At 45.2% G+C, this 72,089-nt stretch overlaps 1 protein-coding gene and 1 pseudogene across 1 annotated transcript; both read left to right on the forward strand.

Moving 5' to 3' along the window:
- The first annotated feature begins 15,891 nt into the window (after window positions 1–15,891).
- On the forward strand, window positions 15,892–21,488 carry LOC114498689 (annotated as a pseudogene).
- Window positions 21,489–28,752: 7,264 nt separating this feature from the next.
- SLC1A4 (solute carrier family 1 member 4) lies at window positions 28,753–58,236 on the forward strand. The gene is made up of 8 exons (XM_028516521.2): window positions 28,753–29,584; window positions 41,001–41,043; window positions 43,419–43,481; window positions 44,824–44,990; window positions 51,399–51,632; window positions 52,829–53,023; window positions 53,312–53,446; window positions 55,334–58,236. Exons 1-8 carry the CDS (start codon window positions 29,040–29,042, stop codon window positions 55,566–55,568), a joined length of 1,617 nt encoding a protein of 538 aa, XP_028372322.1. The 5' UTR covers window positions 28,753–29,039; the 3' UTR covers window positions 55,569–58,236.
- The last annotated feature ends 13,853 nt before the right edge of the window (window positions 58,237–72,089 follow it).

Here is a 72,089-nt window from a genome sequence, read left to right on the forward strand (position 1 = left end):
ACATTTCCTCCTCTTCCTTCCCTTTATCCTTCACAGAAATGTTTTCCCAAGAAGTCTCTTGCCTGTCTAACCCCTTGTTGGCTTCAGCTGCTCAGAGGACCCAAACCAACACCTGACCCATCAAATTACTTCCTGTAACATTCTACTCCCCTCCCCCAGCCTTTGCACATGCTTTTCCCTCCATCTGGAAGATCGTCTCTACTCTTCCTCACCCTGTCCTCGGCTAATCCCTAGTCCTCCTCTGGATCCAGCTTAGACGTTGCTTCATTCATCAGAGACATTAATCGATGGCTCACTGCGGCCCAGGCATTGTTCTGTGCAGCGGGGAAATAGTGTGGAATAGAGAACAGGCAGATCAAGTTCCTGCTCTCATCAAGCTCACTTTATAGTAGGTTAATGGTCAACGAACATATTTCCAAAACAGATGCACAGTATTATGGCAGAGAGTGTAAATACTATAAAGAAAATACAGCAGGATAAGGTGTAGAATAATGAAGGGGGTGGGCTGGGAGGGGTAATTTTAATTAGAAAGGTCAGGGAAGGCTCCTTGAGAGAGAGTGACATTTCAGCAGAGTCCTGAGTAACAGGAGGGAGGGAGTCATGCAGGTAACGGGGGAAGTTACAGGAGCGAGGCTGCCGGGCTCACAACCCCAACGCTGGGTCCCTGCGCACCAGCCTAGTAGGGGAGCACTCTACGCCCGAGGCGAGGCCAGCACAGCGGCTGGTACTCAGTAAGCACTCACAGCAGATGCATAATTGGGGTAAGCGCTGTCAGTGAAAGGAGCAGTTGCCTGGTTCTATGCTAAAGGCTTTACGGGTATTTCTCACTTAATATTCCTAAGAGCAAAGTAAGTAGCATTACCACCCCCAAGGTACAGAGCCTCAGTGGGCCCCATCATGCTTCCTCTGCAGGCACAGAGAGTTTGCCACTCGCTGTTTGTACAGCTGAAAATGTATTAGAAAGTGTATAAAAAGGAGTCAGGCTTTGCACCCAGCCAGGCTGAGCAGCTAGCCATGGTACCCGATGGCCCCTCCCATTTCTAACTTGACGCTGGGCCAGAGCGCACCAGACCCTCAGCTCAGAGGCAGGGAGCATCCGGCTCAGTGATTTCCAAGACTCGGTTCTGACCAGCAGCTCCCAGACCGCAGGCTAGGAGGGACCTTCAGGAGATCCACCCCATCCCTGGAACACAAGGAGACTGAGCTGGAGGGCTGGGATGATGTTGAGGCCAACTTACTGTTTGCTCTTTCCCACTCCCTAGCCCAAGCTTAAACTTGACAGTGAGGATTGCAAAAGCCATTTGAGCAGAGGCCTGGCACCACCTGACTTATAGTACATGTTGCCATGAAGACAGTTACATAAAGTGAGGATGCGGTTCACGGCCCAGCACTGCCCACGCCTGGCTGTAGCCCTGCCTCGGTGATGTCAGCGTCCTGGCCACACTGGCAAGCCTGGCAGCGCCTGTTTGCACTTTGCCTTAAGCCCGGCTGTTCTGCTTCTTCCACGCCAACTGGCTCCCATGTGCCCACCACTCCCAGCCACCTTGGCAGCTTCTCTAGTGCTTCCAGCTGTACCAGTGCTAAGCCCTTATACCAAAGACCCAGAATGGATAGAGCAGGAGAAGCTGCGTCCAGCCCCACTGTTTCACAGAAGTGGAAACTGAGTTTCAGAGACATGCTGTGCTTGCCCCAGGTCTCAAGGCTAGATGGTGGCAAAGCCTCAGTAAGGCGCCCATCCGTGGTATCTTCCTCCTTGCCTGACTACTGCCTCCTATCCAGCTCTCTTCTCCACGAACCCCTCATGCTGCTTCTCTCTCCAGACCTAGAGACCTCCCTCACGGGCCTGTGCCCTAGTCTCAAGCACCAGTGCTCCCGCTCAAGGCAGCGGCGACCGCCCCGGTGCCTCTCAGCCTTCACGCTCACACCCTCCACTCCACTCTCCACCCAGAAGCCAGAGTGACTTTCCAAAAACCAAGTCAGGTTAGCCACTGCCCTGTTAAAAAAAACAATCTCCTGATACCTCCCCCTCACCCTATGGGTGGGCCCTCAGCGTGGCGTGTGGTCTTCTCCAGCCCTGTCCCTACCTATGGAAGCAGGTCTATTCCCAGCACATCCCTGGGCATGCCTGACACCCCAGTCATGTAGCTCACCTAACTCGAAGCTGCTGTGAAAATGAAACACTACCTTGTTGTGCACAGCACCTGAAGCATAGTAAGACCTCGGCAAACACGAGCCACTCTGGGAGGCCGGGTGGCTGGGCACTTCCCCACCAGTCTACCCTCCAGGGCCCACCTGTGCTGGCTGATGGGTGAGCTCTGCTCTTCTCTGCAAGCCAGGAGACATGTCCTTAACTGTGACCCTGGCCAGGCCCTCAACTCCCCAGATCCAGATCACACCCTTCAAGGGCTAAAATGAAGAACGCCTACTCTGTCCAATATTTCTCAGGGATTTTTGGGGGGAGGGGATGGTAGGAAAAACGTGAGGTGGTACCTATGGATTGGTCATACAATTCATTAGTATTTTGCATCCCCCGGGAGCAGGGGAGACGCTATCTCCTTGGGTCTCTACAAGCACATTGCATGTCTCAACTCAGGACTGGGGAAGGATGCCAGGCATATTCATCCCATGGCACCAGGAGGATAATCGGCAGTGGGTGCTCTTTGTGTTCTCACCACTTATTACCACGTGTGAGTACTTGCAGCTTCACAGGCAAAAGCACAAGGGGCTTGGTTTCATGAATGCACTGCTCTGGATTACATCCGGAGGTGGGCAGTGAGCAGCCCCATAGCCATGGGGGTGGCCTCTGTGAGCCTTCGTGATGCGGACAGACTCCAGCCTGCACCAAGAACCTCGTGGCCATTGGTTCACTGAGTTGTTCATCGACCCATCTCTCCATCCATCCATCCATCCATCTGACACTGATTTTGGCTCTATCCCTTGTTTATTGCCAAATAAGAATATATAAAGCAAAGGTGTGTGTCCTCCCCAAATCCATATGTTGAAGTCCTAATCCCCAGTGTCTCAGTATTTGAAGGGGGGGCCTTTGAGAAGTGATTCGGTTAAGATGAGGCCATGGGGGTGGAGCCCCCACGTTGGGATCTACGCCGTTGTAAGAAGAGGATACGGTAGGATGCTGGCCATCCACAAACCAGGAGGAGGACCTGCACCAGACACAGACTCTCCTGGCACCTTGATATTGGACTTAAATGTGTGTTGTTTAAGCCACAGTGGTTTTTTTTATAGCAGCCCAAACGGACAAGACAAAGAATATGGAAAATCAGGAAAACAAACTAACTTTCCCAAACTCATTTTGATCCTTCCTTCCTCCCTCCTTCCCCCCCTCTGTCCTTCCCTCCTTGTTCATACCTGGAGGATGTACAGAGAGTTGCTATAAAATTATAAATTATAAATAAGGTAAACTCAGTCCTTATTTTTACTTTTATTGTACTTAGTGAGTTTGTGAACTATTTCAAACATATGGGAAATTATGGAGAATAATGTAACAGTCACCCAAATAACCATCACTACCTCCAAATGTCCATGGACATTAACCTCTGGCCATATTTGTTTTAAGAGGGGTGCTGGGGGTGCTTGATTTCTTTTTTAAACAAGATGTTCCAGAGCCAGTTGAAGTTGCCTTCCTCGATCCTGTTGTGCCTCCCTTCTCCAGCAGCTCTCCCCGGCGAGGATGGACTGTTTGGGCAGGTTTGGGGCTTTTACTACCTAGCTTTAGCCCAATAAACAATACATAGCAGTCTTTTTTTATAGTTTTGGATTTTATACACATGATATCATAGCACCTACATCATTTTGCAACTTGCTTTTAATTTTATTGGATTTTTTAAAAATCGCATGTGTGATAGATACTGGTTTTAACAAGTCAAGCAACACAGATGTGAATAAAGGAAAAACAATCATCTCTGTTTGCCTCCTCCAATCTCAGCACCCAAGGTAACCACTGTCAGCAGGAGACACACATCTTTCAGCACCTTTCCTTCTGCCCACACAAACACACACAGGGACTCCGCTGTCCAAGGCCCGAGGCTGCAGGAAAGGCCCGGGAAGGCTCCGATCCGGCCGGGCAGGCGAGGTGGCCACAGAGCAGACGTTGCCTCACTGGTGCTGTGGGGCGACAGGAAGGGCGGTCAGGGGTCGGGGAGGGAGGCGAGCAACTCCGCTGGCTGTGAAAACACAGTGTGCATGTTCCACCACCCACACCCTCTCAAGACAGACCCTGTAGTCTGAAAGGCATCCAGGGTCAGCTGCTGAGCAGCATCCTTTCTATTGAGTCCTTGGGCTGGGACATGGGATGGGTCTGCTACTGTTAGAGGGCAAGCCATGTAACCAATGCAACGAAGGGACCACCAGTCCTCTGCAGCCCTTTCTGATCAACGATTGTCACCCAGATTGTCCCAGCCGAACGCTGACCTGCTGGGCTGGGGTCTGGGGTGGGGCGGTCTGACATATTAAAGAAGCCTTCGAAAGGCCAAGCTGGCGTTAGCTGTGGCGGAGAAGGTGCTCACAGATGAATTGTTTACTGACCGCTCCGTGAACCTGGGATGGGGACACAGAATGCCAGGAAGTTTTCAAGTTGGGTTTGGTTTTTTTTTTTTTTAACTGTTTAAAAGTGAATAGGACCAGACACGTTATGCTCAGAGTTGGAATGGAAATTTTTTTCTTGCCAAAAGAGAGAGTCAATAATTAGAGCTCAAGTTTCTTTTCTTTTTTTTTTTTTTTCAAAATGAGTTGCATGTCACTGCAGAGCAGTGAGAGAATGTGCAACCTGATGGGCTCCAGTGTGGAGCTCACATTTTCCACCCCCGGGGCTGCAGCAGCTTGGAGAGAAACGTAAACGTTGCTGGGGCTCGGAAATCAAGATTTGCAAAGGAACCTCGGGACCCCTCCAGTGCTAAATTCTACTGTTCTATGCTTTCTCTTTTTCCTGTTTATTCATTCAACTTTTTTTTTAGTGCCTACCATGTGTAAAACACTGTTCTAAGAGATGAGGATATCAGTGCAAAATCAGGAAACTCCCGCCATCATACAGCTCAGAACTCCTTAGGATCTCAAAACACAAAGCCTTCCACTGTTTGTCAGTATTCCAACAATTCATCCATTCATTTTTTTCAAAGTGAATTTATCTCCAGAACACCTTCATGCACATGGACAGGACAGGTATGCCTAGCCCCATTTTCCAAATGGGCAGAGCAAGAACTCACAAATATGAGAGGAACACCAGCACAAACGTCGTGGCCTTTAAGGAAACACAAACCAAGGTGGAAAGGCCCAGACCTCACTTCCTGGAACTTCTATCTGTCCTCACGCAGGCTTGGAAAGCCTCAATGTGTGCACGCCATCTGATTTAATGCCAAGAAGAAACCCCAGTTTCCAGACCAGACTCAAGAATCAGGTGACAAATTCTGAAAAACGATACTGGGGTAAGAGAGGTAAGGATGCCTGATTCCTCAGGGAAATATATCCTCCCTACCCTGCTCCATGTTTCCAAAATGTTTAAATCCCCATCTGACATCCCTGCAGCTGGAAATGGTGTCCTCTGTCCATTCTTTTCTGCCTCACTTTTTCTCTGGCCTGGCGTTGGCCCCAGTGAGGCCAACCTACAGCCCCTATCCAGGCCGAGAACTGAGGCCTCCTCAGGCCCCACAGAGGGCTTGGTGGCCACTCACTTCCTTCCATGGATGCCGTCCAATCAATAGCAAGCCAGGGACTCCCTAAATTGCCCAGTAGGGTTTTACAGGACACTTAATGACTTACCCATGGTTCTGGTTCCCCCAGCTCCAGGCTCCTGGCCAAGTCCTCCAAATTGTTTTCATCGGCCATGAAAGGGCTTTTAGTCCTGCAGCAGAATGCAGGGGCTTTTCTCTCTCTTCCTTGCAGGGCTGTGAAGCCCTTTCAGGCTGCTGTTTTCTCCCAGCACAGCCCACCGTCAGAAGACGTCCCGTCCTGAATACGGGCCTGCTGGGGGAGAAGGCGGTTCCCGACAAACTTCCCAGGCAGCCCGAAGCTGGCAGCACAGCCAAGATAGGTTACCCAAATCTAATCTGTTCCCAAAGATATCCTGGAGATTTTGGATAGCAGGTCTAGTTCGTTAGTGAAAATGGGGAAAGTGATAATGCATTTCTAACCTAACCAAAGACCCCAACCTCTATCCTCCCAATCACTAAAACACCCAAACACTTACAAACAATCCACCAGGGAGCTCTAAATCATATAAACCAGTGGTCCCCAGTGTGCGGTCCTGGACCAGCAAACATCAGCATCTTGTGGGAACCGAAAATGCCAATTTTCAGACACCATCCTAAACCTACTGAATCAGATACTCTGGTGTGGGGACCAGCGATCTGAGTTGTGGCCAGACTTCCAGGGGATTCTGATGCATGCTAATAGCCAGGAACTGCTGACATAAAGCAATTACCTAATTATTTAACATTTAATGAACTTATGGGTGAGTGTGTACCTTTATATGTAAGACATAATACTGGATTGAATTATGTATATAAATTGCATTTCCCTTCTCTATTCCCTTCTCTAATATGAACAAATAATACATTTCTATGTAAAGATCCAGAGTGAATGCAGAGAATGTGCAGAAATAAGTTGCACACATGATAGACAGGAGGTATGTGGCCACTCTATGTCTCTACTGTTATCACCTCTCAAGATAGGCTTTATCTCTTCTCAACTTCCCTTCTCCTAGTTATGAAATTTCCAGGCCTCTTAGGATCACCTACTGAATTCACAAGCTCTTCAACTTTCTTACCAGACTTCTTCGCCACATGCACACCACAAGCATGCACGGTGCTTCTACCAGGGCAAGAACTGAGATGAGACTGTGGCTCACCCTCCACCTGGGGCTCCAGAAGCCTCAGCATTCTTGTCGGAGCAAGAGCAGTTCTGTAATGGCACGACTTTAGATTCACGTAGGGAATTTTGAGTACAACTGTTGTAGCAGACACCTAGAGAGTAGAGTTCATGTGGTGAGAAAACCAATGGGCCTCCCTCTTTGAGGAAACCTTCTCCATTGAATAGATGGATGCTGGCCTCAATCCCAGACCTGGCCGTGCCCAGCAGGCTCATTTCAGGAGCTAATGCCCACTCCCTGGAAGGATCAGAGGACTTATTTGTTCACAGAATTCTTTGGGCAGTTGTGCCTCTCTGGCCTTGTCTCGGACACCAGCATCACAAGGACCCCTCCACAGGTCCACCATGAGAGCTCGGGCAAAGGCTTTACCCTCACTTGAGCACTTAAATGAAGAACCAGGGGTAGAAAGACGTTAATTCACTGAATCATTACGGAGGCCTCCGGTGTTGGGGGCGGGGAAGAAGAGTGGAGACACGGATGATTAAGTGTGGGGGTGCTGACTTCTCCGCACTTATAATTTAGAAGAGTTGTAACAGAAATTCTGAAAACTCAAGTCTTTGTCTCCTGGGGAATGGTGTACTTACCACATCATGCCTCTCATTTATTATGTGTTAAAACAAGTATGGTTTAACAGGTAATCATTAAAAATAATTGCTGTAAAGAATGCCTTGTATCCTTTGTCAGAACTCCTGGGCTGACCACTTCCCACAAGACACTGCAGAGTGAAGGGTCCTTGTCCTGACACTGCTGCCCTCAGGTGACCTTTGGGGGTGAGGCACTCTGGAGGGGGCTTCCATTCCCAGTCTGTGGTCTGTGATCTGGGTGGACACCTCCCTATCCTCTCTGGGGTAGGAAAACTGAGGGGGTGGCTTTGGCAGCTTCTCCTGGTGACAAAATCCATGGCATTTCCAGGGAGACATTTTAGAAGGAAGAGTTGTTGGCCCAATGGGGAGAGATTGGGCGCTGGAGAAGGACGTGGGGCTATGACACCATCAGTGTGACCCTGCTTTGGTGACATCCAGATTCCTACCTCCTAGAAAACCTGGCCTTGCCACCTGGAACACTTCACTGGAAGCAAGGCTACTTGCCAAGTCATCAGCTCCCAGACTGAGGCTGTAATGCTTGTTACCTAGCAGTTACCGACAGTAGAGTCCCCAACATGTAGGTGGTGACCAGTGGCCCATGAGCAGCAGCACGGTGTGGCCACCGGCCAGGGAGGCAGACTGGGAACAGAATGGGGAACAGGGCAGAGGGGGTGCAGTGCTAGCTGGCTCCAGGGCTGGATTTGGTCCACGGGCTGTAGTTTGCTGGTGTCCCTAAGCTGCCAGGTAAATTGTGCACCATTAGCAGGGCTGATTAAGAGGTGAGACACAGAATCAGACGGTCTAAGATTTGCATACCGGCTTCCTTGTCTGTCAGCTGTGTGATTTGCACAAGTTAATCTCTCCAAGACTCAGTTTCCTTACCAATGATATGATGCTCCTAAAGGTGTCTTTCACATAGGATTGCTGGGAAAAACAAGTCATGTAAATCTTGGTGTCTTGTACATTGTAAGGCCCTTGTGAAACATAACCATTACTATTAATAGCTTTGATATGTGAGTCGTGTTGTAAAAATGGCTAAAGGTTTGCTGGTTTAGGGGATTCCACGTCCGTAGGAAATAATTTATGTGGTAAGATAACTAAACAAATAAAATGGGTTAAGATGGGCCTTTACCCAAGTTTTCTTAAATTATTATGGATAATAGTTAGGTAATAGTTGAAAAAATAATGGTTTGGTAGAGATTCCTCAGAGGGCTAAGGACCAAAATATCAGCATGAATATCACAAACTCATCAGCTAAAAATGCCATCAGTATTTTACAACTGCTAAGTAAAGACATACAACATCTGGTCAACATAACACTCCACCTAGGTCACATCCCATCATCAGAGCAGTCTGATATTCTTCATAACAACACTTTGCATGAAAGGAACCAAACACGAAGTTTCTCTCCGTCCCTACACACAGTCAGCCCTGGGGAGCCCTTCGTGAGCCTGGGCAGGGTATCCACACAAGTGTTGGGAAGGCCCCCAGGGCACAGGGCACGGGGCTTAAGCCAGGACTTGACTAAGCCTTGAACCCCAAACTAGCCTGAACCCGCCGATGTGCTGAACCTCAAACTCAACCCCAACACCACCATGCTTCCTTGGCCTCTCATTTGGGGAAGGGATGTGAGGTGGATGTAATCTGGACGCCGAGGCTTCTGTCTCCCTCTCTCACATGGAGGGGCCCTTGGGATCGATCACATTGGGCCCACCTGTCTACTCCGGGGAAATCTCCCAGTTTAAGGTGAGCTGTTAGCAACCTAATTCCATCTGCTACAGTTACCCTCTGTTATATGGTAAGCATCTGAAGATGGATTTTTTTACAAAAAAGATTTCTATGGTAAGTATCTGAAAGTGAATTTTTATTTAAAAAAAGAAGCGCAAAGTGGAGGGGAGCAATAGTGCAACCTGCGTCGGAACCCAGATGCTCTCTCTCTCTGTGAAAGTGTTTGATTTCCCTCAGGCACATTTGCCCACCACCTTTCAGAATGAACCTAAAATAATAAGGTGTCTGTAAACCATTATACACTTTCCTATTTACTATTTTTATCTGATGTGGTACAGTTTAGGAAACCAGATAGTTTATTCTGGAATTGCATCAAAAATGAGAGTAACAAATATTTGCACAATGCTCACTCACTGCCAGGAGCTGTTCTAAGCGCTTCATGAATCACGGCCTCCCAACGAGTTAGCAAAATGCCCACCCAAAGGAATTCTGAAAACCCCAAAATTAATAATACAAGTGTTTACATATCAGTATGGAAAGATATGTAAGGTATATTAAGTGGGAAAAAACGTTGTATAAGTATCAATAATGTAGGACGACCAAAGTTCAGGCTTTTCAGGGACTGAAGGGGTTCCTGGGATTCAGGGCTTTCCGTTTTAAGACCTGGTAAGCTGCAAATGAGGACAAGATGATGAATCCAGATAATGAGATCCCATGTCTGTAACAATAACAAGAAATATGTAGTCTATCAGTTATGATGCAGTTGGCAGCAAAGCACAGAAAACCCTGGCTTATTGGACCAACAGTGAAAACATCTGCCATCTCGCCCTTACAGGAGGTCCACAAGCAGCGTGTGGCATTGGTCCTCCGGCTTGCTCTCTCACGGACACCACGGTGGCGGCGGTTCTGCGCTGCCAGTTCAGGAAGGGCAACATCCGGAGCAGGAGGAGTCTTTCCCAGAAACCCCCAGCTGACTGCTCCTGTCTTATTGGCCAGAATGTCATCCTGTGCCCTTTCTTGATAGAAAGGCTTAAATAATAGTTTGAATTTCTTCAACAAAATGGGTTGTTCAGAAGACAACAAGAATGGGTGTTGTGTAGTCAACCACATCTTTTATGTATATATTTTTACATATTAAAAATATACATACATTAAAAAATTCTGGTAGAATAATGTTAATGGTTATTTGTGAAAGGGAACTTGTGCTAGTTAAGACATAAGTGTCATTTTCTTTAGTTTCTACAATGAGCCAGTAATATTCTCATAACAGGTATCAGTTTTTACATTTAAAAATAAAGTCATTCAGCCCTGGCTGCTGTGGCTCAGTGGATTGAGCTACAGCCTGTGAACCAAAAAGTCACCAGTTGGATTCCCAGTCAGACCACACGCCTGAGTTTCGGGCCAGGCCTCCAGCTGGGGGCTTGTGAGAGGCAATGATTGTTGTATCTCTTGCACGTAGATGTTTCTCTCCTTCTCTTTCTCCCTCCCTTCCCCTCTCTCTAAAATCTTTTAAAAGAAAATTGAAGTCACTCAGAATTGAATGCAGGAACAAAGGGTTGATTTCACTCAGGACGTGGGCCAGTGTCAGCGGAGAGAGTAAAAGAAGACTGTGACTGTGGCAGGGAAGTGCCTGAACAGTGAAGCAGACACTGAGAGGACTCGGGTGGACCGGTGTGTGCACTGTCATCAGAGGGGCGACCCAGGAAGTGCACGATGCATCACTATTTATTTGAAATTTAGAAATGAAAAGTTGTAACACTAAGTGTATATAAATAGGTTTCTAAATTTTAAATTAAATTAACAATTTAAATCTAAGAGAAGGTATGATTTAAAGAAACCTTGAGGTAAGTTTTGTTTTTTTTTTAACGTAAACTGTATCTGTCATTTGCAATGGGCCATTTCTGTGACTTAGGCTACAATTTCCTAAACTGTGCTCTGTAGAAACTTAATTTGTATTCCATGAGAACAATTGATGGCGATGCTATTTTTTCTACCAAAATTTGTTGTAGAAAAACATATATGTAAAAAGTCAAATAAACAAATTTGACACTTTAAATATATAATTTTATAATAACCCACCTAATTTAAATATATAATTAATATTACTATATTACACTAATTCTATTAATTAGCCTAACTATATAATACATACTTATAATGTAATTATATTATATAATTAAAATGTAATAGATCACTTATAATATAATATTATCATTATATTTCAACCATATAATAGAATTACACAATTAATAATTATATAATTATATTATAGTACATAATTATTAATTATGTGATAATCCAGAACAGCTGGAGCAATCTCTGGAGGACATGGGCTCTGTCCTGTGAGGTAGGGGCAGCACTTACCAGCTGATGTGTGTGCTCACAGTGGCTGTCCCTGAAACCACCTCACGGCATCCACTCTACCTGCCTTGCTTGCCAGCAGAGCCCTGCTTTTGTTCCGGGCACCCACGACCCAGCCCCAAGACTCAGTTTTTCTCAGCTCCTTTGCAGCTAGAGGGACCACATAACAGAGTTTTGGTGAGACATAAGGGAATGTGTAGCGAGGGGACTTCCAGAGAGATGTTTTCTTGGTGAAAGGGAAAGACTCAGCTACTTTACACCTTTTGCCTTTTGTTTTTGTCTTTCTTGTGCCTGAGACACATATGTGACATCTGGAGCCACTGTATCCAGTTCGTGACCGTGAGAACAAAGGTCACATGCTGAGGATGGTGACCCAAGGGGCCAGACAAAATTGGGGTGCTTGATGGCATCATAGTGTCACTGTATCAACCTTGGTCTGCTTATCACCAGATTCCTTGATATGAAGGAATAAAACCTCGCTAGTAAAGCCATATTGTCAGATTCCCACCACATGCAGCCAAATGCGATCCTGTGGCATACCCAGGTATGTCATCTATTGATTGGTCATCATAAATTCACATACTTGTCGCCTAAGTTCAGCATATATTCACGATATTAAGCAATGTTTATTTAATATTAAGCAATAGTACTACACTAACATGTTTAACTTTGTAGCCAAAATAAGAGAGCTTTAAATGAAAAGAAGGGTCTTGGGGTTCTAAATGGTGTCTGAACCAAACACAGATACAGAATACTTTAAAGTGGAGACAAGAGACCTGAGCTTTAACTTAGAAGAAAACAAAACCTAGATGCGTATTGCCCGAGATGAAACAACGAACACTATTTGGAGTAGCCTAATTTAAGAGGACGCAAATGTCACACAGCCTAGAGCTCCAGTCCTTCGCCCCTCTGCTCCCATGTGTCTGGGCGAGGGGTGACTCTTCGCAGACACTGTCCTGAACGCAGAGACTGGAGGCCAAGTCTGGCATGCCTTTCAGCCACGGCAAGGCTGTCTCTAATAGAGAGATAGATGATTTAAAAGACACAAAATATCGTATTAAGGGTGTATATTATCAATATGACTTACTGCTGCTGATGCTGACTCGGCTCCTGTGCAGACATAACCTTTCCTCACCTGCTGCCAAGTGCGATCCCTCTGCCTTTCATGTCAAGACAGAGATCTGGTTCCAGTTGGCAACGGTCACGTCCCCAGTTAATTGGATTTGAGCAGCCTAAACTCAGAGGAGATTCAAAAGGGAGACGCATGACCTTCACACTGGCCCTGGGTGTAGGAGGAGGGTGCAGGGGTAGAGAGGAGTCAGGATGATCTGACCGCTCCTGCGGCAGGCCAAACTGGAGGAGAAGGCTTGTCAAGGGCCAAGGTCAGGTGCCAAGCAGGGCCAGCTGCCCAGCGCTCTTCCTGTTCACTGGCGGTGATCTTTCATGGTGCAGCTCAGATTTTCCAGCCCCTCTCCTCTGAAGCTGCCTTCCTGTGGGTGGTGTCTCATCGCCCAACACTGTTCGAGGCAGCAGGAGACCAGGAAAGCCAGACCAGAATCCGAGGGGAAGGAAAAAGAAAATAAGGGATTAGATCTGAGGAGTTTACAAGAAAATGTCTAAGCTGCCTCTCTGTTAAACCACAAGGTTTTGCTGGGCTCTTCTTTACAACATTTCAACAATAATTTAAATTCTTGTTCCTTGGATGGAACTTGGGTTTGGAGTGGTGTTTCTCCTCCACCCACCTTTATTCTGACACATGAACTCATTTAAGTGGCTGAATTAGACCACATAAAGTAATAATAAAAGTATGTTATATAATTATTATTTTAGTTAGTATTTATTAAACAGTCTACCATGTATTAGAAGCCGTGCTAATTATTTCATGTACACAGCACATTCTGAGCAATATGATAAGGCTATTAGCTCTATTTTCTAGAAGACAAAATGAGGAACAGAAATGATAAGCAACTTACCCAAGATCATATAGCTAATAAGTGTCTAAGAAGGATATAAACAGTCTGACTCCTCACTCCATATGCTGTGCCATTCAGCAAACCACAACCCCCTATGGCTACACAGTCCACGAAACCACCACATCATACAGCTGTGCCATCCAGCAAGCTCCTATACAACCCAGTAGTGTCTTCAGTGCTCCCAGAAACTTGCATGATGCTAGGAATGGGTGGACGAATAAAGCAGGGTCCTGGCCAGAGGACCTCACTGTTGGTTCACTTACTCCCAGAAGTTCCCACGTGCCCAGGAGCAGAATCAGGGGTACTGGGAGAGTTGGCTGTCTAAAAGAGACCTCAAACCAGTATAAAGAACTTCAGCATGTGGTGACTTTGAGACGAAAAACAAATGGCATAGAACATGACCATGATCGGAATGATCAAATATTGAGTAATTATTTCAGTCCCAATCCATCAGAAAAGACATAATCAGGATGAATTATACACCAATCAGAATAGTGACAGCTATGAACAATAGGAGGGGCAAACAGACATCAGCCTGGAGGCAGCCCCCAGAGCCAGAGCAGCAGGTGCCTGAGGGGCCCCTCCATGTGGCCGTGAGGAGCACTGGGGGAGGAGGACAGTTGGTGGTGTTCCCAGCGCTCATGGGTGTTATTTCATGGGGAAAAAACACCAGGTGGTACTCGTGTTTTCATTAACATTGAGATTGATGATAAACCTATAAACCTACTTTTTCTAAAGTCTCTAAGCTTAACATACAGATTTTATTTACTTATAAGTGTGGCGGATACCGGCCAGCAGTATCCATCTCTGCTGTGGATGCTCGTTGAAACACGAGAAAAAACATACACAGAGACAACCAGATCCTGTGGGGAAATAGGGACAGAAGGGCCACTCTCTCTAGTGGGGAACACCCTGTATCCATTCCCAAGCAGATTTTTATTGAGAATACAGACTTAGTTTGTGGATTCACAGACTCCACAAAAGATCAAAAGACCAGAGAAAAGATCAAAAGAAGTAGGTGACTTACAAAGGTGCAGACAGAAACCCCACTGTGATTCTGGGCAAAGTTTGGGGTTTTAACATATGAAAGGACTACAAGTTCCAAAGGTTTCCTGTCTGTGCCTTTAAATTCCAAGTTAATAACATCCTCCAGCAAATAGATCTTACAGGATCTTGCGTATTCTATGTCCCAGGCCTGATTACCCTGGGGGGTCTGCCGTTTCTGGTCTGGGCTGTACCACCCCTGCTATTTCCACAGGCCTGAGAAGGGCAGGAGACAGAGGCAGCCAGGAGACTTGGATTTCTCACATCTAAGAACAAAGACTCAGGCTTTGACAAAGCCGAGGTGGCAGGGGTTGATGTCCATCACCCCTTCATATCCACAGCCCCGAATCTCTTCCCTTAAGGCATTCTCACGTGATCGTGTCTGTCTTAGATTCATTCTCTTTCTTAGAGAATTGTTACCTGTCATTGACTGCTGATCATGCAATGAGAGCCAGGCATTAGAACAGGCAGCGTTCATGCCAGGGAAATAAGTTTTTGTCTTCTTAGTGGCTCCTGATCCAGAGGTCTTTCACTCAGCCTAAGTCACGGGGGGTTACAGCTTCCTGAGACAAGGCAGGGCAGTCCCCAACATATAAATCCAGTAATTTCTGTGTGAAAATGAAAATACTCACTTCCACTTTCCCTTCAATGTATTCTCACTGAGCCTACACATTTGACAGATCACTATCTCCCTGAACACTGGCTGCATGGATTAGTCACATTCCTGTAGAGTTTTCAAACCACAGTCACAAATACATGATTCTCCCAAGATCTTCAAACACTAAACAGCAGACTTATAAATCTGAAAAGTAAAGTGACTCATAACTCAAAGGTGACTTACAAATTTAATAAATAAATCAGATTAACCTCATCACTTAAAGCACCATGAAGAACACACCATACTCAAACAGAACAAAAATTTAAAACTTGCTATTGTACTTACTCAAGCACAATTTACACTAAGATATTGATGCTGTCAATTTATTACTTCATCCTGGAATTACAAATTACTCATGTAACCAAGGGGAACAGGACTGCCATCTCCAACTTACTGTATCAACTAAGGTTGTGGCCTCCGGCTATTGGAGGTCCCCCAGGCCTCTGCCCTCGGTTTCTCATTTTTCTCATTCTGCACTCACTTCCTGGTCATGCCCTCCAGGCCTATGGCTTTAAATGCCCCTGTGTGCCTGTGGCTTTCTGTTGTGTACTCCCATCTGTAGCAGGCATTCATGTTGCTCACCCCTATCTCTGGTTCTTCTCTTTCTAGGAGCACAGGAGAATCATACTTCCTCACCTTCTAAGGTTGGGGATTTATCTCAGCATGGACTTGTCTCAGCCAAAGAAATATGAGTGGAAGTCATGGGCCACTTCACGGCAGAAGCATTTTGTTGAGGGAGTGAGACACTTCCCCTCACTTTTTTCCTCTTCACTGAAATAGTGCAGGTAGTGGAGCCTCTATTAGTCTGAATTCCAGAGAGAAAATAACATGGAACAGAGACTTACATGTAGGAAGTCAACTTTTGTTGTCTTAATCCAGAGGGATTTTTCAGTTGTTGATTACTGCAGCCTAGCCTTGTCCATCCTGACTACTGCCCATAGTCCTATGCCCCTCTGCCGAACTCCAGACGCAGATCCCAGATACTAACTCAACAGCTCCACGGGGATATCTAGACATCTCAAACCTAACAAACACACAACTGAACTTCTTATTATCTCCCTAAAAACCCTGCTGCACTCAACCTTCCTCGCCTGGCTTGGATGTCAGTTTCATCCTTCTAACTGCACAGGCCAAAACCTCAGCTTCATCCTCGAAGCTGACTTCGTCTCTTTTCTTTCTCTCACCTCCCATATCCATTCCATGAGCAAATACCTTTGGCTCTATTTTCAAAATATATTCAGCACTGGATTGCTCCTCCCCTTCTGTGCCACCACCTTGACCTAAGTCACCATCATCACTCACTTGGGCAGTTACAATAGCCTCCCAGCAGGTCTTGCTGCATCTATTCTAGTATCCCCTTTACAGCTTATTCTTAATGCACAGATCATTTTAAACCAGCCTAGCCACCCTCCAAACTGTGCGGCAGCTCTCTGTTTCACTCAGAACAAAAGCCAAAGTCTTTATAATGACCCACAAGACCCTGCACCACGTGGCTCTCTGGACCCTGCCCTCACCACACCTCCTGTTACCCTGCCCTTTGTCCGTTTCATGGTGACCACACTGGCCTCCTTCTAACCCTTGACCATACTAGGCACATTTCCAGGTGAGGGCTTCTGCTGAGGCTATGGTCTGTGCCTGGAATATTATTTCCCCAGACAGCCTCTTCATCTCCTCCAAGCTTTTGCTCAAACCTCACTTTCATGACAGGTCCTACCAATTTAAAACTGCAAACTGCCCTCCTCTGGACTTCCTCATTCTCTTTACCCTCTGTTGCTTTTTCTTTTTTTCCCCCCATAACATTTACTACCTTCTAACTTATTATATAACTTACTATCTTATTATGCATGTTGGGTACTGACTTCTCTTAGCTAAACTGTAAGCTTTATTAGAATGAATATTTTTGTGTTTTTTTATTCAGTTATATCCCAAGTGCCTTAAGTAGTGCGCATAACAGGCACTCAATAAATACTCATTGAAAAACTTGGTTGAATTACTGAATACATGAATTACCATGTGGGACGGGCACAGAACATCAGAGTTCTCTTTCTAGGCTGATCTTGTCCCAGGCAAATATTTGTTGGGCTAGGCTGAATTCTCACTATCTGGTTTTTACTGATGGTGCTTAGATTATAACTAAAATTGGACTGTGGTGGGTATATGCTTGCATTAGCATAAAGAGCATTTTCTGCAAACACTATTTGAAACTCATAACTGTCTTTCCTTGAATGTGCTATATTTTAGTTGTTTCTTTTGAATATTATCATGTACTCATGCTTTCCACAGAATATTTTTTTGTTTTCAATGCTCAGGTTGGCACAGCCTGGCCAATGGGAGTCCCAGAGGTCTTGACAAGAAATTTTGCTTTTTTACAACAATAAGGTGTTCTAAACCATTTCTATTTTCCATGATCCAAAGATAGAATTACAAAGTCAATGACCCTCCAAGGGTCCCTGGTTCCTTGTGGTAGAAAATAATGTTAGAGACCAAAATCTAGCAGCTGTAGGGATCCCCACTAGCTCATGCCCTAGGAACACGGGCAGGGGCAGCATCACCACCAGACCACTTTATGGATAGGTAGATGTGATGTATCTTTAAAACGTTTCATTAGCCAGGGTGCAGTAAGGGAAACAGCAATCACATAGGGAATTTCCACTGGAAGAGAGACAAGACAGGCAATTGGTTACAAAAGTGTTAGCTGGGGCTCTTTTCCTTTCTGACTGCTGGGAGATTGGCTGCCATCCTGAATGACACAGTCACTATCTGGACCAGGAAGTTCATGACCAACAGACTACACTAGCAGAAACAAATGGTTACCGATGTCATTCACCCTGGGAAGGCAACAGTCCTTAAGACAGAAATTCAGGGAAAATTAGCCAAAATGTATGAGACAGATGTCATCCTTGTAATTGGATTCAGAACCCATTTTGGTGGTGGCTGGACAGCTGGCTTTGACACGGATTGTGGTTCTTTAGATTATGCAAAGAAAAATGAACCCAAACACAGACTTGCAAGACATGGTCTGTATGAGCAGAAGACCTCAAGAAAATAGCAAAAGGAACACGAGGAGAGGGTGAAGAAATTCAAGGGGTCTGCAGAGGCTACTGTTGGCACTGGAAAAAGTGAGCTGGAGACGGGGCAGCAGAAGGAGTCAAAATTCTTCAGTGACTTTATCTGTGGTGAGTGTGCATGAATTAATAAACTAAGAACATTTTTTAAAAGTGTGAGTTGGGGTGGGGACAAAAGAGGAATGCTGAGGTAAACCAGAGAGTACTAATTGAGAGACTAATAACTCAGCATTACCTTTGGGTTGGGGAGCAGAAGGGAAGAGACGGAGTTAACAGAAACCAGGACTTCAGGGGAGGACTCAGAGGGGCAGGCTCCCAGACCTCTCTCCACAGTTCTAGCTCCGTCCCAGAGGAGCTCTGGCTGCTGTGGAAGGTGTGGCCTCCTGGACACTGACACCCCCAAGGGGCTGTGTAAGGCTGCAGCTGGGGCTGCAAAAAGAAGTTAGAAGCTGGAGCTACAGCTACTGCCGGACAGGAGGCGGAAACAGGCAAGAAGCCCTGTTTTCCTTTCTTTTACCCTCACATTTCCCACCAGGGCCTCCCAGAACCATGGAAGCTTCTGGCAAGGGGATGAGGGAAATGTGGCTCAACTCCAACGCCACAGAGCAGAGAAGGGGGTCCTGAAGTGGGGTCACAATAGATGGACAACCAGTGCAAAGGCCATGAGGGCACCCAGACTTTCCAATTAAAATCCAGTTTCTTCAAGTCTTTTTTAAAATTCTTTCTCTGTGATAAAATATTGCCTGAGGTGCCAGTTTCCTCATGCATCATATCATTTCTGATCAATTTTAATATGATATGAAATATGTCTACATAGTATATAAACCTGTGTATCTAAATATCAGTATAAATTAATGGATGCTATTATACACTAATATCCATTCATATTTAACCCAGAGTCTGGCCTGGATTACTCTCTCTCTTCCTTTTATTGTGGCAAAATATGTACAACATAAAATTTACCATCCTAACCATTTCCGAGCACACGGTTCAGTGGTGTGAAATGCATCCACATTGTTGTGCAACCTGCCTCCAGAACTCTTTTCATCTTGCAAAACTGAAAATCTATACCCGTTAAACAACAACTCACCATCCCTCTTCCCCAGCTCCCAGCAACCACCGTTCTATTCTCTGTCTCTACGAATTTGCCTACTCTAGGTAAATTTGTGGAATCATGCAGTACTTGTCTTTGTGACTGGCTTATTTCACTTAGGATAATGTCTTGAAGGTTCATCCATGTTGTAGCAGGTGTCAGAATGTCCTTCCATCATAAGGCTTTTTAAAACTCTGTTGTGTGTACATATACCACATTTTGTTTATCCTATCATCTGTCAGTGGACACTTAGGGTACCCCCACCATTTTGGCTGTTGTAAATGATGCTTCTATGATAATGGGTGTACATTTCCTCCCTATTTCTTACCTTCACTCCTAGCCATGTCAGACCCAGCACCTTCTTTCATCCTTAAATGAAGTTCATAAATAATATAGCCTACCTAACACATCATTTCAGGAAAATCAGTATAGCAAAATAACATATGTCTTGTTGGAGCAAGTACTCGGGAATGATCGCACAGAGAATATTATGACATAATCAAGTATTTGCACACTGCACACAGTTGCCACAGCCACAGCTCTAGGCTGCCTCAGAGCACTGACTTGGTGATTCAAATACCACAAGTAGTGTTTCTTGGTGGCGTGACTTCCTAGTATTGGCAGCCAATACTTAGTGGTTTGAAAAAAAGCAATCTTTCTTTAATGTCTACAGCAATTATGATCTCAGAAATGTAGTACATATTTATTTTGGGCAAAAATTGGATATTTCTATGTAAACAGAATTATGTCTTGACTCACATAGTTTTCTTTCAGATAATTTAAAACAGGTTATTCCCTTGTGGGCACCATATAAGACACCGAAAATTTCTGAAGAGCACAGGGTGATGGGTTGTGCCGGATGGTCCAGTGATTTGCAGTACATCTAGCATCTTTGGGCCATGCCCACTAATGCCAGTGGCACCCTTCAATCACGATGACAGCCAAGTGCCCCTAGATATTTCTAAAATGCCCCCTAGGAGGCTGTACCTTCCATATGAAGAACTGCCCTTCTGTAAGTAAGGAGAGTCCTGGTGCCTCTACCAGTTAAGCCTCACCACAGTAACAGTGTGTATGGATGGCTGCCACAAGAAAAAAAACAAAGACAAAAAACCTCGCAGACTGATCAATCCAATTGACCAATTAGTGTGCTCTGAAATCCACTGCCAAGTTTGTGCCACAGCCATGCTTTGCACAGGTTGCTCCCAGCCAATGCGTGAGCACAGTTGGGGATACTTCCTCAGACCTATCTGTGAAAGTCTCAAGACTCCTCTGAAAGCTGATTTTGGCTGGAGATTCCCAGGAACTTTAATAAACCTCCCTTAGACTGCATGACAGCCTAGGACATTTCTACCCAACCTTCCTGCCCTTTCCCCTACACTTGGGGTAAGATTTGCATTGCCTTCCGAGCTCGCAGCTCCCTCCCTATTTTCTCTCCCATAGGTGTCTCCTGAATAAAATCCCTGTGTGTTTTATCACAGCTTGCCATCTGCTTCTTAGAGGACTTGGACTAACACAGCAACAAAGAACCACGAAACCTCCAAGGCACTCAACAATAACTTTCTATTGCTCACATTCAGGGAGGAGGTAGTTTATCTAGACAGCTCTGTTTATCTTCGCTGGACTTGCTCCCATATCTGGGGCTGACTGGCTGAACGTTGATCTGGGGTGACCTCCGCTGTGATAACTGAGGACACAACTGGACTCCACGTGTCTCTCTCCTGCCAGCAGGTTAGCCCAGACCTGTTCTGAGGGCAACAGCATGGACACAGGAGAAAAGCCCAACCCACACACAGGCCCATTTCACACCTCCCCTTGCCTCAGGTCCGCTATACCCCTTGGCTAAAGAAAATCACATGGCTGAGCCCAGACTGAGCTGGAGGGCCCTAAACTAAAAAGTAATGTGACAAAGGGTCAGGGCACAGGGACAGATGAAGTAGGGGACTATTTTCATAATCAGTCACAATGTCCATGTGGTTTTCTTATTAGTAAAGCACCACTCTTCTTTAGTTCTTTTTAACTGTAACTTCTCTTAAATTTTTCTATGATCACATTATAGAGTCACTTATTAATAGTGAGGAAGTCTGAAATTCTGAGTATTTATCAAAAGACTCTGCGTTACCCACAGGAGGCTATTTAAGTTAAGAAAAGCCCTAACCATTGTGGCTCAGTTGGTTTGGGAGCTGTCCCATAGACTGAAAAGTCGTGGGTTCGATTCCCAGTCAGAGCACATTCTCAGGTTGCAGGTTCAATCACTGGTCAGGGCGCATGCATGCAAGAAGACAACCAATCTGTGTTTCTCTCTCACATCAATGTTTCTCTCCCTCACTCTCTTCCTCCTTCCTTGCTCTAAAAGCAATGAAAAAAAAAACGTCCCCAGGTGAGGATAAAAACACAAGTAAATTTTTTTATAAAATTGAAAAAAAAAGATACTACATTCACTGTCAAGTTAAAGCCATTTGCTCCACCCTGCATGACCCAGTGCTTTTATTGCCCGTGACAAAGTTTAGAGCAATTACAGATAACAATCGACATTCTCTTTGTACATCAGAGTCATTTACTGAATTTTCAACTTCCACATGGAAGTACAGAAATTAAGGCTTTATTATTTATAAAATAAATTTGAATAACTTCAAAGTTATCTCTGTGATAACACCACTTGAAGGCCAACATTTTTTCTTAAGTAGAAGGAAGAGCTGCCGTGTCACAGGTGGGTGGTCAGCAATCACCTCTACGCCTGCGGCTGTGGACGTTGTGCATGAGCGTCACTGGTCATGCTCGCCCCAGAGGAGAGTGACTGGAGGACCGCAGGTGCAGCCCGCCTGACCTCTCCCTGCTCCAAGCTTCCAGAACCCGTACTTTTCTGTTAAGTTTGCTCAACTCTGTTGTAAAAGTTAGCCCCTACCTCCCATCATTTCTTCTTTCATAAAAAATTGATGTTTTGTGATCCTGAAAATGTTTTAGCCCACTGAAAAGTTTCAAAAGGAAAACAGTGAAGAGCCATCTACTCCTCACCTAGTTTCACCAGTCATTAACATCGTGCCTCCCCCACGCAGCACTCTTTGTATTCGCACAAACTTCCCTTTGCCGAGCCCCCCAAGAGCAGTGCGCCAGTCCCACGGCATATCACCCCTTACTACTTCTCCATTCTCCCCCAAGAACAAGGCCATTGTCCTGTTATACGGAACACGGTTGCCACACCTAAGAAACTCAACATTAAGTTCAACACAGAGTGCACATGAAATTTCCCTACTGGTCTCAAAAGTATGCTTTAGTTGTCTTTTAATCCAGATTCCACTGCATTTGGTTATCACATCTCATTGATCTGTTAGCTGGAAGAATAAAGAGCATATGGATGCCTGGGTCCCACCCCAGAGTTACAAAAACAAATTTTTCCAGGTTGGAGCCCTGGAATCTGTCCTTTTAAAACCCTTTCTAGATGACCCTGATGAGAGTCAAGTTTGGGGACCACTGAGTTCTTCTTGCAAGGTTAATTAACTTTAACCTTGGGGTCCTTGGCTATCGCCCAAACAGACTTCAGTGAATCCTTGTGCTAGGCATAATAAATTTGGGGGCGACTATAACTCATTACAACTGATACCCATTTCTTCTCTACCCTTGCCAATCCCCTTTCCTTCTAATCCCACCTGCTTCTCACCTTTTAGCACTGTTCTTAGTAAGAAGGATTTGATCAATAGGCTTTGAAGGCCTAGCCCTAGACCTTATCTTAGATTTTTCTAACTCTATTAATCTAATGTCCTTGAAGATACTTTTTGATTTCATAATCTGGGGTGGGGAGGAGACAAGAGGGTAGAATTGGTTTGTTGAAATGCAGGTTCCTAGGCTCTCTCCAAGCTCAAAATAGGCATCTTCATCAGCTCCCCAGGTAATCCATATTCCCCTCTTCTGTATTTTACTGTAGGAGCCTTGCAAAGTGATTTACTTTTGCAAAGCAACTCGGTAAACATCTGGTTGAGTCATTGAATGAAGTCCCACTCTTAGAAGCCTTGCCCACAAAACACAGACACCAAACTAACTTACATTCCCATCTTTTAACGCATGCCTTTCGGCGCTCCTGTCCCACCAGTCCTCTCTTAGAAGAAAATATCAGTTAGCAGAGCTTTAGCTCCTCTCTGAAACCATAGAGACAGATACCTCATTTCTGTGTCATCCTGCCTTTCACTCCCACTCTGACTAAATTCCCTTTAGTATTGACTCCAGTTGTTTTTCTAAGTGAATGCCTGACCATTCGGCTCTAAGGGCATCTTCAGGGCCCCTTTTTTCTTTTTTGGTGGGTGGAGATGGTTCTGAGGAAGGCCTAGAGGGAAAGTGCAGACCACAAAGTCACCAGCACTTTGTCGTCCATGTGCCACTACATACTAAGTCGTCAACTGTAGCAGAAAAGGAGCTTGTTTATTACTTTGGATTTTCACTCTGCTTGCTCTGTTTGCTAAGTAATCTGATCTATTTGAAAAACAAATATCCTTTTTAAAAAGTTACATTGCATTTTCTACAAAGTTGTGTTTTGCTAACATGGAAAGAAACTGAAGTTTAATCTTTGTAAAATAATTGTTAGTTAAACTCTCTGCTGTCTCAGTGAAGATAAGAAGTACTCTAGAATCCAAATGTGCCTGTGGTGAAGGAGACAATTTTTTTTTCAGACCATTCATGGCAGAAAATAATTCCTGCTGATTCTAGTGATGCCACTAGGGATTCTTGCGAAATTATTTGGAAGATATCAAACTGTCACCAGATATGAAGTTAGAACTGAAATAACCTCTTTGCTGGCAGAAGTCAGCATGTGTGTATAATAAAGACCATCCACCAACACATAAGCACATTGGGAGTGACAGTCACTTTGACAAGATAAGAAAAATACTGTTCTTATCACCTCATGAGTAAAAACTCCAGAGCACTGCTTCAGTGAGGGAAACTGAGTCTTTGTGATGGACGGTGCAGCCATGGTTTTAAGAACATGACTAAGTGATGCCAGAGCAACTTCCTAACAGAGTCATCCAGAGAGACACCGGAGCAAGGGCACCAGCGGAAGCAGCGACTCGTGTGCTACTCTGGTCTAGAACGTGTGCACGTGTTAGCTTTAAGGATGTAACTGTGGATCAAAGATAGCTGCACCTTCTTTACTACTCCTTCCTTTTAGAGGTGGAGTCTAATTCTCCTACCCTGAATTCGGGCTGGCTTTAGTGACTTGTTTTACCAACAGAATGTGAAAGAAGTGATGTTCTGGAAATTCTGAGGCCAAGTCAGAAGTCTTGCAGCTTCTAGTTAGATTTCTTAAAACACTCACTCTGAGGGAAGTCAGCCACGAGGTAAGAAGTTTGACTACACTGAGATCATGATGCTGTGAGAAACCCAAGCTGGCCAGAGAGGGAGTGGGGAGAGGCCAGCCCCAGCTGCTCCAGCCACACTAGACCAGGTGCCAGTTCTGTGAATGAAAGATTCACGCTGGACTTTGCAGCCTCAGTAGATGCAATGTGTGAAAGAACCGAGGAATCCAGAGGATAGCCGGAACTGAGGCCACAGGCACACGGCCCTAGCTCAGCTACCCCAGTCACGCCCAGTCATTAAACCATTGAACCTCAGCTGAGGCTCCAGTCACCAGAAAACAGAGGCGAGACCCCCTGCCGTGTCCTTTCTGGATTTCTAGCCTACGAAACATAAAAAGAACATGGCTGATGTTTTATGCCACTGTGTTTTAGAGTGGTTTGTTGTGCACTGATAGATAACTGGAGCGGATATTGAAGAGAGAATTTTTATTACTTAGCTATTGCCATAATAATGTAATAGTGTAATAATGCAATAATGCATAATATTTTATTCCAAAATTTGGTGAGTTTCAACAGCATTCATTTTTCTCACTCATGGGTCTGTGCATTGCCTGGGGTGCTCTCCTTCAAGCTGTGAGGAATCTAGGCTTGCTCAAGGCTGCAGAGTGGATTCTCACTTTGTTCTGGTGCCAGGCTGAAGGGGAAACATGTATTTGGGACATGCTGGGTCACACGTATGCTGGGTCACATGTATGCTGGGTCACATATATGCAGGAGTCCAAGCGCAACTCTGCAAAACTATTTTGACACCTCTGCTTTCTTCATGTCCACTTACTCTATTGGCCAAGTAGGCTACATGGTCAAGCTCAAAGTCAAAGGGGTAAGTACACTCCCATCCAAGTGAGAGGAAGGAGAGAGAAAGACTTGCTGAACAATACTCCAGACTAGTGAGAGCTTCAAGCATCAGATGACAGTGGCGAGGACAGTGAGCGGTGTCAGACTGGGTCACGTTAAGGTATTTCTGTAATCCGGTACTTATACACCTAGAACCCAGAGAGAACACATACTAAGTGTGTGGATGAAGGTGTGTAAATACAGGGATCGATACTTTTTTGTACAAATACCCACAAACAGGAGGCATATAAAAATTATGAGAAGACTAAAGAAACGTAGTAGAAGAGCAAAAGGAGAGAAATTGGTAAAAAGAAAGCCAAATGAAACCCTTTACCACTTGTTGGGAGGCCAGGAGCAAACGCCTGTTTCTCAGTTTGTCTCACATGTGGGCAGAGCTGCTACAAGGCAGTCAGTCCCTGAAGGAAGCCCCAAGAGACCAGCTCCTCCTTAAGGAGAGGTTGTGCTCGTTCTATAACAGATACATTCAGCATGGCATGCAGCGCCCTCAAGCACAGCTCTCCCATTCCGCACCACCCTCGTGTCCAATGAAAGTGCCTGTAAGGCAGAGAGTGCCCCGCTCCCAGTTGAGAGCTAACTATTAACACAGCTCTGGGGTGCATAGAATGGCACAAAAAGCTGTGGGCAGCAAGCAGAGTTGGAGCAAAGGGAATTAAGAAAGACCTCGGGAGAGAAGTAGTTTCTAAACTGGGATTGGATGCAGAGGCAAGATGTGGAAGTAGCACGCAGTTCCATTTTTGTTGTACATATAGAGGTCACAAGGCTGGAGAGTGAGCTGAGGTCAGATCATGGTGGGTCTTGGATGTGAGGGTGAAAGCATATTCTTAACTCAGCAGGAGGCACTGGAAGCCTTTGAACAAGAAGTGGCATGAAGGAGTTGTCTTCCAGTATTATTCTTTCCTGCTTCTTTAGTAACAAAACCTCAATTTTGAAAAATTTTCTTACTGTATTTTTTCATTATATTTAACTACCTTATGCCCCCCTCCAGCACCCCCACCCAAACCCCTTAATTTTTAACTGGGTATAAGCCTGTGCAAAATAAAGATTACATTTCCTAATATCTCTTGCAGCTAGGAGTGATCATGTGACTAAATTCTGGTTAATGACATATCAAGAAAACAGTGTATACAACTTTTAGGAAGTGTTCTTAAAGGGAGAGGAAATTGTTCCTTTATTTTTCCTGTTAAATGGAAGCAGAACCTAATCCTAACGTGTAAATTATTTATTAGGAAGATTGGTCTGAGGCAAGCAAAGTGTAAGATGGTTGAAACAAGAGAAGCATTGGAGATGGGAAGACTAATTAGGAGAACAACTCCATAGTCAAGATAAGAAGCGAGGAAATAAAAACGGAGCCAAGGATGATAGCAGTGGAAATGGATGGGAGGAGTGGGTGTGAAAACAGTGTCTGTGGGGTTTGGCAGTTGCTAAAATGAGAGGAGACACTAGCAAAGGAAGATTCAAGGTTACTTTGAGATTGTAAGCAGAGGTGACTGAAGGTCAGCAATGTTGGTAATAGAAACAGAGAACTCAAGACAAACAAGCAGGCTCGAAGAAGAAGGCCACCATGAGGTCAGTTTTTGACTTCTGAGTTGGGTTGCCTGTGGAATGTCCACGTGGAGATGCAAAGCAGGCAATTGGAAGTTCATCCCTGGAGCATGATTTGAGAGTCCTTGCACAAAAATGGTAGTCAAACAGAGGGAGTTGTTGGTTGACAAAATAGTGTATCTCTAGAATTTTTTCTTTCTTCTAGAAAAAAAATAAACAGCATTCTTCAAAACCAGATAAAAATATGTATAGCTCTTCACATGACATGTACACCCTGCCCCCAAAATAACCTCCACAAGCTCCAGCCAATGACTGGCTGTCCTGCTCCGAGTAATGGAAATCCTCACTATCTCAAAATTTGGACAGCTCCTTAAAGCTCCTTAAGAAAGCATTTTGATTTGCACAGATCTTTGTCATGACATGTTTTTAAGTGACTCCTTTTCAGCCAGACATCTATAGAGAAATTACCTTCCTCTTTAATTCAGGTTAACCACATGTAAGAAGGCTTCCCTTTCACAAATGTCTTGAAAGAACAATTGTTTTCAAAAACAGAATGAGAAAAAAATCTAATAAATGTGACAGAGTAAAACAATTCTACAGAGCTTTCTCCTATATCTGTTGAGACCAGAGTAAATGTTAAATAAAGGCTGAAATAAAAAGGGTATGAATTCAATATGAACAGTGAGGAACCGTCTTCACAGGCTGGCTAAATAGCCATCTGCACTGTATCCTCGAGACCGCTGGGGGATGGGAGAGGTTCAAATCCAGTGATTTGTGTAATTCGCCTGAGGTTCTGGGGGGAGGGGGGGAAGGCACCTGGAAAAGGGGTGAGGGCTCTGTGTCTTCTAGAAGAGTTTTGCATCTTTACTGAAGACAGCTGCAGAGGAACCCAACCCACCCTCTGGAGTGCGCAGTGGCGAGGCCAGGCACTGGGTTTAGTGGCACCTCGGACCCGGGTTCTATTTAGAGGAGTCAGAGCCCTTAATGAACTTGCGATAAAGTTTTTCTGATTTATCCATTCATCCATCCCTTGATCAATCCATCCACCCTTTTTGTCTCTGACCCCTCAGGGCCTGCGCTGGGCACCCTGGGGGATGCAACCCCACAGGAATTTCTGGGAGGAGGGGATTTTATGCAGGAGGACGTGGCGGGATGACAATCCTGGGGCCGCTCACAGCGCTGTGGCCCCGTCGCAAAAGAAATCAGTAAATTCTCGGGCAGACTCTGGACGGGGCGGTGGGTGCGAAAGCACTAAGCCTGGAGGAAAACCTCCCCCACCCACCCCCATCAAGACAGGGAACGCAGCCTCGTTCCACAATCTTCCCGGCCCTCTGTTGGCCGAGAGGCCCTGGCTGGTGCCGGCGAGCCGGAGCCATCCCTCAGACCGCGCCTCCCAGTGGCAGGCCGAAGGCGCAGTCCGAGGGGGCGGGAGGCGGCCACGGGCGCAAGGGTTGGCCGGCTCCACCTGCGCCCCTCCGACTCGGGCTGCGCCCCCAAACCGGCCTCTGTTCCCACCGCAACAGGGGCCGGGAATACGGGATAGAGAGCTAGAGGGGGCTGCGGCTCCTGGGCGCTGATTGGCCAGAGCCCCTGGGGGCGGGGCCGCGGGTGTGGAGGGATTGAGCTCAGACCCATCCCTCCTTTGCAGCAATTTGCTTGCTGGAGGCCCCAGGTTGCATCATCTCCAGCCCGCGGCTGCTGGGGGAAAGCTAGTCGTGCTGCGATCCACTTAGTCCGAGGCTCCAGCCCGCTCTCCAGAGCCCAGACTGGGAGTCTCCCGAGGGCGGGCTCCAGAACACGCCCGGCACCGCTAGTGGACCTCGCCAGCTCCGCCTGCGCCATTCATTGAGACGCCAGTCCTTTCCTAGAGCCTAAATCCCTCATCTCCTTCAGCTCCGAGTCGCGGGCAGCGCCATGGAGAAGAGCAACGAGACGGAGAAGAGCAGCGAGACCAACGGCTACATAGACAGCGCCCAGGCTGGGCCTGCAGCGGGGCCTGGAGCGCCCGGGACCGTGGCAGGACGCGCACGGCGCTGCACCGGCTTTCTAAGGCACCACGCGCTGGTGTTGCTCACTGTGTCCGGCGTGGCGGCAGGCGCGGGCCTGGGCGCGGCGCTACGCGGGCTCGGGCTCAACCGCACGCAGGTCACCTATCTAGCCTTCCCCGGCGAGATGCTGCTACGCATGCTGCGCATGATTATCCTGCCGCTGGTGGTCTGCAGTCTGGTGTCCGGCGCAGCCTCTCTGGATGCCAGCTCTCTCGGGCGACTGGGCGGCATCGCCATCGCCTACTTCGGCCTCACCACGCTAAGCGCCTCGGCGCTCGCGGTCGTTTTGGCGTTCATCATCAAGCCTGGGTCTGGCGCTCAGGATCTTCAGTCCAGAGACCTTGGGCTGGAGGAGTCAGGCCCCACTCCGGTCCCCAAAGAGACAGTGGATTCTTTCCTCGACCTGGCCAGGTAACGATCCCCCAAAGCAATGTAGATGCCAGCTCTCCAATACACTCCCGTTTATTCCTAAACACACACCTTCATATACTCCTAAGAGTTCATTCTAGTGAGCTACCGGTGGCCTTTAACATTTTTAAAATATCAAAGTAACGCCTGGAGCCTTTGCATGCCGACCACACCTTTTCAAACATCAATCGGGCGCACCAGACAATCTAAAGGAGCAGGGCCACGCTTTTAGCAAAGGCCAGTCCTACCGTTTGGTGTGAGTGTACAGTAGGGCAGAGGCGGCGGCCTTACCTGCATTTTACTCCTTACACCATGGCTGTGTTCTAACCGCTCCTGGATATCTTCACCCCATTTTCTCCCCCACAGTGCCTGAAAGCTCCTGTGAGCATTTGTTAAATTTTGCCTGTTAGGCCATCATGGCCTGTAATCTGTGGCCCTCTCTGTTTCAGCCCATTGGCTGAGAGGTTGTGGCAGTTTTTTAAAAAGTTGTCGGAGAACCCAAGGATAAAAAGGCTGGCTTTAGTTGTGTGGGCCCATTGCGCAGGCAAGCCTCTCATGAGGGCTTGAGACAGGTCGCCCTCCACCCCACAGTCAGGACCACTGTAGGGTATTGTGAGTTTCAAGAGGCTTTATTGTGGGAAGGTGAGAGTTCTAGAGGAGAGGGAAAGAGAAGCAACTTCACTTGGCTTTGCCTGCTTTCTCTGACTCTTACAAGTTGGCTTTCATTCCTTGAGACGTAGTGTAGTTTCTGTGGATTAGCCAAATCAGCCTCTTCTGCTTTCTCCATTAGCCCAGAGTTCACAAGTGGAAAATTGCAGGCTGGAGGCATTTACTGGCCTGGCCAAGTGCAGTTGAGTGAGAAGCTCAGCTGGCTCCCACTCCAGGTTTCCAGTTGGGAGCCTTAGAGAGGTATGTTTTGTCTTGAGTCACTGAGGCAAAGCTCCTCATTGCTAAGGCTGTGAAAACCAGCAAACCCTGGGCAAAATGACTTGACTTCCTGCTGTTTCCATTTCTCCCTCTGGAAAATGTGACGACTGTCTGCCACTTAAGAGAAAGAGTATTCATTTGAAACTACAGCAACAACAACCAAAAAAGTCAAAGGCGTTGAAAAATAAAAATCTCTGATGAGGCAGACCAGAAAGGTCTTACCAAAACTTGTTACCAAAAAGGCAGGTAGAAGTGGCCAGTTGATGACATGATCATCTTTGTTTAGTGTCTGGCAGCTTGATATCTGGAGTCTTTAGAGATCCTTAAAGTTTGAGAACTCACTTAGGTGGGTGTTGAAAACAATCTAATGAGGTTGGGAGTGCCTTTGGCTTTTCAGTATATCTGTCAGCTGTCCCAGGAGAGGAGGCAGTTATGGGGGTTAAAAAATTCTAGTTTGCAGGGATCAGTGGCCCAGAGAGGGGGTGTGGATGCACAGCTCTGACCTGCTGGCTGTACCCTCATAGGGAGGCTCAGTAGCATTCTCATCTCCAAGAGAGGGGCAGTGGCCAAAAAATGGGAGGTGAGGGTTACCTTATTACCACTAACCCCAGAAGAGATCTCTTATTTCCTGATCATGGCTGTCTAGATTTAGATCCAAGCCACTTTAGCTCCTGCTTCTGAAATGAACGGTGACCCAGCACCGTGACTTAGCGGTCCGTGTAGGTGCAGACTTTTCAGTGACTTGGGCTGCAGATACAAGGAAGAACTAAAAGAACCTTTGTTGTGGCTTGTTGGGGATAGGTAATGTTTCATAATGCTTCTAACAGCCAACCACATTTAATCCAGCAGCTCACGAATAAAGGCAGTGTAGGAGGTACGATCTTCTTTTACCAACTGAGGAAATTGAGCCATACAGGTATTAATGATTTGCACTAGGTCACCGAGTAGTTTATCAGAAGAGGGATTAGAAGAACCAGGGGTGTCTGTGCCCCACAGTTCAGGGCTGTCTTTCTCCTACTCTCCTGTCCCCCAAGCCAAGATACCATAGTAATGACACCAGCTGCTAGTCTAGTTTCACAGTCTCAGAAATGTTTGCGCTCATCTGAAAGAGGAACTAGATAAAGGTTTCATTGGGTCAAGACAGATGCCCACTTCCTCTGAAAGAAGGAGATGACCCCCTTTGGTGAAAGACAGTGTGTGTGCAGCTGCTTAGACTTGGCTTTCACATTCAGCAGCTTGTGCAAGGGAGCGGGCCTGAGCCACGTGGAAATATTCCCTGGGTCTGGGAATACTCTGGGTTACAATTTTCAAATTGCTTACATCAAAGAAACCTCACAGGTGCTGATATTTTTGTGACTCTGGGCATGTTCCTTGGCAAAGGCAGGGCACAGCCCTGGTTACTGCCCACAACTTAAACACCTGGAAGGAGCGAGAAAAGTCTTATATGACTAAGCGCAGTGCAGGCTTTGCTAAAGTCCATGACCTTTCCTGGTTGTGGAGTGCCCCCAAATCCCGTAGGTTCTCTCTCCTACAATTTCTAATTTTTTTCCAAGATGTAACTACAAGTCAGAAATGAAGCCAGTAGATATTCAGTATGCCTTTTAGAAAATTCAGAATGCCATTATCAAGTGATTTGATTTCCTACCACACAATAGATGAGAAATAACAAAGTGGACAGGGGAGTGGGTGTGAGGTGCTGGCGCTGGGAGCTGGCCCTTCGAGAGCTGAGAAGTGACAGTGGATAGCAACTGTCAGATGTCAGAGTCACAGACAGTCTCCTTCCCATCAGCCTGAAGCTTTTATGCCTGAGGACCTGGAACGACACAGGACTCTCAGAACTGGGTGTGACCGAAGTGATTGAGTTGTGACTTTTCATCCAAAATGAAATAGTGTGGGCGCCAAAGAGACAGAAACAGCTTGTCAGGAATCCAGTCATTGTGGAAGTTCTTAGTCCCTAACTAAGCTCATTGATGGTAGGTCCTAGGGCACGCACATAACTTTCTGTGCCCTGGCTCCCTCATCTTCATAATAGGGATCATGATTGTACCTACCTCACAGCATTGTTTGGGGGTTAAATGAGCTTTGTCTGTAAAGCTCTTAGAACAGGACTTGCTAGCCCAATATATGTTTGCTCTTGTTGTATGTAAATAGAGCAATATTACAGAGCTAACGGGGTTTTCCCCATTCACAGCTAATGGGGATGTCCCAATTTTATAGTTTGAAATACATGAGAGTAAATGGGGAATAAAAGAACGTTGGGGGAACTCAAGATGACTTACAGCTGACATAGTCTTTAGGTATATTGGGAACCATGTGGAGGAGCCTGGGGAAAAAGAAATGAACAGTGACTGACTGTTTTGAACTAATAGGATCAGCATTATGGGAAATTTGGAAATGGAGAAAAGTCAAAACTAAACACCAAAAATCCTTCCATTCTGAAATGGGGCAGAAATCCTCATATGTGCTCTGCAGTATTCCAGTTTCTTTTCTCCCTGCATTACCTGTTTCTGGTCCCCAACGTTGACCTCAGCTGTAAATGGAAAGGACTGAGGCAGCTGGCTTCTAAACATTCATCGGGATGCTAAAATTTATGGTTTTCAAATGGAAAACCAAAGACTTAACTGCAAAGGAGGCAGGAAGGGACAGCTCTTGGGCCGAGGCTCTGTCTGCACTGGCAGCCAGAAGAAAGATCCAGGCCGGTGTCTTTTGCAGAAGTCTATCAGGCTGCTGCCACTTGCCCAGTGAGCACGACTGAGGGTTTGCCTGTTGCCTGATTTTTAAAGTTATGTTTTCTCTTGTGCTAATTTGATCAATAGTAGAGTGTGCTATGAGCCTTTCCCTTCACCAAGGGAGGCGTGAGAAACTTACATTCCTTCCCAAGGTGCAAAGAACCCATTTCTTCAGCAGGTACAAAGAAACCTATTGGAGACTGAGGTCTAACATTAGCCCCTAGATCACAGTTGAGAAAGTGACTAGTGAATAATTTCTCTTTACTGTTGGCCATGGCAGGTTGTTTGGTCTATGCCGATGTATCTGTATTCTATTGGCAAAATGAAGACTCTTAGCAAACCAACAAGGATCCAAATTAATGGAGGTTTCTCAGCCAAACTACTCACTAAAATGGTAGCTTGTAATTTTTTAAAAAAGGTTTTAGCTCAGCACCATTCCTTCTACTATCCACGAGACTGCCTGAATAGTTCAGGCACTGAAAAGGACATACACCCAGAGAGGCAGTGTGGGCAGTGATTAAGAGGAGACACTGACGTCAGTTACCTGGGTTCAAATCCAGCTCTACCCCTTACTAGCTATATGGACCAGTCATTTAGCCTCTTGATGCTTCGGTTTCATTTTCTGTAAAATGAAGCTAATAATAGTTAGTATCTACTACCTAGATTTGTCATGAGGAATAAATGAGTTAATATTTGAGTGCCTTGCTAATGTTCTGGTGTGTTCCAGCCTCTCAGGCTACTGCATACAGATAATGAGTACTGTTCTCAGCCTTATTTCCTAAAACGTCCCCCACCGCAGGGGCCCAGCAATTGCCTTTCCAGCTGGAATCTAAAACTGGATGTGGGCCTTAAAAAGAGGGTCGATTACTCCCCCACCCCCTGCTGTCGCAGTAGCGTGACCCCAGCCCCGCCTCAGCTCCCAGCCCCTGGGGGGCACCAAGATCAGAAGGAGCACAACCCTGTTAACTGACTCGGACAATAAACACAAGGAGGAACAAATATCAGATGTATACGGTGTGAGCCATATCCTGTTCTGAAGAGCCTTTGAAATTTTCATAAATTTAGTCAAGAATTTTTGAACTTAAAGGAAATACTCTGGAACAAAAAAATACCTAAGCAAAAATACAGTGTTTTACATTCTTCTCACATAAAACAGGGAAATGCTACTACCCTTCACAATAGAATAAGAAGAGTAAATAGTAGCAGATGTAGAAAGAAGGAACATTATGAAGTTTTTCATCCTGTGAGCTGCATGAGTCTGCATAGTACCGCTAACTAAAGCTCTATGGTTTTTGTTGTTTTTTTGTTTTGTTTTGTTTTTGAGAGAGGGAAAGGGAGGGAGAAATAGAGGAAACATTGATGTGTGAGTGAAACATCAGCTGGTTGTCTCTTGCACGCCCCCAGCTGGGTACCTGGCCCACAACCCAGGTATGTGCTCTGGCCGGGAGTCAAACTGGCGATGTTCCGTTCACAGGTCCACACTCAACCCACTGAGCCACACCAGCCAGGGCCGTACCAGTTTTTTTGTTTGTTTTAAGTGACGTATCCAGAGACTGCTATAGCACTGGAAAGGCGTGTCAATTCATTCTCTCCCAATTTGTTCTCATTTGCGTCTCTGGATTTAGTAGTGTGGCCTTGGCATTTTTGCAAATGTTTTTGGCTTTAACCCACTATAAGAAATAGATTTTTTGAAAACCAAGCTCTGGCTAGTTTTATTAAAGAAAATTTTTGCATGATTTACTTCTCACCAATCTGTTTGGCATGCTGCTAATGATATCAGATATCACTTGGATCAATGACAGCCAGTGTGCACACTCTGTATTATATTCCACACGCCGGGCCCAGTTTACTATTACTGCACTGTAGCAATGGACACCAGTCTTGGCCAACGTGGCATAGAAAGTTATTTCAGAGTTTCTCAAGGCTGGGCAGTTTGGTGAGGATGACCAGTTTTGCTTTGCCCTCTCTGATCATCCTCAGAATTTGCTTGTACCCTGGCACATTCTTTCCACTTTTCGTAACAAGTTGGAGCCTAGAGCTGACCAACTCCAGCAACTCTTTCGTCTTCTTTGTGGCCAGCATCTTCCTGCCTTAGGTGCAGCATGGCCCCCAACCAAGAGCAGCCGCCGAGATGGCCGGGGAACAAGAAAGAAGACATACATTTAAAATGATGGCATCTACAGTGGGGGGGTGCGGGGGGGGGGGGAATGGGGACAACTGTACTTGAACAACAATAAAATAAAATAATAAAGTAATCATCTATGTATATGCACCCTGAGCCTCCCATACTCAACATGAACAACAGTGTCTCAAAACAACATCTGAAGTGCCAATATTTTCCATTCTGTCTAATGTAGTATATCTTTTATAAAATGCTGGTTAGAGCCAATATGTTTAATTTCACAGGCTACTAATGTTTGAGAAACTTTGGTCTAATGTGTATCTGGTATTATTTAATTCAACTAAATTTCTCGGGATCCAACAACAGAAAGGGGAAGTATTTGAGAATTGAAGAAGATGTAGATTTCGGTAGCTAGGAGCGCCCTACCAGCCAGTGAAGCTGAGTGCCCTGGAGCAGTACGCACTTGTCCCCCTGCCTCCCGGACTCTGGGTCTCAGTACTGCAGGTCTGCACTATCTAATAAGGTAGACACTAGCCACAGTAGCTATTTACATTTAAATATTTAAATTGTCAATGTAAACAAAATTTAAAATTCGGATCCTCCGATACACTAGCCATATTTCATTTGCTCAATAGCCATATGACTACCATATGAGACAGCACGAATATAGAAAGTTCTCTCTGATGGTGTTGGTCTAACCATCATGTGAATGCCAGATGTATCAATTTAATGTCTCAGGGCCTTGGGGTCACCATGTGCCAAATGAGGGGGTTGAACTTAGTCACCACTAAGATCCCTTCCAGCTCAAATGTTTTTTTATTTTGAAAACCCCAAAGATAGTGTGTGAAAGTGAGGAGATAAGGGAAAATGCCTGAAGTCAGAGCCCTGGGAGCAGAGCTTGCGTGACAGGCAGCTGATCCCTGAGAGCTCAGGAGTAAGAAAAACCCAGATTTCACAGCAGCATCTGTGTTTTAAAGGAGAGAGGGTTCAGAAGAGTGCAGAGAACAAAGTTGTAGGACTGACACTACCCAACTGACTATAAGACATGATAAAGCTACCGTAAGAACAGGCAAATAGATCAATGGAACAGAATAGAGAGCCAGAAACAGACTCTCGTAAATACAGTCAACTGATCTCTGACAAAGGAGTAAAGGCAATACAATTGCAAAAAGATAATCTTTTCAACAAATGGTGCCAGAATAGCTGGACGTCCTTGTACAAAAAAATGAATCAGGACACAGACTTTGCACCCTTCACAAAAATGAACTCAAAATGGATCACAGACCTAACTATAAAAGGTGAAACTATGAAACTAGAAGATAGCATAGGAGAAACCCTAGGTGACTTCAGGTGCGGCGATGACTTTTCAGATACAAAACCAAAGACAATCTCTCAGACGTTTTGCTTTACTCCCACAGCCTCAGTTCCTTGCCCCTAATTATGGACAGGAAGTCCATGGCAACCAGAGGGACCAAGGGAAAGGAATGTGATTTTGTGGGTGTGTGAGCTTCAGCTCGCAGCCCCCAGGCTGTCTCTTTCCAGGGAATAACATCAGAGAGCTGAGCCATATAACCTGAAGAAAGTTCAGCCATCCTATTGAATGCTTTTTTTCCTTTGCAGTTAGCACTGTATTTTTAAAACTTTTTAACCATTTTGATGTATGATTTACATACAGTGGAATGCACCCATTTTAGGTATAAAAGCCAGTGAGTTTTGACATGCAGAGAGCTCATTTAACAGTCACCACAGTGCAGACGCTGAACAGTCCTGTCACCTGTGACCTCTCCCAGCATTCCCCACTCTCCACCCCTAGCCCCAGGAAGTTCTGGATAGAAAGGTTTGCTTTCTGTCACTACAGATTAGTTTTGCTTTTACTAGAGTTTCATGTTAATGGAATCATTCAGCATGTACTTTTCTTTGTCTGGCTTCTTTTGCTCAGCACAATATTGTTGAGATTATCTGGGTTGCATATATCAGTAGCTGAGTTCTTTGTATTGCCTGGGAGGATTCCATTGTGAGGATTTATCATGTGTCCCTTCATCTGTTTTTGGACATTTGAGTTTGGAGCTATTATTAATAAGACTATTAAACATACAGGTCCTTTTTGCAGACATATTTTCATTTCTTTTGGGTAAATATCCAGGAATGGAATTGCTGGGTCGTATGGTAAGTGTATGTGTAGCTTTATAAGTAACTGCCAAAACACATTTTTTTCTTAGGAAGCTGATTTTTTTTGGCAGGAGTTGTTGTTTTGCCTCTAGTATTGTCTGTGCCTCTGTTCCCACTGGATTTTGTAGACTGGATACTGTAGACTGTCTGAAAGCAGGTCGGTGTGTCAGTGGCTGTTTGGTCTAGAAGTTCTGGGATAGGGTCAGGGTCTATTCTGGGTGAGACAGTATTGGGTTATTGCTCACGCTAAAGAGACCAGGCAGGCCAGCAGCAGGGTTTAAACAAACAGTGTGTGCTCTTTGGAAGAGAGTGTGTTTCAAGGTTGTGGGAAAGGCTGTGCTTGTGCCAACTGAGGAATCTGCTGATCCCTAAAGGATGCAAGGCACTTCCAAGGGATGTCGTTCCTCATGGGAAAGATGGGGGATCTTTAACCCAACATGTTCCCCATCTTCCCTGCCCTCTTAGGAAGAGAACCCAGCTCAGTCCTGGGCTATTGAGGGTTGTCATCCAGTGCATGTAGAACAGGGGAATCTTGGCTCAGAACCTATTTCTGCTTCTAACTAGTATAGCAAATGGAAATGAGACACCAAACCTACGTCACAAGGTTGACATAGGTAAGAAAGGTGCTTTGTAATGGAAATAATAGGCAAAGGGAAGTTGCTATTCATCTATACACTAAGGAATAGTTAATACACATTGCTAGTCTTTTTCTACCTTTTCTTTAAGATAAATATGCTTGTAAAGGACTGGTATTTAGTCATCACCATTTTGTAATGGTTAATCCAACTGAAGATCACATGTTGTCTGCTTAAATGCAGGGGTGTACTAGCTGGTATTCTCTAAACATGTTCAATGCCATCTGGTTCCATAGACAGAGTAGGTTTGGAAAATGCCATGCTGCAGTCTCTGCGTGCTGGCTCTCTTGCAGATGCACCCTGAGTGTAATAAAGTTGTTTTTCATCTCATTAACTTTGTTGGCCAGTATATTAGTTATCTAATGCACAAATTTAATGAGTTACCAAAACTAGCAGCTTACAATCACATGCACTAATTATCTCACATAGGGTCATGAATCTTAGCATGGCTTAGCTGAGTCTTCTGCTTTAGAGTCTCTTACAAAATTGCCATCAAGGTGTTGACCACAGCTGGGGTCTCCTCCAAAGGCTCAGCAGGGATAGATTCACTTCTGAGGTCACACAGTTGTTGGCAGAATTCGGGTCCTTGAAGTTCAGACTGGCACCTGAGTTCCTAGTTGGCTGTTGGCCAGAAGACACCCTGTCTCTCTCCACAAGGGCCCGCCCAGTGCGGCAGCTTGTTCCATCAAACATGCAAGCAAGCCTGGAGGCAGTAAAGAGAGTCTTCTCACAAGATGTCAGCAAGTGATATCCCATTACCTTTGCTCTGTTCTTTTTTTTTTTTTCCCATATCCTCACCAAAGGACATTTTTTTCATTGCTTTCAGAGAGGGGATCCAACCTGCAACCTAGTTGTGGGCCCTGACCAGGAATCGAACCTGCAACCTTTAGGTTATGGGATGCCACTCCAACTGAGCCACACTGGCCAGGGCCCTTAGCACAATTCTTTTGGCTAAATTAAGCAAGTCATAGGCCCTATCCATACTCAAAGGGAGGATATTACACACACGTGTGGCTTCCAATAGGACATCTCCAAATCCGCTGCTAAGGTGGGTTACAGTCAGACCCGCCTCCCTCTGAAATCAAACATAAAGCAAATAGTTGCCTAGAGGTTCTAGCATTAGGTAAACAAATCAGCCATAGGAGTAAGGATTAGTGCATACACTTGGCACAAATTGTAAAGGATGGTCCAGAGCTGTTTGCTCTTCTAGCCTTATTCTTACAGGAAGTGGATAGGACAAACAGAATGCCGGTGGGATTTTCTCATATTTCAAGACCAGAACCCTGCACAGAGCCTGACCAAAAGGAGACTCAGTAAAAACTGCTTGCATGAATAGACTTCGGTTTTAAAACATAGCTTAACTCGATTGGCACTACTGCTCTGCTTAACATGAAATAAAATTCATAAATAAGATTTACCTACATACATAATTTAAAAACATTAACATGACTTAACTGTAATATAAAAGACAAAAGAGTAATTTATAAAAATAATGTGTTTTAGACCTGGCTGGTGTGGCTCAGTGGATTGAGTGCAGGCCTGTGAACAAAAGGGTCGCTGGTTCCATTCCCAGCCAGGGCACATGCCTGGGTTGTGGGCCAGGTCCCCAGTAGGGAGCACGTGAGAGGCAACCACACATTGATGTTTCTCTCTCTCTCTCTTTCTCCCTCCCTTCCTCTCTCTCTAAAACTAAATAAAATCTCGTTTAAAATGTGTTTAATAGGTAAATGCTGTAAAACAAACTGGTTAGGTGCTTGCTTCTGAATTTAGACGTTAAGGACACAGCTATAAATACAGACTGGTACGTAACAACATGTGCGATTAAGGACTCAAATCCTACAATTTTCTGTGGGTGATGTGATTTTTCCAGAAAGATGAATAATTCTTGGAAATATTCTGAACAAAACAAAAGGTAATTATCCCATATTTTACACAGTAGTTGCAGTCCTAGAAAATTCAGTATACAGTGGTACCTCGGAATTTGTTGTTAATTCTTTCTGGAACTCATGACCGTTGCCAAAACCAATGAGTACCAAATGATGAAGCATTTTCTCCTGCGGGGCAGCATCAAGTTCTAGCAAGTTTATACAAGTTCTCATGCAAGTTCTAGCAAGTGTGATGAGTCCCGAGCAAGCGCCGAGTGCTGAAACGTTTTTTCCCTCGCCCAAATGCAACAAGTACAGGGTTTGACACGTTCTGGAGCCTACGAGTACCGAGGTATGACTGTATGTTCAAATTATGCAAAAACTACCTTGTTTGGAGGTTAGTTTAGGCTTAGCTAATTGTAAGGTTTTGTCTGCAGGTATGTCATATAGGATATCAAAACACATGACAGCCTTCAGACTGTTTATTGTATGGCACTTGGCTTAACGCTTAGCAGAATGAATGGCTGGGACCTGGCACTTTCGCCTACACACAACTCCCCCACTTCCAGGAACACCCCCTCCACCCCTATTATTACCACAACAAAAACACTCCCAAGGATTTCACTAGGGGACAGCACCACTCCCTGCTGGAAACCACGGGAACAGGGTTTAACCTCTTGGGGAAAGGAAAGTAATGCAGTTATTCTGGTCTGGTTGAACACAGGTAAGCCCAAATATCAAGGAGTAGTACCAGGAGGGGGAAGAGATGAAAACTGGTGCGCTCAGGTATCTACTGTGCCGCAGGAGCCAAAACAGAGTTGGGCGTCTGGACGAGCAGAAGACCACAATGACTGCTGGAGGCGGGCAGAGGAGGAACACCGTTATGTTAGGCCGTCAGAAGGGGCATCTTAAAGTGGATACTTTGAATGCTGAATTTTCAGAACACTGATGAAATGCTTACTTTTCCAACAGAAACTTGTTCCCCTCAAATCTTGTGGTTGCAGCTTTTCGAACGGTAAGGCTTCATTCTTTGCTAAAAACGTGAAATTTTGACAGGAGTGGGGGAGGTATAGATTACTGCTGTAGACTTAGGTAAGGAGGAGCAGGGAGAGCTAGTGTTGTCAACAAAACCCGGTAACATTGGGCTAAGTTTCATAGATGGGCCTCTGGGATAAAACAAACAAAACAAAAAAACCAACATTTTTCTAAAATATGCTAGTGGTTCCAATATCTTTTTCACATCACCTGAGCAATACCCTCAAATCACATTTTGGGGTTCTCTTAAGTGTTTTAGAGTATTTTAAATTACAATTTTACCTATTTTCTGACTCTAAAAGTGATATATGCTCATTGCAAAAAAAATTTAAGTGAAGTCTAAAAAAGCAGAAGAACACAAAATAAAAATCACCCTTGTCCACCACCTACAGCTACCCATGAACATTTATTTTGGTATATGTCCATTAGATCTGTTTCTTCCATGAGTTCCCACATGTTTTTAAAAATCATTATACTGTTGAATGCTGGAGGTAGGGGTGGATAGGGCAGGGGAGAGTAATGGGACTGTAATTGAACAACAATAAAAATTGTTTTAAAATTCATTATACTACACATATTGTTAGCATGTGCACATACTTCACATAGCTTTTGCAAACTCTTTTTTTAAGCAGCATATTGTGAAGATTTTCTCATGTTAGGAGATATCCTCTGCACAATGTTGCTGCCTGTATCCCACTGTATGAGTGTACTATAATTTCGCTCCACTGGTCTCTTATGGATGGGCTTTCAGGGCGTTTCTAGTTTTCCCCTAATTTTAGCAATAGTGCCAGTAACCCACGGCCCTGCTTTACACAGAGAAGAAATATAAAGGTCTAGATGACATCAACTAATCTGATGGTTTTTTTTTTTTTTTTTTTTTTTTATTTATTTTTTAGAGAGGGAAGGGAGGGAGATAGAGAGAGAGAGAAACATCAATGTGCAGTTGCTGGGGGTTCTGGCCTGCAACCCAGGAATGTACCCTGGCTGGGAATCGAACCTGGGACACTTTGGTTCCCAGCCCGCGCTCAATCCACTGAGCTACGCCAGCCAGGGCCCTGATGGTTCTTTTTAAGCAAAGGCTTTTCTGTTTCTACTTACAGCCTTTCTCTTTTCAAAAAACAACAAATCTGCATATAAGCACAGCTGTGGTTTGTATATATAACATGAGGTAGGAGAAAAAGAAAAGATTTCTCTCTCCCTTTCCAATCAATCAACGAAAATTTTTTTAAAAGCCCTGGCCAGATAGCTCACTTGGTTAGAGCATGGTCCCTGTATGCCAAGGTTGTGGGTTCAGTCTCTGATCAGGGCACACACAATTAACCAATGAATGCATATATATGTGGAACAACAAATTAATATCTCTCTCTCCCTCTCTCTGTTTGTGTATGTGTGTGTCTCTCCTCCCTTTCCTCCCTCTCTCTCTCTAAAATCAATCAATAAAGAAAAAATTTCTAAAAGAAAAGAACAGATTTATGGGGTTTCAGTGCCTGTCGCTGTGAAGTGGGTTTTGTTTTTCCTTGATCACAGGGCCACTAAACAGCTCTGCCTGTCTGAAAGCTCAGTAAATCAGAGCTGAGGGAGACCAGAGCTCCTCACAGGCTCACACAAAGCAGGCCTCCGTGTCTGTCCCTCCTAATGGGCTGCTCTTGACAGTTCAGAAGCCAGGTGTCCATAGAAAAGGTCAGGAAGGCGTTTCATAACAGATCACCCTCGACAGTACATGCTGCCACAGGGAGACACCCTCGTGCATTGTGCAGAAGCGTGTGAGGTCAACTATAGGGCCGAGACTGGAGAGGTGTTTTACTTCTGAGAGGTGGGTCTCCTGCAAGACTCCGCCAGGAAACTCCATCGTGCCTCACATCCTTTGCTTTGGAGAGTGGAAGCTCAGGACATTTAGAAACCAAGTCTGAAAAGCAGTCCACTCACACAAGTTCTGGAACAAAGTGGAGCATAAATAAATGGATCAAAATAAAATGACAAATTGAAAAATGGACTTGGGCATTATAGAATTAATACCAAGGTTCTCCAAATAATATGAGCAGTCAGCTGTTCGAAATGTCAAACTATCAGCATGAAATTGGACAGACCTACAAACCATTGTCCAAAGGACATAAAGTTCTCCCTGTGTCCTTGGGTCCCTAAATAACCCAGAGGCCTCTTGAAACACTTGCTGCCTTGGTCTCAAGTTGCTTTTGTATAGTTTTCAGAGACCCTGGTCAGACCAACCAATTGAGCAGTGCCCCCAACACTTGGAGTGAATAATGCCAGAACAGCAAAAGGCCCAACAGTCCTCCAGTTCCTCTGGGTTCCGCATCCCCTGTGAACTGACAGTGGGTTTCTTTCTCTCGCTCGCAGTATGCAACGGATTATAAAGAGGTGGCCTACGGCATGAACACTGGAAACATAACCCTTGAAAAGGTAAAGCTCTTTGTAAAATCACTGGTGAGGAATACTTATAAAGCAAATAATGCTTCTTAATTGAAGGAGCATACATAGCGCAGCTGTTTCTCAGCAGGGCTGAAAACTTTGGGGTTTGGGTAGACTATTCAAAGCACATGGGTTGGGTCTGCTTCTTCACCAACGTGGTCAAGGCCAGTGTCTGTAGCTTTGGAATCTTTAGTGGATCTATTTCATCTAATTGGAACTAATGTCCTCTTCAAAAATATTTTATAAAACCCTGTCTGCTATCCTAATATATAATTAACAGGTGATTTAACAGGCATATAAAAATTGTTTAGGGGCTTAACTTACTCTAGCCATTATTCATTCACACATTTTTTTTTGAGTTCCAATTGTTTGCCGGACACTGGGCCAGGTCATGAGAACAGGAAGGGACGAGGGACCTCTAGGATCATTCAGCCCGGCCACAGAATGTCGTGGGAAAAGGGAGTTACTTTGCTCTTTCCCTGCCCCCACACACATACTCCCCGGGGCTGAGGGTGCTGAGTGCTACCAGCCTTTCTTTGATTGAAGGAAAAGCTCTACTTAAAAGAAAAAAAAAGCTGCTACTTTAGTCCAATTCACTTCATCTTGCAGATGAAGAACCTGAAGTCCAGATAAGTTATCTGATATCAGAGCTGGCACTAGAACTATGGCAAAAATGTTCTTTCTGTTTTTACCTTGCTGACGTACGTTTCCTGTTCAGAATTCCATACCATGTTTTGATGGAATTAAGTGACTAACATGCTTTCAGTGGTGAGATTCAACATTACTGGGAAAAAAAGAATACATTTTTTCTGTACATTTGAAGTCAGTGATTTAGGAACAAATATCCTGAAAATACCCCTGCCAGTCCTGAAACATCTTTTGGGAACTTTGTCAGCCAGGAGGCCATTGTAACAGCCTAGCCACCAAGCATCTGTTGACATTTACGAGGTGAATCATTGACTCTTGATCTGAAGGAACTTTTCACCAAACAGCTCTCCTTTTAAAAGCAGCATTTGAAGTCATTGTCAAAATCTGCTTGAATATCTAGTAGCACGGAGCTCACTGCTTTCTGCTTCAACCTATACCAATTTTGAGCAGCTGTCAGAGTTAACACCTCAGTGAAATTCTTGTTGACTTTCTGTATCGTTAGACTCCATCCTCCCTTGACTTTCCTACCCCTTGATTTGTGAAATCACTAGAGGTTTAAGAAAATATGAGCCTTTTCTCATCCTGGGCATAGTGTTTCAGTCCAGTGGAGACACAAGGCAAATGCGCCTCTAGGTCTCATCCATCTGTTGTAAACTCAGGCCCCGTGTTTGCTCTGATCCTGCAGATCCCCATTGGCACCGAGATTGAAGGGATGAACATTTTAGGACTGGTCCTTTTCGCCCTGGTGTTAGGAGTGGCCTTAAAGAAACTCGGCCCTGAAGGAGAAGAGCTTATCCGTTTCTTCAATGCCTTCAATGAGGCGACAATGGTGCTGGTGTCATGGATTATGTGGTGAGTAGTGCCCCCTCCCCACCTCCTACTCTCTCTCCTGTTTCTCCTGCCATCCAGGAAAGAGCCTGACTCTGTTGTCCTAGGTCATGCCTGGGGTCACCACCTAGCCAAGGGCTCTGTATGTGGTTGATACAACCCGGGTCAGTCCTGGTACAGGGTGTGATGGCGGTGGTGGCAGTTTCTCCTCTTGTCCAGGACCTCGGGCGTGTGCCACAGTTACCATTATTTCCTCTGCACCCACAGTGACCCCTCTGGTTCTGTCATCAGAGATCTATATGTGGGTTCCCACCGTCACCCCATTGTACATGCAATGCCCATATCATCTTGTGGAGCAATGAATTTCATATGTTTGCTCTCTGCTGTGTAATATAAGGCTTATTGATCTTAAAATGATAGACTTTGAGCTTCAAAGGGACCCTCACTATGAAATTTCACAACATGGAAGACAGATCCACCTTCACCCTGTGAATATATAAACTTGGAATTATCTCTTTTTTACATTAATGTTTTTGTATGTAATAGCAATGAAAATGTAATCGTTTCGTAAAAATTATTGGATTAATTATTGGCTAAAAGGTGAAAATTTGGCCTGATCCCTCAAAGTCACTTCTCAGAAATCATCCCAGTCCCGGTGGCAGTCCCTCGTCGGCTTCACCGCGCTGTTTCACTGGAGCCGCGCTTCTGTGGCCAAACCTACGCGTTACCGAGGAACTCGCTTGTCCTTCTATGCACAGAGCATTTTCCTCGTTGTCAACCCTTCAATATCCCAGAACTTCTCTCTCTTGATGGCACCTGGACTGATTCTAGGAGAGAAGCCTGAAATTTGGTGGGAAAGCTTGTGATTAGGTGGGAGGCCAAGTCCAGAGCCAACACTGGTGGTGTTTATTTTGCACAACCACACAGTCCAGTTTGACTGTTACCACTGCAAACGTGAAACTCTGTTCATACGACTCTTGTTCTTGGGAGAGAAATACAGAAGGAAAAAGTGTCTTCATCACAGTTCAGGTTCTTTCCTGTTTTGTTGTTGTTGTTGTTTTTGTTTTGTTTTGGTTTTTTGTCCAAGATTCCTGCTGAGCCCTGGCCACATGGCTCAGTTGGTTGGAGCATCACCCTTTGACTCCATAAGGTTGTGCGTTCAATCCCTGGTCAGGGTGTGTAGGGGAGGCAGCCAATCCATGTTTCTCACGTCAGTGTTTCTCTCTCTTGCCCCTCCCCATTCCTCTCTCTCTAAAATCAATAAGCATATCTTCAGGTGAGGATTTAAAAAAACAAATAAACAAAATCTCCTGCTGAGTGCCTAATTGCAGTGGGAGATCTTTGGTCCAGAAGGTACATCCCATACAGAACTGGAGTTTCAAATGTCTTTTCTAGTTAAAGGATCTCAACCAGGTGGGGCAGGATCTTCAGCAGCAGCTCTTTTGGCTTTTGTCCTTCACTACTACCTACTCCAGTATGAAAGCACCTGCCTCACCTGCACTATTCACAGAAGTAACTCCTCAGTGGATTAAATACAGGGTCAGCAAACTTTGCAGACTACAGTCTCTCACGCAACTACTGAACTCTGCTATTGTGGGACAGAAGCAACCATAGACAATTTGTAATAGAAGGAGTCTGGCTATGTTTCAATAAAGCTCATAGTGCCAACCCATGCATTAAAGTCTCTAGGGAGGAAGCAGAAAGAAGGAATAAGTCTTCCTAAACAAAATACAAAAATTGAAAGCCATAGGAAGCTGCTAAATTTGACTATATCAAAATATAAAACATTTGCATGCAAAGATACCTTAAACATAGTTGAAAGACAAAGCTTGGGAGAGAATGATATGCATTTGCATATAGTATGTATATGTATACACCCATACGCACAATCTCAAAGCACTAGTAGCCAAAGGACTAGTACCAGCTCACAAACTGTTTTTCTATCTGCAATTAGATTTATAGGGAATTGAGCATAAGTATTTAGAAATTTCTGGACTTCCGGCAAGATGGAGGAATAGGTGGTCGCACCGTACCTCCCTCGTACAACCAAGATAAGAAAACCAATAATTTTCAACAATAATTTACTATCAGAATAACACCCAGATCCGGCAGAGGATTTATCTGAATGGAAGTCGGGCAGCCAAGAAGCTGAAGTAGACGCGTTCATCCGGACTGGTAGGAGAAGACGAGCCGGTCGCGGGGCTGGCTCCGGTCGGCGGCGCGCGGAGGTCGGGGGAAGGTTTGGCGCGAAATCGGCACAAAAGCCATCGGGCGGGCAAGAAGGCAGCGGTGATCCCTGAGTACGCAAGCTGCGGCTGGCAGACCCAGAGGGGCAGCGATTGTGGACCAGGGCAGAGCTCGCAGCCCGGAAGCCCAGACAAGGGTCTGAGTCCAGGAGAACGGAACTACCACCATTGTTTTCTACCGCCCCACTCCCGCTCCCTCCCCGACCCCACATATAACGTCACAGTCTAGTGACGGGGTGCCCAGCCCCGGTGAGCACCTAAGGCTCCGTCCCCCCACCGTAACAAGAGCAACCAGGCCGGAAAAAAGAAAAAAAAAAATACAACCATGTTTTCAACAGAGCAAATCAGTCCCCCAGGACTCATCCTTTTGAGCGACCAAGAATTAGCCAATCTATCAGATGCACAGTTCAAAACACTGGTGATCAGAAAGCTCATGGAACTGGTGGATTTTGGACGAAATTTAGATGAAAGAATGCAGAGTACCATAAAACAAATGCAGGAAGACACACGGAGGAGAGCCAATAGTGAAAGGAAGGAATATGAGTCTCAAAACAATACAGTGGACCAGAAGGAAGATAGAATCAACCAAGCAGGAAAGCATGATGAAATAAGAATTCAAAAAATTGAGGAAAAGATTAAGAGCATCCAAGACACCTTTAAACGTTCCAATATCCGAATTATAGGGGTACCAGAATCAGAAGGGGAAAAGCAACAGATTGAGCACGTATTTGAACAAATAATAAAGGAGAACTTCCCCAATCTGGCAAAGGGAACAGTCTTCCAAGAAATCCAAGAAGCTCAGAGAGCCCCAAAGAAGTTGGACCCAAGAAGAAACACACCAAGGCACATCATCATTACATTAGCCAAGGTAAAAACGAAGGAGAGAATCCTAGAAGCAGCAAGAGGTAAGGGGACAGTCACCTACAAAGGAGTTCCCATCAGACTGTCAGCTGATTTCTCCAAAGAGACCTTACAGGCAAGAAGGGGCTGGAAAGAAATATTCCAAGTCATGAAAGACAAGGACCTACATCCCAGATTGCTCTATCCAGCAAAGCTCTCATTTAGAATGGAAGGGCAGATAAAGTGCTTCTCAGATAAGGTCAAGTTAAAGGAGTTCATCATCACCAAGCCCTTATTTTATGAAATGCTAAAGGGACTTATCTAAGAAAAGAAGATAAAGAAAAGACATGTATAGTAAAAGGACAGCAAACTCACAAATATCAACAACCACACCTAAAGCAAAACCAAAAGAAACTAAGTAAACAATTAGAACGGGAACAGAACCACAGAAATGGAGGGCACATGGAGGGTTAGCAGCAGGAGGGTGGGAGGAGGAGAGAGGGGGAAAAGGTATAGAGAATAAGTAGCATAGAATGTAGGTTGAAATTAGGGGGAGGGCAAGAATAGTACGGGAAATGTAGAAACTAAAGAACTCATAAATATGACACATGGACATGAACTATAGGGGGAAATGTGGGTGGGAGGGGGTACAGGGTGGAGGGGAGAGAAGGGGGGAAATGGGACAACTGTAATAGCATAATCAATAAAATATATTTAAAAAAAAAAAGAAATTTCTATAGCGATGTTATATTGCTGCAATACCCAAACACATGATCATTTTTCTAATATTTTATTTTTACTTTCATTTATAAGAATATTGGTTCATGACCTACCTGGATAGAAACTAACCAGTCTTTTACCAAAGATAGTTTGAGAAACACTAATATAGACTCTGATTACTGAAAAAGAAGAAAGACTGAATGAACTACTACAAAATGGAAAAGGTATGTGAGCAAACAATTCACAGAAGAGGAAACCTGAATAACCAGGTTATTCAAGGACATGAAAAGTTTGGTTTCATCAGGCACTGATAAGGGTGAGGACAGTTTCTCAACAGCAGCTCTGCTGATTGTGGGCCAGATCATTCTTTGTTGTGGGGGGCTGCCTTGCGCATGGTAGAATATTTAGTGCTATCCCAGGCCTCTAATTCACTCAATGCCAGTAGCACCCCCTGCCCAAAGCTGTGACAACCAAAGCTGCCTCCAGACTGCTGCACATGCCTGGGGGCAAACTCATGCTTGGACGGAAACCAGTGGTGCAGGGAAAGGATTTTTCTCCTGGATAGCTGGTGGGAATGTGAACTGGCACAGCCATTTTGGAGAGCCATTTGTTAGTATCTGCTAAAATTTAAAACATGCACACTTCATAACTCAGCACTTCCATTTTTCGGTGTCTCTGCCTGGAGCACAAAGGCCCGTAGTGCACAAAGAGGCCTGTCCAAAGCGTTGTTTTTCATGATGGAAATCTGGGAGCAATTTAAATGTCCATCAGCTGGGCAGCAGCAAAGTAATTTATAGTATTTGGGTTCTGAGGATAATATTTTAAAATAATAAAGTAAAAGTAGAAATGGCCAAATGTCCATTGACAACTAGATGAACAAAATGTGGTGTATACATACAATGGAATATTATTCAGCTATAAGAAGGAATGAAATTCTAGCACATGCTATAACATGCATGGACCTTAAAGACATGCTAAGTGAAATAAGCCAGACACAAAAGTGCAAATATTATTGTATGATTCCATTTATAAGCAGCACCTATAACAGTCAAATTCATAGAGACAGAAGGTAGAACAGCGGTCACCAGGACGGGGGAGGGGGTCATGGGGGTCAGTGATGGTGAGCACAGAGTTTCAGGCTGGGACGAGGAAAGGGCTCTGGAGATGGGCAGTGGTGACAGTTGCACAACAATATGAAAGTACTTAATGCCACTAAAATGTGCACTTAAAGTGATTAAAGTGGTAAATTTTATGTTACTCATATTTTACCATGATAAAAAACATGCCAGTGTAGATGTCTATGTATTTATATGAAAAGATCTCAAGAGAGATAATGTGGTGTTAAAAATAAACATACCAATTTAAATACATACCTGTGTATCTAAATGCATAGAAAGTGTGCCCTGACCGGGTGGCTCAGATAATTAGAGTGTCGTCCTGATACACCGAGGTTGCAGGTTTGATCCCTGGTCAGGGCACGTGCCTGGGTTTCGGGCCAGGTCCCTGATGGGGGTGGGCAAGAGGCAACTGATCAATGTTTCTCTTCCTCTCTTTCTCCCTCCCTTCCCCTCTTTCTAAAAAATCTTAAAAAAGAGAGAATCAACTAACGAATCCATAAATACATGGAACAAGTATCTCTCTCTCTTCCTCTCTCTCCCTCTCCCTCTCTCTCTCTATAATCAATTTTAAAAAATGAATAAATGTATAGAAAGTAGGAGTGGTTATCTGAGGAGGGGTCTGGCTTGAGGGTGGCACTTAAAAAAAGGATTTTGGCCTAATCAGTTGTTTTAATTTTGTGAAAGGAGAATATAGTCATATGTTACTATGGAATTTAGAATTAATAACACTGGTAAGAAAACTCGAGAAAGCAGTGACATTGGCTTTCTCTGGGGAGGGAGACTGGTTGGGGCTTGGGGGCCAGGGGCGGAAAGGAGACGTTACACTACTCACCCTGAGCAAATATTAGGTGAAATTTGAACTATGTGACATTAGTATCTATATACTAATGGTTAGTCAATGGTTAAAAATTCTTCCTCAATATATATGAAATTCAAAATAACTGACTTGTTCCTTGTAGCTCCCCTAGTTTACTCCTTCCCTTCCTTCTTCTCATCCTGCCAGTAAAAAAAATCTTCACACTCCAGGAACATTCCCAGAGGGTCATTGTTAGTGGCTTTTCCCCACGGAATCATGTTTTCCAAATCACAAAGAACTTAAAACCTCACAAAGCTTTGTTTCAGTTCTATGAAATAGGTATTAGTCTTTTGTGTTTCTAAGTTCTCATAACAAAGTTCTCAGAGGCTTTGATCTTGAACTTCTTTGCCTTCCACTTGGGAGCCCCTGTGGTTGGTAATTTCCATCTCTTAAGGACATAGTATACCCAAGGGGGAAGAAGTCTGGATTCTGATCCTGACTCCATTACCCATAGTGATGTATCGTGTGAATTTACTCAGTTTCATAGCCTGTAAAATGGACCCATTCCTTTCCATTCCTTAGGGTGGTTCTAGGGGGAGAGGAAGACTGCCTAGTTTAGAGTCGCTGTGTTGGGTCAGGAAGGGCCTGCATCTCCCAGCCCCCTCCCCATCACATCATCCTTACTGACAAGGGCCCTGTGCTCATGCCCTAGGTATGTGCCCGTGGGCATCATGTTCCTGGTCGGAAGCAAGATTGTGGAAATGAAGGACATCGTCGTGCTAGTGACAAGCCTTGGCAAATATATCTTTACATCGATATTGGGCCATTTTATCCACGGAGGAATTGTTCTACCACTTATTTATTTTGTTTTCACACGAAAAAACCCATTCAGGTTCCTCCTGGGCCTCCTCACACCATTTGCGACAGCATTTGCCACCTGTTCCAGGTGAGTGGATTTTGGGTGCCCTTGACGGCTCTGAGCTGCATTAACATGAAACCAGGTGAGTCCAATGGTAGACGCACAACTGGAATCTTAATATAATCTAATTATAAAAAAACCTCTAAATTAGTCTTACCTTATTTTTTGTATTACCAGCCCCACAGCTCTTACAGAAACAGAGCTGTGATTGTCAGACTGAGGAATTGCCTCCTCTCCTTCTGGCTTCTTGGTGGTCAACCTGATCATGGTTTAGCCCATAGGAACTGTGTGTGCTCACTCTAATTAATTAGACCTTTGCCAGAGTAAAAGAAGGCAGCCACTTAACTCAAAATGCATTGTAGGGATGTTTCTAGAAGGATACCTGTTCAGATCTCCCTCTGGATACATGAATTAGAAAACAAGACCAAGGCATCATAGTGAGGAGTGGATGTTCAGTTCTCTAGGATTATTTAATTTAGCACAAGAGATGCACCTAATCATTACTGGAAATCTTTCCCCGAAAAATGGACTTTCCAAATACATTAAAGAAATCTTTCAAAGGATGGCAACACACTGTTTCATTCTCACGTTTAGATTTTGCCTCTCTGCTGCATGTTTCCTTACATCCTGAAGGACTATTTGTGTAACAAGATAGTGGTGGTGAAAAGAATTGAAAAGGTCTGTTTCTTTGGGTTAGACAGAAACAAACCTACTTCTCAGCTGCACCCGCCACCCTCTGTGCAGCCCGCGGAGGCGACTGGAAAGAACAAGTCTCATTTATTCAGTTTCCTACGAACACAGTTACTCTTTCCAAATTCTCAGAGCCATTTCCCCCTTGGCCTAAAAGGAAGAAAAAAATCACAGTTCGCCTTGTACTTTAGGGGGGAATTCAAGAGGGGAGATGCGCACATGGAGTGAGCAGTTCTTCATTCTCCTGAGAACACTTTGTACTGCAAGGCAATGTGTGGCTCTTGAGAAATTTGGAGCAGGTGTATCCAGGTAAACAATACAACAGGCAAATCGAAAGAGTCAGATTTTGAATACTTTGGGAGTTGACAAAACCCCATGTTGTGAGAGAAACTTTGAAACAACTCTGATTTTTCTTTTATTTCAAGGAGAAAAAGCCAGAAACTAGGATGGTGCTAATAGTTGTGTTCCAGAGTCTGAGCCGAGTAATGTTACCCTTGGAAAGACTGTCTTCATGGTTGGTTGTTTCTCTCCAGCTCAGCAACCCTTCCCTCCATGATAAAGTGTGTTGAAGAAAACAATGGCGTGGACAAGAGGATCAGCAGGTTCATTCTCCCCATCGGGGCCACCGTGAACATGGACGGGGCAGCCATCTTCCAGTGTGTGGCCACGGTGTTCATCGCTCAGCTCAACAACATAGAGCTGAAAGCAGGACAGATTTTCACGATTCTGTAAGTTCATTACTCCTTCCTTCCTCTTCAGGGTTGGGTCACAGCTTGAAGTATTTCTTGAGGTCTCCTTTGAAAAACCTCATAATCACCAGTCTCACCAGGACTTGGGTGTCTTGTTTATGAAATGAGGATAGCATGAATCCATCACTTGAAGAGAGTGGCTCATCTGGCAGAATCTAGGGTGATGTGGTTTTCAGTTTCCAAGCCAAGGCTGCCATGTCCTGCATGTCTCTGTGCCCCACCCCCATGCTCTGTGCTAATGGCTGACCCTGCTGTGCCATCCCCTAGAGTGACGGCCACAGCGTCCAGTGTTGGAGCAGCAGGCGTGCCAGCTGGAGGGGTCCTCACCATTGCCATTATCCTGGAGGCCATTGGGCTGCCCACTCGTGATCTTTCTCTGATCCTGGCTGTGGACTGGATTGTGTAAGTAGCAAGTCCTATGGGCATCGAACAAAACAAACTCTGTTGAGCTCCCAGGAGCTTGGCACGCCACTGGGCCTGAGGCAGGTGGGGAAACCTCAAACGTGCTCCTTGCCTTGTGAAGGAGCCCACAGCTGAGCTGACAAGGCAAAATTTAGAGCTGGGAAAAACTAAACAATATGACAGTCAGAGGCTCATGAACAGTCATGAAATATGATTACCAAGAACTTGTTTAGAGCATTCCGGAAAGCACGGGCTCAGGGGTCACAAAAATCTGCAAATTGCCAGCTACATGGGAATCACAGCCATTGCCACCATGAGCCTTCAAGGATGTAGCCCTTGACCTGAGGGGAAAGAAGATGAACCCAGCTAATGGGAATGCCCTGGCTTGGGCTCAGGGGAGCAAATGTTAGGAAGGAGTTGTGGTCCAGACTGCTTTCGGCAGGCTCCTGTACAGACAGAAAACATTGCCTGAGTGTTGATCCCCTTGAGTTGCACAACACCTTTTTCAGGTATGAACAATACCTGTTTTATAGGGAAGGTTAGCTGAGGTACTAGAGCTGTACAGTAGAGCATATGGATGAGAAAATGAGCCCTAGAGCCTGTGGACCTGGGTTCAAATCCAAGCTTTGCCATTTACTAGTCATGCAGTTGGACTGTGCTGTGCTTTCTCTGCTCAACTATGAAATAGGAACGATAATAGGACCTACTCCAGAGTTGTGGTGGAGATTGAGTTTGCAGATGCACAACACATGGAAGAGTTCCAGGCATGTGGGAAAGCATTCAGTGAGCATCAGGGAAGAAAGATACTGCTTACCAAGCTAGCCATAGCACGGTGTGAGAAAACCTCCACACTGCGGCTCAGCACCAGGCTCAGCTCTGTGCACAGTGGTGGGGGAGAGAGGGTGGCTCCCAGCATTTTCTCTTAGCCCTAGAAACTTAAAGGGGCTTCTCAGAATCCTTATGGATCATCAGAGCAATGAGGGTGAAATGTGCAAGAGGCCTGCATTGTCAACTCATCAGAGAGAACTCAGTTCCTGAGCTGGTGAGTTGGACAGAACCAGAGTCAAGGGTCAAGGGTCAGAGGTCCATCTCCTTGCTCATCTTCTTGGGGCAGGCAGGCATTTAATGGGTGCTCAGCCCCGAAGAGGGAACGAGGGCACCAGATGGGCTGCCCGATAGAGACCTGAAGTCACATGAGCCCTCCATCTCTCTGTGGCCTCTAACTCCAGGGCAGTCGCTCCAGGCAAGGAGCGACTTCACATTTTTTTTTCCATTAAAAATGGGGAAATACCTCCTCTGAGCTCCGTGGAGGGAGGGTGGTTATTGGGCTAATCTATGGGAAGACAGCTTCTGGAAAGGACAGTGCTGTCTTCTGTGAGGTGGTGTTGCCAACAGCCATGGAATGCATATGAAGATCGATATTCAGTAGAGATTCAGTGTTGACATGAGAAGGAAGAAGAACAGCTGGACACAAAACCGAGTCTGCACTCCCATCCATCCCCATTAGACAGGATTTTTAGATGATGGTGTCTGTTACACCCGAAGTGCGTGCACAGAAAGAGGACTGGAGGGAAATGATCAAATGTTAATACTGATTCACTCAGAGTTGTGAAGTGTGGGAGGGGGATTTCTTCTCTTCTTTATACTTACCTTCCCCCCACCCAAGTTTTCTACAATGAGTATCTATTACTCTTATAAGAAAAAATATTCAAAGAAAGCATTTAGAGTAAAGGGAGGCCTTCTGCCCATAGCAGCATGCTGGCCAGGAAACAGCAGGGCCCCTCCGGGTCACAGCTGCTCCGCAGCCCTCAGCCTCCAGTGTCGGGGCTGCCCCACGGTAGTCCCAGCTGGTGTGGGCTGTAATGCCTACCTCTCTTTTCCCACCAGGGACCGTACCACCACCGTGGTGAATGTGGAAGGGGATGCCCTGGGTGCAGGCATTCTCCACCACCTGAATCAGAAGGCAGTGAAGAGAGGGGAGCAGGTGCTGAGTGAGGTGAAAGTGGAAGCCGTCCCCAACTGCAAGTCAGAAGAGGAGACGTCACCTCTGGTGACACACCAGAACCCCGCTGGCCCTACTGCCAGCACCTCGGAACTGGAATCCAAGGAGTCGGTTCTGTGATGGGGCTGGGCTTCGGGCTTGCCTGCCAGGGGTGGTACCCACCCTATCATCCCAGCCACCGGACACAGGCCCCGCCTACCACCCTCACCGACTTTAGCCTCCTGGGCAATGCACTGGCCCAGTGACTGGTTTGAGGATCACTTTTCAGCACAGGCATTGGGCTTCCCAGCCAGAACTGCTTCCTGAGAACTGGGACACTGACATTCAGTTTGATTCTGAAACTGTATGTGCACCAGGCTCTGTTTGAAATACACCCTCAAGCTGCTAGGCTGGTGGAAATAACAGGCTCATAGGGACCTGATGGTCAAGGCCTGGGAAAATGCAGAAGCACCCTTCATTACACCCAGTCACTCTGCTTGGCTGCTTTCCCAGCAAACCTAGGGGGATTGCAGTCATCTGTCACATTGCCTTGTGAGCCATAGTAATTGGAAAAATGCCCAAATTCTTAGCCTTGGCTGAAATTCGCTGAGCTGGGGTTCAAGGTGTTGGAGTTTGTGCTACAACTAGGTGCAGCTGGCTTCTGGTTCAAGGGTTGCTGGTGGGCTGGAGGCACTGCACATTGTCAAGTTAGAAATAATCAGGTGCGTTTTAGCGATGTTAGGGCTGCTGGGTTCTGTGGTCAGTGGTATTAAGTAATAATGTAAATTCTGAGGTCAAAGAAAGGAGGCGGAATGCAGTCTGCAGGGGAAAGGGAAGCAACCTAACCAGGACAGAATACACACATGTAACTGTCCCCATTCTCGTCCCAGCCTTGGGGAAGTTTTCAGCTTCCGTGACCTGGGCCTCTGACAAGTCTCGTGTTATCCCCACCCACTCTGACTTGGCAACAGGACAGACAGATGCCTTGTCTTCTGGGGATGTGTGATGTGGCCATTACCTTCGGGACCCTGGTTGGTTTATCAATCAATTTAACTAGCCCTCCCTAAAATACTGCATTCTGGCAAAAGTAAAAATAAAAAATAAATAAAAGTTAAAATTAAAAAATGCAAACCCACACACTAACTGGGGTGGACTGTCCCCATTTCCAAGTCCCCAGATCCCCTGGTTTTGGTTGATCTCCTTGGATGTGGTTTCCTTTCCTGCCAGTATATCAAAGTTTGAAATTATAAGCCAGACACCCGTGTTCCTCCAGATACCTATGGGCTTGGTTTGAATCGAAGTGAGGGGTCTTACAGAGAAGACCAGTGTGACCAGTGACAGAGAAGACCTAAAAGGCACAAGACTGCCATGTCACGGAGGCTGTTGGTGTGGATCCATGGTGTGGCCTGCAGCGAGTCCTGGGGCCTCACTTTACCCCATCTGTGAAATGGGACCAATGTCACCTGCCTCTAACCTACCTCGGAGGGATTTGGTGAGGCAAACTGAGTGAATCTGTGAAGACAACCATTTCACTTCTTGGATATCAAGTGCTAACACCCCTGTGCTCTTACTTTTTACTGAAGTGATTCCTTTTTCCACAGAGGCATAGCTCTCCAGGTGAAGACAGCTGTTAGGAGCAGGACTTGTTCTCTGTGTGCTTTAGCCACTTTTGTCACTCCATTCTCCTTGTAGCTCCTTGACAACATCCAAGGCAGCCTCTTCCTGATGTCCTGTGACTGTTCATGAATTAACCACCTCACCTTTCATTGCATTTCTGGGTACCAGACCTGCCTGTGACTCCCAGATCCAGACACTCACTGTTCCTGCCACACCATCAAAGCTCCCAAACTTTAACCCTCGTTCATGTCCTTGTTTTCCCTGTTGCTGTGGTGTGGCTGTCACCCAGGCCCTACAGAAGGGGGGCGCTCCATTAAGATGTGAGTCCCATTGTAATGAGTATGGGCAGATGGGACAGAGACAGTTGAGCTTCGCCATTTAAAAATCAGCAGCCCATGTCTGAGCAGGAGGGGTGGGTGGGGAAGAGCCATGCACACAGAGCTGGCCCAGCTCCCTCCAAATCTTGACGCCTGCTAAGCCAGTCCCATGACCTGTGGAGACTGGAGCGGCCAGGAACTGAGCTGAGAGGTGCCTGGAAACATGTTACCCTCTGACTATAGCTTGCTGATACCCTTCTGTTTTCAAAGGAGGAGACAGTCCCATTGATTCCCAACTGCGGTGAACTTTCACTGCTTTTCAGGCTTTGATGTATTTCATCTTTCCCTCTTCACATTCATGGCTATATGTGCACATATATGTATATATACATGTGTGTATATATTGTTTTAGCTCCAATCCCCGCAAGTCTGAGTTTGGATAGAGGTGAATGAACTTCAAGTTGTGTCACTTTGGCATCAGATTTTCCTGTTTCTAATGATGAATTTCACAAAACGCAGAAATTAGAGCAAAGCAGTAAGACCCCATGGCGGCACCTGGTCTCTGCCGTGCAGAGTGCCGTGGCCTGAAGAAGCATTCTTCCACACAAAATCCTGATGGTGATCACTCCCCCTCCCACTGGGAGGGAGAAGGTGCTGTTTTTCTCTGTTTCTTAGCCCATAGGAGGAATCAGACCAGGAGTGGTCTGGCGGGGGAACATCCCACTGTTCTCATGTCTGAAGACGTCCCCCTCACTATTCTCTCGTTACGCATCGTACATACTGTTCAAGTGCCATTCATCTCTGACTGTTTTGTATGCATGACATTTGCCTTAAACATAGTAGTCTTCAAAAATGAATACAGTGTTTCTACTAGGGTCTACATGTTCCTTTATTCCTTTCTTGTGTTTTGAAGTGACATACATTGATGGAGTTCTAACTCCACAGGAAATGATCTGTGGTGATTGAGTTGGACTTTTTTTTCTAACTTTTAACCAGCATGACCCCCTGAGGCAGGGTGGGCCCCCTCAGGTGGGCAAAGCTGCTGTGGGGCCATCACTGACTTGGCTTGCAACAGGTGATGCCTGGCTATTGCTGGATGCCTCCCATTCAACACTAGCAGGTCTCTCGCAAAAAAAAATGAGTAGTTTTATCCTGGGTGGGTGGCTCAGTTAGTTGGAGCATCACCCTATACACCAAAGGATGTGGTTTCAATCCCCAGTCAGGGTGCATTTGGGAGGCAACTGGTCAATGTTTCTCTCTCAAGTTGATGTCTCTCTCTCTCTCTCTTTCTCTCTCAAATCAGTTTTTAAAAAATACCCTCTGATGAGGGTTAAGGGAAAAAGTGAGCAGTTTTGCCACATAGCTCCATAAAGTTAAGTCTTGCTAGGACAATTAGGTCAACAAGCTTTAACTGAGCATCTATTGTTAAGCCAACAGCCAAGCTCCATAGAATTATTCAGAAAGTCCCTGTACCAGTGTGTTGAGACCGTTTGAGGATGGACGGTTTCATGAGATTTGGGCAGTTGGAGGAATATTCACGGAGCCATTGGGAGGTCTGACATGCCTTTATTCAAGGGTGGGCAATTCACACACGCTGCAGGCTGTGTGTCCCCCTGCATGTCCCTGCATGTCACCTGTCCCCCTGCGTGGCACCCAGCAGGAAGCCCCTACCTCTTTCAATACTAGATACAAACAAATGCAGCAAGATGCCAACAGATGTTATGGAAAAGAGCTTCCTACTACGCATGCAAGCCCACTCAAAGCTATGGAAACAGTTTATCGGACCGAGTCTCAAGGTTATGAGAAACTGCTTCCCTTAGCTGCCCAGACATCCGGGTGAGGAAGCCAGACTGCCTCTGTTTACCCTACAGTCAGGCAGTCTCAAGCCTCTTCCATCACACCCAGCCCATTCTTTTATGTAATCTCATTTTCAGTTTCACCACATTCCAGCACAATTCAGAAATTTAGGAGCCTCTTGTAATAAGATTATCCTACAAATTCACACTGGAAGCATAGTTTCCACTCCCTGGGGCTCTGAAGAAACAAGTCCCCATTCTAACCTGGACATTTCCATCTCTTCATATTATACAGAAAACGGTTTTAATTTCTGGGCAAGGGAAGAGGAGGGAGTTTGCCACGCTTGATCAAGGGCCTGATGGGGTCTGTTACTAGTGAAATTTGGGTTCCCACCTTGGAGTGTGGCTGCCCTGATTCTCTGTTATGGACAGTGTTTGGAGGCTGAAATTAGTATTCAGTGTTGAGCTCTCATAGCCATATCAAGAGGAACAATTCTAGAAGCTGCCTCTTCCAAGTAAGCAGTTAGAGCACTGATCTGTGGGGTCACCTGAGCCTGTGTCACCTGAGCCTGTTTGGAGAAACTTCTGATGACACCTGTGAATGGCATAAACCATATAGCAAGGAGCAGTGAGCACTGTCTGGGGTCCAGTTCCAGGTTGACCTTCTTGCTGGTGACCCTGGGCACGATAACTTCTCCGAGCCTCAGTCTCCTCATCTTTAAGATGACGATAATAATCGTACCAATGGCGCACGATATTGTGAAGAACGGAGGAGGTCGTATATGTAAAGTGCTCAGAAAAGCACCTGGCACATGGAGCATGCTCTGTCACCACTGGATCCCCAATCAGACACAGAATGGCAGGAAAGATTCCCAACCAGCTTGTGTCTCTGCGTTCGGGTCCAACAAGTGGCACGCTCAGGTCTGACCCCTTTTCCCCTTGGAGAGGCAGAGAGGAAGATGCATTCCAGTTCCTGGCTCCTCTGCTGATCTGTGCCCACGTAGTACAGGATTGTTAATTCTAAAAATATTTGGCCAACTGCCTTAACTGGGCCTGTAAAAAACTGTCAGGATACACTTGAATGTCCTTATTCATAAAAGAAGCCCTCCACTCAAGGTTTCCTCTCTTCAGCTGTATCCTCCCAATTTGCAACTCTGGGTGCAGGCAGATTCCAGCAATAGCCTGCCTTCTGGAGGGGAATCTGCTCTCCTGGCCCAAGTTCAACCCCTATTTACCACACTCAGGGGAGGCAAGGGCAGACTGGGGTGTGGAGAGTCCTCTCTGCCTCCCAGTCTCAGGGCCCTCCACCCGCAGGCCCTGGCACTCTAGGCTCTCAGTAAGCAGGACGAGGGAACACCTTAATCCATTTGAAAGAAAACTTCCCTCTTTTAAAGGAAAACAGCCACGATTCCTCACCAGTTTTTCAGGGAATTGGAGCTGAGTATCTTAAAATTTATCAAATCAGGGTCTCAAACCTGATTTTTTTTGTTGTTTCAGGAACAACATATCAATGTTGGGCTAGATTTTGGCAGATTTAGGATTATTTGGAGCGAGACCCAATCCTGAGACGCCAGCTTTGGGATGCTCAGGGTGGTCTGTAACAGGTGAAGTTGCCTCAGGTCCTGGGGTACAGCTGTCCCCAGGCTCTGCCTTCACGGAGAAAGACAACCACGCACAAAGCTCAGAAGCGTTCCTTCTTTGGAAAGAGAGTTTCAGGGGCGTTCTGAGGTCAGTAAAGATTTAGCGTCTCTTCGCTCTTTTTTAGATAATAACTTCATTGAGATATAATCCACACCCTATAAAATTCACCCTTTTAAAATGAATAATTTAGTGGTTTTCAGTATATTCAGACTTGCGCAACCACCCACAATCTAATTCCAGAAAAGTTTCATCACCCCAAAAAGAAACTCAGCACCTCTGGTAACCAATAACCTACCCTCAGCCTCTACAGGTTTGCCTGTCCTGGACATCTCACACATACATCTAGGTGCTTCCTTTTCCAAGAACATCCCAAATAAAGAGAACTGATGTGCAAAAAATAATCACCGCCCACATTCCCACTATACTCATCCCCCCTGACACACAGAAAGGACACCCTATAAGATTAATCACCAAATACAGATGCAATCATTTTAGCCTGTTAGGCCAAAAAGAGGTGGGGGACGGATTGGTTAACCAGAATGCTCAGAACACTTAAATAATTTGAAGGGCCTCCTCCTCAAATATGTATAAGCGATGAAGGTCTATGTATCTAGACCACAGGCTAAGTTAAAATGTGGCCAGTATCCAGGCAACCAATTCAGCGAACATCCTGCTGACCGCACTGCGCACTTCCCGGGGAAGCACCGCTCCATTGCGTTCTGTGCAAGGGCTGCTCCTGGAGCTGAGCAGTGCGCAGCCTTCACTGCTGCACATGGCAGCCCCGACCTCCAGAGGTAAGTTACAGTGAAAAGACTTGCCTCACACTCAAATACGTGTGCCCTGTAAACCTTTTTTCTTTCTAATAGGTGGAGGCTAATGAGTCTCAGAGGCAATAGGGTTACTTTGAGGTCAAGAGGAACCTCCTTAATCAACTCCACTGCTCAAGTTGGTTTTCCTGTGCATGCCTGTCATGAGGCATCTGAGTTTGTTGCTAGGCACTTTGTGGCATCATTGCACCTTTTGTTACCTCTCTAGTCCACAGTGCAGCCTGGGCTGGGTAGTTGGATGGCTCACAGGCCCCCTCCTCCCCTCCAGCCACAACACTAAGAGAACCAATCTCATGATGAAAGGGCAGCCCCAGGATCCTGTGAATGGTGGTTCACTGCATTTAGTCTTTTCAGAAACACCAGAGAGCAATGGCCATGACTGAAAGAAGCCAGACACCAAAGATTGTAATGCTGTATGTACTGCTACTTCATTTATACAACAAAACTGGCCTGTGGGGTTGGAAGTCAATTTAGTAACCTTCTTCAGGTGGAAAGAGGGGGCAGTGGTTGGGAGGGGGACAAGAGAAACTTCTAGAAATGTGAGCAAGTTTTGTTTCTTGATCTGGATGAGTGTTTGCTTTACGATAATTCATTATGTTATACACACGTTTCCCATACATGAGTGACACTTCATTAGGGAAACGAATGGGGGCTGGGCCAGGACCTGGCACCAGACCTAACTCCCTGTAGTGGTTACCAGTCACTGTGGGTGACCATGGCTTTTCTTAGGTGTCCTGTGGCCCACCGGAAATTCTCTCAGGTAGTTTCATCTTGATCATCTAAACTTAAGATCCTAAAGCAGGGGTCAGCCAACCATGGACCACAGGTCGAGTCCAGCCCACTGCTTGTTTTTGGATGGCCCTTGTGCACTGCTCCAGAAAAATAGCATTGTGAGCCACAGAGACCCATTAGGGTGGCCTCCTCCACCGGTGTCGGGGCTGACTTACCCATGAGGCACAGTACAATCAAACTCTGGCTTCTTCCTTTAACTACTATCTACAGGAGAGGACAAACTACACTTACTAAGTGCCTATCCTTCTTATCATCTACAGTGACCCTCTGAAGCCGCCAAGCTACGTTACCTCATCCCCAGCTCAGGGTGTCTTCTACACCTCAATCCCCTTTTCTACCTCTGAACCTCTCTTGCATCTGGAGTTTCTGACTCTCTCATGTATGCGGAGTTCCCATACACACATACATATATTAAATTTGGTTGTTTTCTCTTGTTAATCTGTCTCATGTCTATTTGATTGATCATTAGACCAGCCAGAAGAACCTTGAGGACAGAGGGGAGTGTGTCCCTCCCAGATGTGTCCATACCCTTGTCCAGCTCCCGTCCACAGTGGACAGGCCCAACCTGTGTAAGCGAGACAGTCTTTGAAGGAAGCTGGCCTCCAGCCTCAAATGCTACTTATTAGAAAAACCTATGTTGTTACCTTATCTTAAATCCTCAGATGCCCACAGAGATGGGATAAAAAGTCATAACCACAAGAATAAATAGGGCAAAGTAGCAAGCCTACCCCAGTGGTTCCCAACCTTGAGGGCTCAGTAGAATCACCCAAGTTTAAATAAAATGCCTGAGCCCTACCCAGAGATTCTCATTTGATGATTCAATCAGCCTATTTGTGGCCTGGTTATTTACGTGTTTTTTTTAAGTCCCAAGTGGTTCTATTGTGCAATCAAGGCTGTGAACCACTGAGCTAGTACAATAGTGTATTTATAAGAAATGTATATTTGGTCATTCAGGTGACCAAAATATATTTCACATATATATTTGGCCTTTGTCCACAGTTCCTGGCTCACATCTCCCCAAATCCTTGGAATCTCCTGATCAACAAGGGCAGCGGAGGCATCTGTCATCAATATTTGGCCTCTTGTACTCAGGTCCTAAAATTGCTTCAGAGCCATAAAGGTAAAATGGTGTCTTGTCATTTATAACCAGCTCCTTTCAACCACAGCTGAATGTATGTCAACGAGGTGACTTGGAGAAAGTACCTAAGGAGGGGGCTGTTGTCAGGGAAGTTAATGACGTGACTGGAAGGTTGGAACTTTCGGTCCTAACCCCTAACCTCCTGGGAGAGAAACTGGAGGATGAATTAATCGCCACAATTCAATCAATCACACCTATGTAATGAAGTATCCATAAACACCCAAAAGGAAGAGGCTCAGAGTTACCAGGTCGGTGAACTGGTGGAGGTGTGGGAAGAGTGGCACTTTCAGAGAGAGAGCACGAAGGCTTCTTGACCTTGCCCTGTGTATCCCTTCCCTCTGGCTGTCCCTAAGTTACATCCTTTTACAAGAGACCAGTAGTCTAGTGAGTAAACAGGTTTTCTGAGTTCTGTGAGCCACTCTAGCAAATTCATCAAACCCGAGTAGAGGGGTCGTGAGAACCCCTGATGTATAGCCAGTTAGTCAGAAGCACAGGTGACAACCTACCTGAGCTTGCAATTGGCATCTTAAGTGCAGGCAGTCTTGTAGGACTGAACCCTTAACCTGTGGACTCTGAGGCTCTCTCCAGGCAGTGTCAGAACTGAGTTGACTCATCGGACACCTGGCCAGTGTTGAAGAATTGCTGGGCTGGGCGGGGGTTTGGTGTTAGAGTCCCAGTTAGCCACCTTGTGTCCTTTCTGAGCACAGGCGCCTCCTCTCGCTGTCTGGTGGGTGCATCTGTAGGTGGATCCAGTGCCTGTAGTGAGCCCTGGATCAGTGAGCACTTCTGCACTGTTTTTCCACTTTGAGTTCCGCAAGTCAGTGTGTTTGCTTCCCCGTGGTGTTTGTGTCCTCGCAGTGATAGCTGTCAAAAAACATCCAGGTGACAGTGCCACGAGGCAGCCTTTTGTGAACAAGAAACCAATGCCAAGGAGGAGTACGAGGCAGGATGTCAAAATAAACACCTTCAAGGAACCAGATGAGGGATCAGGGCAAAAATCAGCCATCAGGTGAAACGTGCTGGAACCCCTCTGACTGGTAAACACCAGGGCTCACGGGAAGAAGAAATCAAACCTGTGAACAGTAATTAGAAGAGAGTATAATGGGAGACAGGTGACACTTAAGGGGATTTGAAGAGAATGATGCCAAACAGATCTCCCTGAGCCCAGGCTGAAGAGCTTTGATTTGGAGAGAGCAGACTATTCATAAGAATTCCAAGTGGCAGACAATACAATCCACTCTAGTTATGAAAAGCAAAGGTGTTGATTACAGGGTATTAGTGAGGAGCATACAGAATTTCTGAGGATAGGGAAACAGGTGGGCTGCTAGTAGCCATGAACAATGCAGCTAAGAGTTCTGAGTTCTAGAAGAACTGTACTAACAGAAGCCCCATTGTTGCTACAGCCTACCACCCCCAACCTGGGACACCAGGAACCAGGTAGTGGGAATCTCTGCCGAGAGACTGCAACCTGACCTCTCTGCCCTGTAGTCCTCACTTCCACCTTCCCAGCCTCACCTTCTGAGTTTCACACAGGTAACTCAGTCTGGTGGAGCTTCAGGAAGTCCAGGAAAGTGGCTTCTAGTTCTTCGGGCTTTAAATAGCTCAGCAAAGTAGAGGAGCTGGAATGGGGCTTGAGGGGCCAACGGGCCAGATCCATCACCACTCCCATTTACAGGACGCCTCCCCCTATTCCAGACAAGGGCTGGGTTTCCCTAAACACCCGTCGTGTGACCAATGCAAACTTTCATGAGAGAATAAATACTTCAAACCCTCTCATAATGCTATGCTCCAGCCCACAGACCTGTTTCTGTGGTGTCCGCATTTTAGTTCAGCAATATTTGTTTTATAGCTATTGGAGTATTTTATTGCACTTGCCCTTGTTCTGTTTTCTTTCCTCTCAAATGAGAAGAAGACAGAGAAGTGAGAGTAATGATATTTGTGATAAGAAACGTAGATCTCATAAATTTAATAAAACTGAAACAAAGATTAGATTATCAGTAGTACCCAAAGCAATCAACCCACTACCTCAGAGACCCTTATTGGGAGGAAAGAACAACTGCCTGTTCGCAGGTAAGGAATGGACTTAAACTGCTAAAACTATTTTTTTTTTAAAGAGACAGATTTCTTTTGGGGGGAGTAAAGATTTTATTTATTTATTTTTAGAGAGAAGGGAAGGGAGGGAGAAGGAGACGGAGAGAAACATCAATGTGTTTGTCTCTCATGTGTCCCCTACTAGGGACCTGGCTTGCAACATAGGCATGTGCCCTGACTGGGAATTGAACCGGTGACCCTTTATTTCACAGGCCTATGCTCAATTCACTGAGCTGTACAGCAGCCAGGGCTAAAACTCTATTACTGAAAAATGTGTTTAGCGGACAAAGTGTTATTAGGAATTCCTTAGGCTTGTTTGCCTAATATTTAACTTCTGCACATTCTCACTTGGATGTGTTTTTCAGACTCCACTAATGTATAAAATGATGTTTCACTCGACTGAGAAAGAGAAGCAAGAGAATAAGTGTGCAGGGGAGAAGGGGGAAGAGCCATACATAAAGTCCACACATATTGCCACCCATCCCCCCAGTTCCTCAGCGCTCACACTTTTGGCCCATCAGCTCAGCCCAGCTCCCCCTCAGGTGTCAACACCATGCACAGTGAGGCAGCATGCCCAAGCCCACGGAAGCCCACAGTCCTTGCTCCCACTCTTGCCTCGGTAGACCCTCGGCCACCTTGTCTGCCTGGGCATGAGATGAAGAGGGCAGGGTAAGGGCAGCTGGCACCTGAATAGAAGGCCCCCGTCTCCTCACAGTGAGGAGGGGTTAGGAGGGGCAGGGGTTCGCAGGCCAGGCTCAATCCACTGAGCCACACCAGCCAGGGCAACACAGAGGTGGATGCTGATCCTGAGTACACTTCCTTCCTTCTCAGCCAAACTTCTAAACCTCCTTTCCCCGTGTCGTTTCCATCGGAGTGATTGTAGTGACTTCTAAAAGAGCATAGAATCTTACATTGCTGACAAAGGCACTACATGTCCCATGACAGACTTTTGTGAACAGGAAACCACTGGTCCCGTAGCTAAATGTACTGAAAGAGAAAGAGAAAGAGAGAGAGAGAGAGAGAAATCATTTGGAACTTCTCCAAATAACAAAAGTAACGAAAGCAGTTGTAATTATGGACCAATAGAGTCATTACTAGAGCTAGGGGGCCTCCCTGTGGCTAAGTGTCCAAAAATGAGGTCCAGGGTTTTTTTCTCCACAACTTTCTGCACCTACTGTATTTTTCAGACCATAAGAATGCACCTAGGTTTTAAGGGAAAAAAATAGGAAAGAATTTTTGAAGGAAAATGTAGTAAAATATTTAATAACTTAAATAACGTAATATTTCACCAATGTAAATGTAAACAGAACTCAACAGCAGGATTAGCAACCATTATTCCTCCCAAATTTGGGGAAAAAACATGCATTTTATAGTCTGAAAAATACGGTAATCTTCATCCAAAGAACAGATAGCAACAACAAGACAAATTTGCTAAATTTCTGCTCAGAATGGTCAATTGGCCTTCCAGGCTGGAACATTTAGGCCAAAGTATATACCTGGATCAGCATGATTCGCATCCTTAGGAACTTACTAGAAATGCAAATTTTTAGGCCCATTCTAGACGCATTGAATCAGAAACTCTAGGGAAGGGACCAGCCATCTGAGTTTCACAAGCCCTCCAGTGATTCTGACTCCAGGTAAAGGCTGAGAACCACCGGTTTAGACCAACTGGGTAAAATATCTTCTCCCTGAGCTAGGCTAGCATAACAGGTCCATACTCATTATTATAGAACTCATTCATTCATTTGAAAACTGTGGTATTTCATTTATTCAACAAATATTTATTGTATGTTTAAAAAGCAGCAAGAAAACCTGTGTGATTTGAGCAAAATAGCTGAGCAAGAGAGTGGAGGAAATGTGTTCCGAGAGGCAGGCAGGGGCCAGGCTGTGTAGACAAGCAGATCACGATGAGGACAGGTGCCTCGTCGTGGGAGCCCCTGGAGGTACTGAGCGGGGAAGAGCTGTGATAAGCCTGTCTTCTTACAGATCGCCCCCTCGCAGATAGAAAGCAGTCGGTGGTGGAAGTAGGAGGCCAGATAAGAAGCTAAAACAAAGCTCAGGAGAGGGAGCATGGCTACTTGAACTGGGTGTTGCAGGGATATAGTGAGATGGCTGAATTCCGGATGGATTTGGAAGGTAATTGAAAGGTAATTGGTGGGATTTATGAACGGATTGAATGCGATGAGATGAGATGGATGAGACTGGATGCCGAGAGGAATCTAGGGCGACTCCAGTCTTTCTTCCTGAACAAAACTGTATTTAGTGAGAAATAATTGAGAGTCTACCAAAGGTACACTTAAGATATATCTCATAGGTAAAGAGTAAATGTTTTAGTGGGAAAGACCAATGAAGTGAAGAGTATGGGTTTTTTTTCCTTCCATACAATTTAGCTAATTCTTTGTTTTAGTCAAAATATTTCTTCTGCTTTTATAAAAATGTGTTTTAATTTCCACAAGTACCTTGGAATTTCGCAGATAATACTTTCATGTACTGGTATCTACAAAGAAGGTAGGGGCTGTACTTAAGGTAATCAAGGGCTATGCTTCATATTGGAAGTAGACATAGAACTGCTTTACAACTCGCTACTTTTGTTCTTCCTGTGGTACAAATTAGCAGCAATTATGTGTACCTGCAAACATGCCTTTTCATATGTTATAGAGCCATACCCCCCACTTAATTCAGCAGCCAGACTCCTGGCAACCTCAACCACTTGGAACTCAGGTATGAATTCCCAAACTACACTAGGCAGCTTAAGTGATACGTCTAAAATTAAGGTTAATGGTTTAATAAGGTTAATTATTTGATTTCCTCTGGCTCCCTTCCATGCTTCCCAGGTTTAGTCCAATTCACTGTATGGTTACTGAGTGCTAACTGTGTCTAGGACATGCTGTTAGACTGCGATGAGGATTGTAAAACAAATAGCAGTGAGCAGGTTATAATTATGTATATTTGGTGGGGGTGCAATATGCTGCTGGCAACAAGAAGGAGGACACAGGAAAATCACCAGATAGAGTAAAAGAATAAAAGTCTCAGAGCTGGAATTACACTAATAATGCCAGATAATTAAATCGCCCCCCAAGCTGGATTACAACGAGCACAATGCAAAAAAAAAAAGTTAAGTTGTAATTCAATTTCCTATGACAGAGAATGCTATAAGACATTTAGAAAAGCTTAATCAAAATAATTAGCATTTAATTTATTAGAGTCATGTTTGGTCGTCTTAATGATGAATTAAATCTAGACTCTCTAATTTCCATGAGAATTAATAGGATATTATTGTCAATGTGCCTGCAAAGCTCTATTGAGGAAGAATTTGAAAGCTGAGTCTTGACTGCCCAGGTAGACTGCTACTTTGGGTCCTCTCACTATGCTGGGAATGTGGCGCTGGACATAGAGGAAATAATTGCTAAAATCTTATTGCTGCTACTTCACATTCTTTTTTTTAACTTTTCTGTCATGGAAAAACTTAAATACACATAAAACAGAATGGCATAAAGAACATTTATGTATTCAGCGCACACCGAACAGTCCCATTTCATCTAAACCCTCCCACACCCCCTCCTGCATTATTTTGAAGCATATCCCGGACAGCACAGAATGTTATCCATAAGTATTTCAGTATATACACTAACAGATAAGGACTCTAAAAAATCACCCAAATTTCAGGATTGCATCTGAAAAATTAGCAATATTCCTTCATATAATGGAACATCTACTCAGGGTTCAAATGTCCAACTGTTTCTTAAAGTTATAACTTTTAAAAGACTTATTCAAGTTAGGATCTATATCAAGTCAACATGGCAATTGACTGATATGTCTCTTAGTCCCTCCGTCCCCCAATCCTGCACCCCTTGCCCTGTTAAACTTTTTTTTTTCATTGAAATTAACTTGATACAGCAGAATATTTGGCCTGGAGAGCTTCCCACACTCTGGATTTTGCTGATTACAATTCTATGGTGTCAATATTTAATGTGTTCTCTCTCTTTTCCTTTGAGCTTATTATAATGTGGTTGTTGGAACTAGAGGCTCATTCAGATTCGGGTTCGATGTCTTTGCAGAAGTACTTCCTGGGCAGTGGCGCAGTCTTCCAGCAGGGGGCTCTTCAGGTCTGGTTGATTCTCTTTTTCTCGTGACAACAGGTGTTGGTATTCCATACCTAGATCCTGTAACACCTTAGAGCTGGCTCATCAGATGGTGACAGTCTGAGTCCATCACTCCTTATACAGTATTTAAACAAAAAAGAGACCTTTCATTTACTATTTGGTTACTCAGTGGTACAGTTTTTACAGAAAACCAGGATAAATGCTTGACTTTTTCTTTGTTTATCAGAGTTTGAAATACTGAGTTGACTTTAAATACATTTGATGTGTTTTAATCCACTGCAGTTTTTCTTCTTATTGATGCTGAAATGATCCAATTTTTGGCCAGTGCAAGGGTCCTCGAGCTGGCTCCTCATGGTGTGACCCAAGTCATCTCTGAAAGCTTCCTTCCTCTCTAACATGACACGATCTCCAGGCTCATCTCATGTATTTCCTGGAGCCAACCATTTCTCTAAGGACTTAGTGGGAAATGGCATTTTGAGATGTATTAATCATGTTGTAATTTTATGATAGTTTGACATCTCGGGGAGCCTTGCTTACTGGGATGAGACTGCCCCTCTCAGAGCTAGCTAATTCCTAAAATAATAAACAACTCACCTGCAAACACACCTTCCACATGCAACCAACCAATCCTGAGTTCATACTCCCAACCACCTCCTTCACCTAACTCGCACACACCAAGCCAATATTCCCCCTGCCCTAAATCAACCCAGGGCCAGGTACCGGACAACTAGAACCCACCCCTATAGCCTAGAGCCCACCAACGTTATTCGGACTATCCAATCCTAGATTGTGCGCCCTGCCCAGCCTTGCCTTTCCCACAGAAAACAATCAAGCCCCTGCCATATGCTCTCTCCTCACTCCTTCTGCCTGCTGACAAACCGGCTGCTTCCCCACACGGCCCTGTGTGGAGTGGCATCCTCTGTCTCTTAGGAAATGTAGGTAATAAGTCTTCTTTCTGTGTCACAGCCTCTCCCTGTCATCACCCAGTCACCTCCATGAGTCAGTGCCCCGCAGGTATGTTCTAGCACGTGAGACCAGAGGCTGGAGGCTAGGAGTGCTCTGCTACAGAGCTGGTCACTATTTCTAGGTCTCTTCCACGGACAGAGCCAAGAAATACATTCTGAATTCATACTGAGAGCCCTCATTCAGAATCAGTTCTAGGGAGATTTTACTGGACCTCTTTCATTTCCATGTCTCCTTTCTCCCACATGGAGAGTCTGGCTTTCATATACTCTGGGAATGACAGAATTACAATGTCTAGGGGTGGGGGGTAATGGGGGGAAGGGGGGAGGGTTGGGTGGGTGGGCTGGAATGGGAGTAGGGGGGAGAAAACTGTACTTGAACAATGATTAAAATTAAAAAAAAAAAGAATTACAATGTCACAGACCGCAGCAAACACACCACAGTCTCAGAATATCAGTTCTGCTAGCAAAACTATGGTTATTTCACACAGTGTAATACTTGCATATCGGCAGTCCCTTTTGTCCTCAGGGCGTATCCACCCAGGATGTAGACTGACATGACTGTGTTTTACGGTCACCTATGAGAGTTCCTTCTCTGGGTACTTATCCCCAAAGCTGGTTTGTTTGTTTTGTTTTGTTTTGTTTTGTTTTATTTTTAGGAATGGCTTTCAAACTTTTGAATGCTATTTTATAATTATGTAAATTATTTCCATGGTCAAATCTACAAACAAAGGTATGTTCAAAGAAGTGTGGCTTCTACCCCAGTCCTCAACATAAATATTTATATTTAATGTGGTTGCATACTCTAGACGCCTTTCCCTACCTCGCTTTTCTCATATGCGGTGCATACTAGAGATCACTCTATGGCAGCACTGGAGATGCTCTTCATTCCTGCCCCCCGGACAGCTGTGAACTGTGAGTGCGTGCTTGGTTTACTGAGGTGCCAGGCACTGTGCTGAGTGGTTCTCAAAGATAATCCCATTTCACCCTCAGAAGGACCCAGTGAGGTTGGCACTGTTGTAACGGCCATTTTACAGAAACAAAGGTCAGCAATTTGTCCAAAGTCACCCTGCTGAAAAGCAGTGAGTAATCTTTTGAGCTAGAAAGAAGAAATGGATGCATTTTATATCTACATTACCCATCTATTTCTTTATTTCTAGTTAGACATGGAGATAGAGAAACCATTTATACCAGTTTACTAGCAGACATCGGTGTCCCAGAGTACTCGAAAGCCCTGTCCAGTGTGTAAACAAGGATTCATGCAGGAGTTTCTGTGATGCAGAGCAGGCAGAAAATTAAAATAGACACAAAGTAACTTGAAACCCATTTTTAAAAGCTATTCTAGCATGTGAAAAAACATCCAGTGTAGACTAACTAT

The sequence above is a fragment of the Phyllostomus discolor genome, chromosome 6, assembly GCF_004126475.2.
Source record: "Phyllostomus discolor isolate MPI-MPIP mPhyDis1 chromosome 6, mPhyDis1.pri.v3, whole genome shotgun sequence".
In the NCBI taxonomy this organism is placed as follows: Eukaryota; Metazoa; Chordata; class Mammalia; order Chiroptera; family Phyllostomidae; genus Phyllostomus; species Phyllostomus discolor.

Excerpts from the sequence above, each read along its gene's own strand:
- SLC1A4 (XM_028516521.2), top strand. The coding sequence starts at position 29,040 with ATGGAGAAGAGCAACGAGACGGAGAAGAGCAGCGAGACCAACGGCTAC. Across the intron at positions 41,044-43,418 it reads TGGTTGCAGCTTTTCGAACG|TATGCAACGGATTATAAAGA; the intron begins GTAAGGCTTCAT and ends TCTCGCTCGCAG. Across the intron at positions 53,447-55,333 it reads CTGGCTGTGGACTGGATTGT|GGACCGTACCACCACCGTGG; the intron begins GTAAGTAGCAAG and ends TTTTCCCACCAG.